Raw genomic sequence first — 63840 nt, 5'->3', positions numbered from 1 at the left:
CACCACTTTGCTGTACGTAGCTCCTTGACTTTTATGAATAGTAATGGCTTCTGCAGGTATCACTGGAAACTGCTTTCGGTCAATGGTAGTGGACTGGCTAGAATTAATCTGAAAGCTCTTGATAATCTTAACAACTGGGGTCCATGAAGGCTCTTGACGGTGACTGCACTTTGATCGTGCACTAACTCCTATGCTTTCATCTAAGAATTGTATCCAAAAAAATATTCGGAATGTTGGACGTACTGAAGCCTATCTCCCTAAGAACACCTGTGGCTCCATTAACGAGACCATCTGATGTATCTACATTGACCGTCATCATATATTTAGCAGTGGTTTTTAAAATCAGTGAGGTACACAAACCTTGTGTTTCAGATGTTTTTAATACCCTAGCTTGTTCCAGACATCTGTTCCTCTGCTCTGAGCTAAGTTGTGCAGACTTAACTGAGTCTATAGCTTCCGAGTTAAACTGATCAGTGGGAATCGAGCTGAGCTTCTCCCTATTGTACCGATCTGTGTCCTGATTGCTTGAGAAAAGGTGAATTGCGTCATTTGGTACTTGACTTTCATCGGAAATTCGGGTTCTAAGTAAACTTATGTCATCAGACGACATTTGGCCGGACGCCATGTTATTGAGTGCAATTGCAAACGGCTGGTCATCTCGCTGTCGCATTATCTCTGTGAGTTCGAAAAACATAAAAGGGCTCCACAGGTAAGATCCAAATATAGCACTGTATGCGACGGCGGCTGAAAAATCCAACGATCACATACTGGCCGCAATTGTCTAAGATCGCCGAACACGATGACCGAAATACCTCCGAAGGGAGCATCGACGTTGGAAAAAATTTGCTTTAGGCAAGAGTCCAAGTGGGAAAACATTGTTAGTTATATAAGTACTTTGAGATCAATAAATCTAGAACGCAGGGTATTTAACAAATTCAGACCCAGCCTGATTTACAGGGAGAGAGAACATGGAATGAAGAGTGGAGCCTCCGATTCCAAAAGCAGCTTTGCCTGTGGGAGCGCACAATAATATTTTAACCGAAGTTGGGTCGCATCCTGCTCTACCATTATACTCCTTGGAAAGGGACTGAAATAGCGTAGAAATAAGTCTACTCTTGCCGACACCTGCTCCGCCTCCTACGAACTCATAAAAACTAGCATATCTTCTTGCATTATGCAAAACAAACAAATTGAGGGATCTAACTAAAGTTCCTAAGTTTTCAGCGGAAATAATTGGCGGGAGCTTTATTATCCGGATATTGCTATCCGGATCAATTTCTTGAACATTGTTGTTTAAGTTTAAAACATTTATTTGAGAAGATATTTCCGGAAAAGCTAGGGCCCTAAACTCCTCATTAACTGCGGCCTCCTCATCTATATTTTCCTCATTATTCTCCTCTACTTCCATGGCCCTTCTAAGCGCGTCTTCCAAACTTTCTATGGAATTAAATCTATCAAAATTGGCTTTAATAGCCTCTTCGTTCCCTAGGTAAAACTCCTCACAATTTCTCTGTACTAAATCTACCTGTTCGTCTCTCCACGGAGAAAAAAGCATCACTAATGCTCTAAAATAATTCTGTCTATCTATATTAATATTGAAGGGGCTATACCTAATAATACTTGGCCTATTCCTTTCTCTAATAAATCCACTACCGTCGCGAAGCGCGAAATAAACTTCTCCTAAAATATCAGTTTCTTCTTCAGCTTCATTGTCACTATTTGTCACTTGACGAGTTCTTCCACGGCTATTTGAAAACTCATAGTGTGCAGCAAAATCGGCTAAACACAGGCTTTCATGAAAATCTGGTCTTTGCTCGTATCTGTCCAGGAATCCTTTCTGAATGATGTCAGTGGAATTCTGAGGTATATTTTCCAGGACGCATGTAGGTCTTAGCATACTAACACTTTGTTCTGGAGGGAAGGTGTTTATTGCTAGTTTCTGACAACGCCAATCCCAGACAACAACATACGGCCTCCTGAGAAGAGATCTCAGTGCCCGATATGAATTTGTGACCAAGATACTGTAGCTTTTGACTAATGCTTTAATTGCCTCTTCGAATGTCATTAGCTGCTTCTCGCATTATCTTCGAAATACCCCTTTGGGATTTGTTAATATAATTAATTATGTAGCTATCCATATCCATATTTGACCTTTGCATAGAAAGAATGTGTTTATTTTAAGCATTAACTTGAATTTCTGCAAATGTTCTCTTCAGAAAAATCTGTGGTTTTTTCAAACTAGACCTAATAGCATATATGTAGTCCTCGTAACTGAGGCTCACCTGATCATGAGAAAGAAAATTTTCAAATATGCTAAGATGGCTAATCAAATCATCTGATTGATCGCGAAGCAAAAAGCTACGAATTTTTTTAAAGTTTTCGTGGTGAAGAGAAAAGTTTTGAAAGGAACGGCCCAGTGCAATGCACAAATTGTCAGGAGTATGGACACACCAGGGCATACTGCTCGCTTCGAACAGTCTGTGTAGCTTGTGGAGACTTCCACAATTCGGCTAACTGCCCTGCCAACAAAGAAGACCCCAAAAAGAAAAAATGCGTTAACTGCCAAGGTAACCACACGGCAAACTACAGGGGCTGTCCGGTCTACAAGGAGATGAAGGACCGCATGCGAAAAGTGATAGCAACGCGTCATCAGAAAACCCAAAATGCGTACACTTACTCGCGTACGACGCCGGAAGTATTTTTCGGCACGGCTGCAAGATCCTCCTTTGGTCAACTAAATACCCAGACAGGATTCTCATACGCCGATGCCCTTCGATCGGGGACGGAAAACCCACTCCAGTCTAATCTAGGAAACGCTCAGCAGATCCAAGAACAGTCGCAAAGCACTCTGGAAACTATGATGGTCACCATGCAACAAAGTATGATGGAACTCATGTCATTCATGAAAACGACCATGCAAACACTGGTTCAAAACCAGAACATGGTGTTACAGCTACTTGCAGCTAAGCAGTCCAAATAATCAGATGGCAAACCTACGAATAACAATGTGGAACGCCAATGGCGTTTCACGGCACAACCTTGAAGTAACACAGTTCCTGAATGAAAATCATATTGACATTATGCTACTGGTAGAGACGCACCTCACAAACAAATACAACTTCCAAATAAGAGGCTACACTTTCTACCGCACAGACCATCCAGATGGTAAAGCCCACGGCGGAACCGGCATCCTAATCAGGGAACGCATCAAGCACCACTTTCACCAAAGGTTTTCAACTAATTACCTGCAAGCCACGTCTATCAAAGTGCAGTCAGGCAACGGAAACCTCACCATAGCCGCTGTCTACTGCCCGCCTCGCTTTACAATTTCTGAAGGACAATTCATGGACTTCTACAACTTGCTTGGAGACCGCTTTATAGCTGCAGGGGACTATAATGCCAAACACACGCACTGGGGATCACGCCTTGTGACTCCCAAAGGAAGGCAATTATACAATGCAATCATAAATCCGAACAACAAATTAGACTATGTTTCCCCTGGCAGCCCCACATACTGGCCAACAGACCCCAGGAAAGTTCCAGACCTAATAGACTTTGCGGTGACAAAAAACATTCCCCGCAATATAATAAGCGCCAAAGCGCTTTCGGACCTGTCGTCAGACCATTCGCCAGTGCTAATAACTCTTCTTCAAAGCACAAGAACCACAGATCACCCCCTCAGGCTGACGTCGCACAGAACCAACTGGTTAAAATATAAAAAGTATGTAAGCTCACACATCAAATTAACACCTCACTTCAACATCGAAGCGGACATCGACTGCTCTACCGATGCTCTTGAAGAAGTATTCGTGGAGGCAGCCACTATCTCAACACCACAAGGCAGGGACGCGCAAACCAACCACTTCAAAACTAATCTGCAAATTGAACGGTTAGTCCTAGAAAAGAGGCGCCTGCGACGTGCCTGGCAAGCCAACAGATCGCCGTCATCAAAACAACGTCTTAAGGAAGCCACTCGCTCACTAAATCGAGCTCTAAAGCAAGAAACAGAAAATGCACAGCTGCAGTACATTACAAAACTATCGCCAACCAGTACAAAACATCCTCTGTGGAGGGCTCACCCAAATCTGAGCTCTCCAATCGAAACAGTGACTCCGATAAGAAACTCATCTGGCATCTGGGCCCGCAGCGACGAAGATAGAGCCGAAACTTTTGCGTTACATCTAAGAAACGTCTTCCAGCCGAACCCTGCCACTGGTTCATTTTTCCTACCACAAATCGAATCTGAATCTATTTCCCTACCACCATTGTTTCAGCCAAAGGAGATCGCGAAAGTCATTGGGGAACTGAAACCAAAAAAGGCCCCTGGCGGTGACCAAATAACCCCAAAAATGTTAATTGAACTTCCAAACTTTGCCATTGAGGTTATCTGTAAGCTCTTCAATGGGATTATAACTCTCGGCTACTATCCGAAAAAATGGAAAAAATCTATTATCATTATGATACCGAAGCCCGGAAAAGACCACACAATTCCGTCATCCTACAGACCAATTAGTTTATTATCGTGTCTGTCTAAGCTGTTCGAAAAATGCCTTCTAACTCGCATAACACCATATCTAGGAGCACACAATGTTATCCCTGCTCATCAATTTGGATTTCGTCAAAACCATGGAACAATCGAACAAGTTAACAGAATAACATCAGAAATACGCACAGCCTTTGAGCATCGGGAATACTGCAGCGCAATATTCCTCGATGTATCTCAAGCCTTCGATCGAGTATGGCTAGATGGCCTCATGCACAAAATCAAAACACACTTACCTGATTACACTCACAAGCTTCTTGAGTCGTATCTATACAACAGGACCTTCGCAGTAAGGTGCAATACAACAACATCCGACGACTACATTATCAAAGCTGGAGTCCCGCAAGGAAGCGCGCTAGGGCCTACTCTGTTCCTCCTATACACAGCGGATATTCCCACGAACGAGCAGCTAACAACATCTACGTTCGCTGACGACACCGCAATTTTAAGTCGCTCGAGGTGCCCAGGCAGAGCCACAACACAGCTAGCAAACCACCTCCTCGTAGTAGAGAGGTGGCTATCTGATTGGCGGATTAAAATAAATGAACAAAAATGTAAACACATAACGTTTACTCTCAACAGGCAAACATGCCCTCCACTATTATTGAATAATACGCAGATTCCCCAAGTCAACGATGTAACGTATCTCGGCGTCCACCTTGACAGACGACTAACCTGGAGAAGACACATCGAACGCAAGAAAGTACATCTAAAACTAAAGGCCAGCAGCTTCCACTGGATTCTTAACGCTCGTTCGCCCCTGCGTCTGGACTACAAGGTTTTGCTCTACAACTCCACTCTCAAGCCCATCTGGACATATGGCTCCCAGCTATGGGGGAACGCCAGCAGAAGCAACATAGACATTATACAGCGCGCTCAATCGAAAATCCTGCGAACTATCACTGGGGCACCATGGTATATTCGCAACCAAAACATCCACAGGGACCTAAGCATTCTTACCGTTAAAGATGAAATAGACAAACAAAAAGCGTCCTACAACGAAAAACTCTCTGTGCACCCCAATCGCCTCGCAAGAGGCTTGACTTGGGTTTCCAGCCGATCCCGTCTACAACGCAACGACCTGCCAAGCCAGCTATAACTTTCGGGCCCCTTTAGCACAACATCAGTCATATGACTGTGAGTTAGATTAATTAGTCTAAGATTTGATACACTTATTGTTAGTATCCAAAGGGAGAAGATTCAATAAATAAATAGCAAAGCATTTAAAAAAAAAAAAAAAATAACAATATAAAAAAAAGCCTTTAAAAAGGCTATTTTCTTATATTTCTATAAATAAGAAAAAAGTGCGAAGCGATTAGAAAATTTAAAGTTGAAAATCGAAAATTTAATCGGAAAAATTTTTTAAAACTACTTTAAAATGAAAAAAAAAAAAAATTAAAAATCAAAAATTTACCAGAAAAAAAATTTTTTTTAACATTGAAAATCGAAAAATTACCAGGAAAATATTTAAAATATGAAAATTCAAGTGTTTTTTTTAATGTTAATAAAATTACTTTAAAAAGGGTACTTAGCAAAGTGCGCAGCAACCAGTCATCAGGCAGAAGCAGCAACAACTCGCGTGCGCGCAAAAACACAAATTTACGTTAACTTTTTAGCAAAGGAAAAACACAAATTTACGTTAACTTCTTAGCAAAGGAAAATTAATTTATTGAGTTTACGTTAAATGGCTTGAAAAGGTTAATTTACGTTAGGAATATCACTTTTAAATTGGAAGACACTTGAAAAATTCGCAAAAATCGCATTCGGCACACGGGCAGTAGATTCGCTTACGATGGTTAGTCGTAGACTAAAGAGATAACAGAAGATTTACAGCGCTGTAAAGTTTTTGCCCGCCAATTTTACCTGCACGGATTTTCGGTATAATCCGGGATAATCAAAATATCTAGCACACGTCACTGGGTCTGTCCTAATCAGGCGCGCCTTTTCCCTAAATTGTAAATTTAAAGCTTCTTCTTCATTTATTTCAACCCTATCTACATTGCGCTTGAGCAGTACTATCAGCTCTGGCCACCTAGTTTCAGCGGCCGACAGAGTTATAAAGAAAGTTGGCAAACCAAACTGGCGAATCATAGCCATGACTTTCTTCTTTTCTTCTTCCCAGTGAGCAGGAGACGTTCGAATATCTTTAAGAATTCGATATCCATCATCATGGCTAATAAAGTTGCCCATAAAATCTTCATCAAGTACGTTAGCAGCTGTTATAGCGCTGGAAGCGCTGCGCTTACGTAAGCAAGTGTAAATATTGTTTCGAATTTGAATTAATTACAACTTCTTATAATTGAAGAATAATTTGTCAGTTCTACAACCTCTTCTATCTACGTTTCTAAGCTCAGACCTAACTACGGTTGTATAACTCTCTGAAGATGGTCTCTTGACGCCAGCATATATGCTTGGGAACGCATATTCTTCAGAGTCAGCATCGAGAATCACGTCGAGAGGTCTTTGGCCCTCACCTGGAGCCATTGTAATTCTCGGAATTCCTACATTGTGTGTCTGGTTATTCTCAAGCATCGTTTCTTGTCCTCCAGGATTTAACTCTTCGGCTTCCGCATTCTCATCGGAATTAGTCCTCCGAATTTACATCCTCCTGCTGGATGGCTAATTGCTCCTCTACTAATGCTAAGTCAGCTTGAGATGCTATGAGGGGAACAGTTTCGGATGTAAAATCAGAGATCCACTGCTCGTTTACTGACACATTATGCTTTCTGTAAAGCTCGGTATTCACTAAGTATCTAATAGCGTCAGCAATGGTCTCTGCCATGAAATCATGTCCATATTCCATTCTTCGCTTGAGGTGGAGCTGTATAACCTCAGCTTCATTAAAAGCTCGTGGGAGGGACGTCACAATATTGCTTACTGGAATTGGAACATTTACAACAGCTCCTTTTATAGCACTCTGACGCTCATTACCTATCGACTCAATAATCATAAATGGAAGGCGAGGTGAAATCAGTCGTTCCTCCAAGGGAGTAAGCCCCCTTAAGCAATGAGGAATTTCTGGGAAAATGGCACCTTTGGGCTTTCTGCCGGCTTTTATATTGCTGTGACAGGTTGCACAGAACTTAAAAGATTCACCAGTGAAAGCAAGCTGGCTTGCATTTTGGTAAATCTCTTCCCTGAACTCGCAATGTTCTTCTAAATAGGCTCTAGAAAGCTTATTTATTTGCTTTGGGAACCACAATCCTTTACAACAAAGGCAAATCTGATCGGGAACAAGCTTCACTTTTCTATTAAAAGTGGCTATAAGAACTTCCAATTCAGTAGGTCTTCTACTGGGCCTATGCTCCTGAGACATAATAAGCCGTATCTCCTGACTTCGCATTGAGTTCCGAAGGTTTTCTGCTTCCCTGTTTCCACTAAGGCTTCTATACTGACTAACTCTTTGACTTATATTTTGAATTGCATCGATGGCTGCTTGTCGAGCACTTCGTCGAGCCAGTGTATTCCTCGCCTGCTCGACGACCCTGCGATCCCTAAAACTTCTAGCTGTAGCTCTCCTAGCCCTATCCTGCGCTCTTTCCAACAGGCGATCCTGTGTTGATCTAACCTGTGCTCGTTGCAGGGTATTTGCTTCTTGCTCACCCGCACGATACGTAGGATCCAAGCGCATAATTGACCGACGCCAAGTATCGGCTGCTTGCTCATCCGCACGGAAAGCAGGATCTAAGCGCCTTACCGAGTGGTCAGCAGTATTTTGAGCCTGCTCTGTAGCTCGGACTTGGCTCTTTCGTCGCCTAATTGAACGACGCCGAGTATCGGCTGCTTGCTCATCCGCACGGAAATCAGGATCTAAGCGCCTTTCCGAGTGCTCAGCTGTATTTTGAACCTGCTCTGTAGCTCGGACTTGGCTATTTCGTCGCCTAATTGAACGACGCCGAGTATCGGCTGCTTGCTCAGCCGCACGGAAATCGGGATCTAGGCGCCTTTCCGAGTGGTCAGCAGTATTTTGAAACTGCTCTGTAGCTCGGACTTGGCTATTTCGTCGCCTAATTGAACGACGCCGAGTATCGGCTGCTTGCTCAGCCGCACGGAAATCGGGATCTAGGCGCCTTTCCGAGTGGTCAGCAGTATTTTGAACCTGCTCTGTAGCTCGGACTTGGCTATTTCGTCGCCTAATTGAACGACGCCGAGTATCGGCTGCTTGCTCAGCCGCACGGAAATCGGGATCTAGGCGCCTTTCCGAGTGGTCAGCAGAATTTTGAACCTGCTCTGTAGCTCGGACTTGGCTATTTCGTCGCCTAATTGAACGACGCCGAGTATCGGCTGCTTGCTCAGCCGCACGGAAATCGGGATCTAGGCGCCTTTCCGAGTGGTCAGCAGTATTTTGAAACTGCTCTGTAGCTCGGACTTGGCTATTTCGTCGCCTAATTGAACGACGCCGAGTATCGGCTGCTTGCTCAGCCGCACGGAAATCGGGATCTAGGCGCCTTTCCGAGTGGTCAGCAGTACTTTGAACCTGCTCTGTAGCTCGGACTTGGCTATTTCGTCGCCTAATTGAACGACGCCGAGTATCGGCTGCTTGCTCATCCGCACGGAAATCAGGATCTAAGCGCCTTTCCGAGTGTTCTGCAGTATTTAGAGCCTGCTCTATTGCTCGGACTTGGCTATTTTGTCGCCTTGTAGAACGACGCCGAGTATCAGCTGCTTGCTCAACTGCACGAGTTGTCGGATTCAAGCGCCTTGACCTATGAGACGCAGTATTTAGGCCCTGCTCTGCATCCCTGAACAATTCATTTTCCCTTCGCCTACGCTGAGCTTCGGAATTTTCTACCCTCTCCATCTCTGCATACTCAATGTTTTCCCTATTTGCTCTATTTCTTAGTAATTGATTCCTAGCCCGTTGAGATGCAGTAGGTCTATTTAGTCGAGGCATTTTTATTAAAATATTAAGATATCCCTAATGGAAAATATAGCTTTAATATATAATTAATAAATTCAATTTTATAAAAAAGGTATTAGTAAATTAAATAGCTAAATTAATAGAACTATAAGTGTAAGTCTTTGAAAGACGAAACTTATAACCCTATTACGATTTTATAAGTTAAATACGTATGCTGAAAATATGAAATAATAATAATCAAAGAGAAAGTCTTTAAAAAGACCTAGTCTTAAAATATTATTAAAGTATTAAAAACCTTAATTAAGTGAATAAATAAATAACTTAATTAATAAATAGAATTATAAGTGTTAGTCTTCAAAAAGACTAAAACTTATAGGACTATTAGGTAATAAAAACGTAAATTTATAACAATATAAAAAAAAGCCTTTAAAAAGGCTATTTTCTTATATTTCTATAAATAAGAAAAAAGTGCGAAGCGATTAGAAAATTTAAAGTTGGAAATCGAAAATTTAATCGGAAAAATTTTTTAAAACTACTTTAAAATGAAAAAAGAAAAAAATTAAAAATCAAAAATTTACCAGAAAAAAAATTTTTTTTTACCTGCACGGATTTTCGGTATAATCCGGGATAATCAAAATATCTAGCACACGTCACTGGGTCTGTCCTAATCAGGCGCGCCTTTTCCCTAAATTGTAAATTTAAAGCTTCTTCTTCATTTATTTCAATCCTATCTACATTGCGCTTGAGCAGTACTATCAGCTCTGGCCACCTAGTTTCAGCGGCCGACAGAGTTATAAAGAAAGTTGGCAAACCAATCTGGCGAATCATAGCCATGACTTTCTTCTTTTCTTCTTCCCAGTGAGCAGGAGACGTTCGAATATCTTTAAGAATTCGATATCCATCATCATGGCTAATAAAGTTGCCCATAAAATCTTCATCAAGAACGTTAGCAGCTGTTATAGCGCTGTAAGCGCTGCGCTTACGTAAGCAAGTGTAAATATTGTTTCGAATTTGAATTAATTCCAACTTCTTATAATTGAAGAATAATTTGGCAGTTCTACAACCTCTTCTATCTACGTTTCTAAGCTCAGACCTAACTACGGTTGTATAACTCTCTGAAGATGGTCTCTTGACGCCAGCATATATGCTTGGGAACGCATATTCTTCAGAGTCAGCATCGAGAATCACGTCGAGAGGTCTTTGGCCCTCACCTGGAGCCATTGTAATTCTCGGAATTCCTACATTGTGTGTCTGGTTATTCTCAAGCATCGTTTCTTGTCCTCCAGGATTTAACTCTTCGGCTTCCGCATTCTCATCGGAATTAGTCCTCCGAATTTACATCCTCCTGCTGGATGGCTAATTGCTCCTCTACTAATGCTAAGTCAGCTTGAGATGCTATGAGGGGAACAGTTTCGGATGTAAAATCAGAGATCCACTGCTCGTTTACTGACACATTATGCTTTCTGTAAAGCTCGGTATTCACTAAGTATCTAATAGCGTCAGCAATGGTCTCTGCCATGAAATCATGTCCATATTCCATTCTTCGCTTGAGGTGGAGCTGTATAACCTCAGCTTCATTAAAAGCTCGTGGGAGGGACGTCACAATATTGCTTACTGGAATTGGAACATTTACAACAGCTCCTTTTATAGCACTCTGACGCTCATTACCTATCGACTCAATAATCATAAATGGAAGGCGAGGTGAAATCAGTCGTTCCTCCAAGGGAGTAAGCCCCCTTAAGCAATGAGGAATTTCTGGGAAAATGGCACCTTTGGGCTTTCTGCCGGCTTTTATATTGCTGTGACAGGTTGCACAGAACTTAAAAGATTCACCAGTGAAAGCAAGCTGGCTTGCATTTTGGTAAATCTCTTCCCTGAACTCGCAATGTTCTTCTAAATAGGCTCTAGAAAGCTTATTTATTTGCTTTGGGAACCACAATCCTTTACAACAAAGGCAAATCTGATCGGGACCAAGCTTCACTTTTCTATTAAAAGTGGCTATAAGAACTTCCAATTCAGTAGGTCTTCTACTGGGCCTATGCTCCTGAGACATAATAAGCCGTATCTCCTGACTTCGGATTGAGTTCCGAAGGTTTTCTGCTTCCCTGTTTCCACTAAGGCTTCTATACTGACTAACTCTTTGACTTATATTTTGAATTGCATCGATGGCTGCTTGTCGAGCAGCTATACGTGCACTTCGTCGAGCCAGTGTATTCCTCGCCTGCTCGACGACCCTGCGATCCCTAAAACTTCTAGCTGTAGCTCTCCTAGCCCTATCCTGCGCTCTTTCCAACAGGCGATCCTGTGTTGATCTAACCTGTGCTCGTTGCAGGGTATTTGCTTCTTGCTCACCCGCACGATACGTAGGATCCAAGCGCCTAATTGACCGACGCCAAGTATCGGCTGCTTGCTCATCCGCACGGAAAGCAGGATCTAAGCGCCTTACCGAGTGGTCAGCAGTATTTTGAGCCTGCTCTGTAGCTCGGACTTGGCTCTTTCGTCGCCTAATTGAACGACGCCGAGTATCGGCTGCTTGCTCAGCCGCACGGAAATCGGGATCTAGGCGCCTTTCCGAGTGGTCAGCAGTATTTTGAACCTGCTCTGTAGCTCGGACTTGGCTATTTCGTCGCCTAATTGAACGACGCCGAGTATCGGCTGCTTGCTCAGCCGCACGGAAATCGGGATCTAGGCGCCTTTCCGAGTGGTCAGCAGTATTTTGAAACTGCTCTGTAGCTCGGACTTGGCTATTTCGTCGCCTAATTGAACGACGCCGAGTATCGGCTGCTTGCTCAGCCGCACGGAAATCGGGATCTAGGCGCCTTTCCGAGTGGTCAGCAGTATTTTGAACCTGCTCTGTAGCTCGGACTTGGCTATTTCGTCGCCTAATTGAACGACGCCGAGTATCGGCTGCTTGCTCAGCCGCACGGAAATCGGGATCTAGGCGCCTTTCCGAGTGGTCAGCAGTATTTTGAAACTGCTCTGTAGCTCGGACTTGGCTATTTCGTCGCCTAATTGAACGACGCCGAGTATCGGCTGCTTGCTCAGCCGCACGGAAATCGGGATCTAGGCGCCTTTCCGAGTGGTCAGCAGTACTTTGAACCTGCTCTGTAGCTCGGACTTGGCTATTTCGTCGCCTAATTGAACGACGCCGAGTATCGGCTGCTTGCTCATCCGCACGGAAATCAGGATCTAAGCGCCTTTCCGAGTGGTCAGCAGTATTTTGAACCTGCTCTGTAGCTCGGACTTGGCTATTTCGTCGCCTAATTGAACGACGCCGAGTATCGGCTGCTTGCTCAGCCGCACGGAAATCGGGATCTAGGCGCCTTTCCGAGTGGTCAGCAGTATTTTGAACCTGCTCTTTAGCTCGGACTTGGCTAGCGCCTTGACCTATGAGACGCAGTATTTAGGCCCTGCTCTGCATCCCTGAACAATTCATTTTCCCTTCGCCTACGCTGAGCTTCGGAATTTTCTACCCTCTCCATCTCTGCATACTCAATGTTTTCCCTATTTGCTCTATTTCTTAGTAATTGATTCCTAGCCCGTTGAGATGCAGTAGGTCTATTTAGTCGAGGCATTTTTATTAAAATATTAAGATATCCCTAATGGAAAATATAGCTTTAATATATAATTAATAAATTCAATTTTATAAAAAAGGTATTAGTAAATTAAATAGCTAAATTAATAGAACTATAAGTGTAAGTCTTTGAAAGACGAAACTTATAACCCTATTACGATTTTATAAGTTAAATACGTATGCTGAAAATATGAAATAACAATAATCAAAGAGAAAGTCTTTAAAAAGACCTAGTCTTAAAATATTATTAAAGTATTAAAAACCTTAATTAAGTGAATAAATAAATAACTTAATTAATAAATAGAATTATAAGTGTTAGTCTTCAAAAAGACTAAAACTTATAGGACTATTAGGTAATAAAAACGTAAATTTATAACAATATAAAAAAAAGCCTTTAAAAAGGCTATTTTCTTATATTTCTATAAATAAGAAAAAAGTGCGAAGCGATTAGAAAATTTAAAGTTGGAAATCGAAAATTTAATCGGAAAAATTTTTTAAAACTACTTTAAAATGAAAAAAGAAAAAAATTAAAAATCAAAAATTTACCAGAAAAAAAATTTTTTTTTACCTGCACGGATTTTCGGTATAATCCGGGATAATCAAAATATCTAGCACACGTCACTGGGTCTGTCCTAATCAGGCGCGCCTTTTCCCTAAATTGTAAATTTAAAGCTTCTTCTTCATTTATTTCAACCCTATCTACATTGCGCTTGAGCAGTACTATCAGCTCTGGCCACCTAGTTTCAGCGGCCGACAGAGTTATAAAGAAAGTTGGCAAACCAAACTGGCGAATCATAGCCATGACTTTCTTCTTTTCTTCTTCCCAGTGAGCAGGAGACGTTCGAATATCTTTAAGAATTCGATATCCATCATCATGGCTAATAAAGTTGCCCATAAAATCTTCATCAAGTACGTTAGCAGCTGTTATAGCGCTGGAAGCGCTGCGCTTACGTAAGCAAGTGTAAATATTGTTTCGAATTTGAATTAATTCCAACTTCTTATAATTGAAGAATAATTTGTCAGTTCTACAACCTCTTCTATCTACGTTTCTAAGCTCAGACCTAACTACGGTTGTATAACTCTCTGAAGATGGTCTCTTGACGCCAGCATATATGCTTGGGAACGCATATTCTTCAGAGTCAGCATCGAGAATCACGTCGAGAGGTCTTTGGCCCTCACCTGGAGCCATTGTAATTCTCGGAATTCCTACATTGTGTGTCTGGTTATTCTCAAGCATCGTTTCTTGTCCTCCAGGATTTAACTCTTCGGCTTCCGCATTCTCATCGGAATTAGTCCTCCGAATTTACATCCTCCTGCTGGATGGCTAATTGCTCCTCTACTAATGCTAAGTCAGCTTGAGATGCTATGAGGGGAACAGTTTCGGATGTAAAATCAGAGATCCACTGCTCGTTTACTGACACATTATGCTTTCTGTAAAGCTCGGTATTCACTAAGTATCTAATAGCGTCAGCAATGGTCTCTGCCATGAAATCATGTCCATATTCCATTCTTCGCTTGAGGTGGAGCTGTATAACCTCAGCTTCATTAAAAGCTCGTGGGAGGGACGTCACAATATTGCTTACTGGAATTGGAACATTTACAACAGCTCCTTTTATAGCACTCTGACGCTCATTACCTATCGACTCAATAATCATAAATGGAAGGCGAGGTGAAATCAGTCGTTCCTCCAAGGGAGTAAGCCCCCTTAAGCAATGAGGAATTTCTGGGAAAATGGCACCTTTGGGCTTTCTGCCGGCTTTTATATTGCTGTGACAGGTTGCACAGAACTTAAAAGATTCACCAGTGAAAGCAAGCTGGCTTGCATTTTGGTAAATCTCTTCCCTGAACTCGCAATGTTCTTCTAAATAGGCTCTAGAAAGCTTATTTATTTGCTTTGGGAACCACAATCCTTTACAACAAAGGCAAATCTGATCGGGAACAAGCTTCACTTTTCTATTAAAAGTGGCTATAAGAACTTCCAATTCAGTAGGTCTTCTACTGGGCCTATGCTCCTGAGACATAATAAGCCGTATCTCCTGACTTCGCATTGAGTTCCGAAGGTTTTCTGCTTCCCTGTTTCCACTAAGGCTTCTATACTGACTAACTCTTTGACTTATATTTTGAATTGCATCGATGGCTGCTTGTCGAGCAGCTATACGTGCACTTCGTCGAGCCAGTGTATTCCTCGCCTGCTCGACGACCCTGCGATCCCTAAAACTTCTAGCTGTAGCTCTCCTAGCCCTATCCTGCGCTCTTTCCAACAGGCGATCCTGTGTTGATCTAACCTGTGCTCGTTGCAGGGTATTTGCTTCTTGCTCACCCGCACGATACGTAGGATCCAAGCGCCTAATTGACCGACGCCAAGTATCGGCTGCTTGCTCATCCGCACGGAAAGCAGGATCTAAGCGCCTTACCGAGTGGTCAGCAGTATTTTGAGCCTGCTGTGTAGCTCGGACTTGGCTATTTCGTCGCCTAATTGAACGAGTATCGGCTGCTTGCTCATCCGCACGGAAATCAGGATCTAAGCGCCTTTCCGAGTGGTCAGCTGTATTTTGAACCTGCTCTGTAGCTCGGACTTGGCTATTTCGTCGCCTAATTGAACGACGCCGAGTATCGGCTGCTTGCTCAGCCGCACGGAAATCGGGATCTAGGCGCCTTTCCGAGTGGTCAGCAGTATTTTGAAACTGCTCTGTAGCTCGGACTTGGCTATTTCGTCGCCTAATTGAACGACGCCGAGTATCGGCTGCTTGCTCAGCCGCACGGAAATCGGGATCTAGGCGCCTTTCCGAGTGGTCAGCAGTATTTTGAACCTGCTCTGTAGCTCGGACTTGGTTATTTCGTCGCCTAATTGAACGACGCCGAGTATCGGCTGCTTGCTCAGCCGCACGGAAATCGGGATCTAGGCGCCTTTCCGAGTGGTCAGCAGTATTTTGAACCTGCTTGTAGCTCGGACTTGGCTATTTCGTCGCCTAATTGAACGACGCCGAGTATCGGCTGCTTGCTCAGCCGCACGGAAATCGGGATCTAGGCGCCTTTCCGAGTGGTCAGCAGTATTTTGAAACTGCTCTGTAGCTCGGACTTGGCTATTTCGTCGCCTAATTGAACGACGCCGAGTATCGGCTGCTTGCTCAGCCGCACGGAAATCGGGATCTAGGCGCCTTTCCGAGTGGTCAGCAGTACTTTGAACCTGCTCTGTAGCTCGGACTTGGCTATTTCGTCGCCTAATTGAACGACGCCGAGTATCGGCTGCTTGCTCATCCGCACGGAAATCAGGATCTAAGCGCCTTTCCGAGTGGTCAGCAGTATTTTGAACCTGCTCTTTAGCTCGGACTTGGCTATTTCGTCGCCTAATTGAACGACGCTGAGTATCGGCTACTTGTTCACCCGCACGAAAGACAGGATCCAAGCGCCTTTCCGAGTGTTCTGCAGTATTTAGAGCCTGCTCTATTGCTCGGACTTGGCTATTTTGTCGCCTTGTAGAACGACGCCGAGTATCAGCTGCTTGCTCAACTGCACGAGTTGTCGGATTCAAGCGCAGACGCAGTATTTAGGCCCTGCTCTGCATCCCTGAACAATTCATTTTCCCTTCGCCTACGCTGAGCTTCGGAATTTTCTACCCTCTCCATCTCTGCATACTCAATGTTTTCCCTATTTGCTCTATTTCTTAGTAATTGATTCCTAGCCCGTTGAGATGCAGTAGGTCTATTTAGTCGAGGCATTTTTATTAAAATATTAAGATATCCCTAATGGAAAATATAGCTTTAATATATAATTAATAAATTCAATTTTATAAAAAAGGTATTAGTAAATTAAATAGCTAAATTAATAGAACTATAAGTGTAAGTCTTTGAAAGACGAAACTTATAACCCTATTACGATTTTATAAGTTAAATACGTATGCTGAAAATATGAAATAATAATAATCAAAGAGAAAGTCTTTAAAAAGACCTAGTCTTAAAATATTATTAAAGTATTAAAAACCTTAATTAAGTGAATAAATAAATAACTTAATTAATAAATAGAATTATAAGTGTTAGTCTTCAAAAAGACTAAAACTTATAGGACTATTAGATAATAAAAACGTAAATTTTTAACAATATAAAAAAAAAGCCTTTAAAAAGGCTATTTTCTTATATTTCTATAAATAAGAAAAAAAGTGCGAAGCGATTAGAAAATTTAAAGTTGAAAATCGAAAATTTAATCAGAAAAAATTTTTAAAACTACTTTAAAATGAAAAAAAAAAAAAATTAAATATCAAAAATTTACCAGAAAAACAATTTTTTTAAAAATTAAAAATCGAAAAATTACTAGGAAAATATTTAAAATATGAAAATTCAAGTGTTTTTTTTTTATTGTTAATAAAATTACTTTAAAAAGGGTACTTAGCAAAGTGCGCAGAACCCGTCATCAGCAAATCGCGGCAGCGACGTCGGCAGAAGCAGCGACAACTCGCGTGCGCGCAAAAACACAAATTTACGATAACTTTTTAGCAAAGGAAAAACACAAATTTAGCTCGGACTTGGCTAACTTCTTAGCAAAGGAAAATTAATTTATTGAGTTTACGTTAAATGGCTTGAAAAGGTTAATTTACGTTAGGAATATCACTTTTAAATTGGAAGACACTTGAAAAATTCGCAAAAATCGCATTCGGCACACGGGCAGTAGATTCGCTTACGATGGTTAGTCGTAGACTAAAGAGATAACAGAAGATTTACAGCGCTGTAAAGTTTTTGCCCGCCAATTTTACGTGCACGGATTTTCGGTCCTTTTCCTCGATATTCTTCTCTTTTGCCGCATAAAAATGCACAAAGAGAGAAAATGCTAGGAGAAAAAAGCCCTCCCTGCCGCGTCCTTTCTATTGTTTTTCCAATTTAAATCTTTCATTATCCTGATCGGAATTTGGTAAATACAACTGGTAGACCAATGAACTGGTGTTCGGGTAGAGCCAAATGGGGAACAAATTAAGTTGTTTATTATTCATTAGAGTAAGTTAGCCGCGCACTGTGCTCTCTCTTAGCGTTGGCAGCGCTTTTCATTCTCATTTTCTTGTCTCGCTTTTGTTTCAGCCTGCGCCAAGGAGAGAGAGCAATACATAAAACAGACTGAAAACATTTTATTAATTATATTTGTTAAGCATCAACAAACAACAAAATAATAGCAATAAGTAAATTGGCCAGAGGACAGAGGGGAAACGGACAGATAGTTTGAATTGCTAAATATTCAATAGAATAAGTTAGCCGCGCACTGTGCTCTCTCTCTTAGCGTTGGCAGCGCTTTTCATTCTCATTTTGTTGTCCCGCTTTTGTTTCAGCTTGCGCCGAGAAAGAGAGAGCAAGACATAACATACTAATAACATTTATATTAATGTACAATGTATGTACATGCCCTGCAGTCCACAATTGAGTTAAGCGCCCAATCATCACGAAGCCGACTGCGACGTCGGTAGAGAAGCCAGCGACGCCGGCAGAGCTGAGCGCAACGGCGGCAAAGCGACGTGCTCTCAGTCGGGTCCGCAAAGAGAACGCACAAAAAGTAATTTTGGGCTCTCCCTCTCTCGCCATGTCTCAGACGGAAAAGTGCGTGTGATGGGAAGGAGGCCCAGCAACTAAAATATATAGACTTTTGTGCACCCTTGCCTTTTGAATAATGCGACATTTGTTCGTAAATGATAAAACAACCATTTAAAATAAAAGGTTTATGTTTTAAAATATTTGTATTTCTTAAACAAATTTATAGGTTTATTAATATTATTTAATAATATGTGAAGTTTTACGAATATATTTTTATAAACCGATTTGCATAGTCGGATATGTCTATAAATACCCTGCTTTTATGTGCAAGATGCATAGACCAAACGGGACATGCCAAAAAAACAGAGCACCAACGGATTAGCGGAACCGTTGTTGTTGTTGCTTGTTGTTTTTCTGGAAGGCACGCGACTTTTTTCGTCTTTTTCACTTGGGTTTACTTATGTGAAGGAGTTAGAATTGCACGCAATTAAGGTAGTTAAATAAAATAAACCAGTGGTTTAAAAGTGATACCTATACGATTCCCAGGTAAGTCTGTCGCAGACCAATATTTATTTAATCAGTGGGAGTAAAAACAAGTTAAAGTATATTGAAAAAATGGAAAATTGAAGACTCCCAAAAAAACACGTGGCGGAAAAAAATAGCTGTGAAAAATATTAATTTTTGACGTGAAAAACAACAAACGATGCATATAAATAAATTTGAAAATCTTATTGAGTGCTAAGTTCCTAGGGACCAAAAATAAGAGATGTTTGTTTTTATAACTTATGATTTTTTGTATTAATAACATTAAAACACAATTTTTATTTTTGTGTAAGTAAACGAACATGGCTATTTAAATAAAAATCTCAAACATCTCTAATTTTCCGTCCCTGGAAAAGTGGTATTTTTTCCGCATCTGCAAAATAAATAAATAATTTAATAAATAATAAAAAAAATACATAAATAATTTTATACAACAAAATAAAATAAATCAAGTGACCGAAAACAAAAGTTTGCAAATTTCTTCTCGATATTTTTTTAATTTTCTTATATTCTATAAAAAAATGGAAGGCTAAGTCGTTCCATCTTAAGCATATTATCCGAGGAACTTGTTCTGTCCCACAACTTGGATGGGGGCAAAACAAGAAGAGGCTCAGACTACCCAAATTTCGCCCGTGCCTTATTAAGTAAGTTTTTGTTGAGGCTGAAAACTATTGTTTGTAAGTTTAATTTTTAAAAACCTTCTGGGATTTTTACATTGAATGCCATAGATAACATTTCTTTTATTATAAATAAATCTTACAAATAACGATTACTTTCGGTCACTCGATTTTATTCTCGTCTTGTTTTATTTTTAAAACTAATTTTTTTCTAATACTAGATGCAATCGCCCTGGTGGATCCCTCGGAGCCTCCCGAAAAGGCGCTGCAGAAGGCAATGCGGTGCGTTAAAAACTTGAGTTGTACCAAAAAAAAGGCAACGCCGGCACCAGATGCTGAGAAGGAGGTGCCAGCGACCCCGATAACACCGGAAATTTTAAAACAAACAAAAAAAAATAAAAATTACAACTGAAATTTTATTTGCTGCTAAGCGCTCAACGTGTGCTGAATGTGCGCTTTTTCGCTGCTTGAATGAGCGCTCAACGTGTGCTGAATGTGCACTTTTTCGCTGCTTGAATGAGCGCTCAACATGTGCTGAATGTGTGCTTTTTCCGCTGCTTAATCGAGCGCTCAACATGTGCTGAACGTGTGCTTTTTCTGCTGCTCAAAAAAGCGCACAAAAGGGTGCTCAAAAAAGCGCTCAATGCGTGCTATTTTATGAGAACTGATGAACCCTAGGACATGCCTATGTTAATTTAAGCACTTAGTTCCATACAAATTGTGCGCTCATTGAGCGCTCAGTGATGAGCTTTTTGCAGTGATTGAGTGCTCAATAAGCGCTGAATGGTACTGCAGGGTGTAAACAACCTCTAGGCGTATTGTGTATATAATGCACATAGCTTAAAAGAGTTTATTCGCCGCGCATTTTAGTTTGCAACTATTTACATACATGCAAACAAACATATGTAAATATATGTCATTATCTGGCTCTAACATCATTGCATTCCCTAACTTCTTGGGATGTTTGTAGGCGTTGGAGTGGGCGTGGCAAAGATTTTATGGGACAGTCTATAGGTATTGGCTAAAACAGTGCATATGCATATCTGATAAAAGAGATAACAAAACGATTTACAAATCTGTAAAGTTTTTCGCGACAATTTTACGTGCTCGGAATTTCGGTCCTTTTACTCCAATCTTCCTTCTCATTTGGCTCATGTGAATGCACTGCGGTAAGAGAAAATGCAAAGAGCGAAAAGCACTCCCTCGCGCGCCCATACCATTGTTTTTCAGGCACTTAAATCTTATATTAACCTAATCGGAATTAGGTAGACCAATAAATTGGTGTGGGGTAGAGAACATGGAAGTCTAAAGCGACGAGCATAACATAAAATAGATTGAAAACATTTATATTTATGTATGTTTTCTTACCATGAACAATTTTAAAGCCTATAATGTATTCTTCAATTTAAATGTTTGCGTTAGTTGTTCAATAAAATGTTTGGTCAAATAGATTGGTTTGAAAAAGTTCTGGTCGCTGCTTAATTCAGTTTGCAACTATTTACTTACAAATATGTACATTGTCTGACTGACGTCTGACGTCATTGCTTTTCTCAACTCCTTGGGCGGTTTGTGGGCGTTGGAGTGAACTGGCTATATTGTTTGACAATCAAAGGCATTGATTAAACATACAAACAACATAAATAAACATACATATCTTTTAAAAGACAACAGAAATATTTACAGCGCTGTAAAGTTTTAGACCTCCAATTTAACGTGCACGGATTTCGGTCTTTTTCCGCCAAATATACTTCTCTTTTGGCGCATAAAAATGCACTAAGAAGGAAAAAAATGCAAAGAGCAAAAGCCCTCCCTCCCGCGCCCATGCTGTTGCTTTTCACCAATTTAAATCTAACAATAATCAGAATTAGGTAATTGAAATTAATAGACCAATGAATTGGTGTTAGGGTAGAGAACAGGAGTAAATTGTTAATTATTCAATAGAATAAGTTAGCCGCGCACTGTACGCTCTTATCGTTGGCAGCGCTTTACGTTCTCTTTTTTTTTTGTCCTGCTCTCTCTTAGCGTTGGCAGCGCTGTAACTGTCACTGTTTTTTTTGACCAGCATTTGTTACAGCCTGCGCCAAGAAAGAGAGAGCAAAACATAAAATAGAATAAAAACATTTGTATTAATATATGTTTGTTCAACATAAGCAATCAACAAAATTACAGCAATAAGTAAAGTGGTTAGAGGACAGAGGGAAAAAAGGACAATTTGTTTATTTTTTTGATCATTATTTAATTGAATAAGTTAGCCGCGCACTTTGATCTCTCTCCCTTGCTCTCATTTTTCGGCTCTGCTTTTGTTTCAGCCATCGCCAAGAATGAGAAAGCAACACATAAAATATACACAAAATAACATTTATATTTACATATGTATGCTTGCTAAGCACAGACAATTTTAAGGCACATTCTGTATATTTAAATATAAGTGCTTGCACTAGTTATTAAATAAAGTATTTGGTTGAATAGCTTTGTTTGAAAAAGTTATATTCACCGCGGATATTAGTTTGCAATTTTTTACGTCCACACACATGCATAAATACATATGTATACATATGTATTTATGCATGTGTGTGGACGTAAAAAATTGCAATCTAATATCCGCGGCAAATTGAATTCTTTCAAACAAAGCTATTCAACCAAATATTTTGAAATACAGAATGTGCCTTATAATTGTGTATGTTTAGCAAGCATACATAAATATAAATGTTTTTTGTCTATTTTATGTGTTGCTTTCTCATTCTTGGCGCTGGATGAAACATAAGCAGAGCCGAGAAATGAGAGCAAGGGAGAGAGAACAAAGTGCGCGGCTAACTTATTTTAAAGTTTGTTATCTGAGTAACGGGTATCTGATAGTCGAGGTACTCGACTATAGCGTTCTTCCTTGTTTTGTTTATTTTCAATACCTTTAACAATAATGGGGAACTGTACTTTAATTCTTTTCACCTCATCCGTAAGAAGGTGTGTAGAGAGTAATTTAAAGAGAACGTCCTGAAGCCGTTGAATATTTTCTTCTAATCGCTCTATATACCTAGTATAAATAACTTTAGAATAGTCCTCGAAGGCTGATTTTAAAAAATTCGCACTTTCAGAGACATCTGCTTGAAGGTTTGCTTCTAATGTAAATATTTTGCTTTTTATAATATCTCAAGCTGTTTAAATCAATATCCGTTTTCTCTGGTCGATTTAAGATATATTTTTTTAGACTTGAACCGCTTCCTCCTCCTCCTCCTCCGGACGACGAGGAATTCGAGCACGAAGGGCTTTCACCAAATATATTAATCTGATTCATTTTATTATATTTGTCTCTCTAGGCTCTTCCACAATGGATATAATTTCGTTTTTGTGATTGGTGTTTCCAGCACTCTCGGATGCTAATAGTAATCGCAATCCTCCTTGGAATAAGATTTTGTTGCTGTTGCTGCTGCTGCTGTTTGTGTTGTAAGCAAACCTTTACCAATAAGTTGTGTTTTCGGTTTGAAAAGATGTTTTATAATATGCTGATATTTAAAGGACTTAGACCCCTTAACTTGAGAACTATTCTGATATTTTCGTTTGTGTGCGTTAGTAGTAGGATCATACGGGAGCTGGCTCACTAGGTAATAACTCATGTCAAAAAAGGGGGTGGGGGTGACCCTAATTAGTCACGCATGGTTGCGCACAGGTTTTTTAATGACCTAATTAGCATGATTAGGAAAAGGGGGTGGTGGTGGTGGCGACCCTAATTAGTCACTTAATGAGGTTAGAAAGGGGTGTGTAGGAGTGTGAGAGAGGTGTGTTTTGTCATGTCTTGTTTTGTCTTGTCTTTTTCTCACCCTAAAGGTGTGTCTGTGTGTGTGGGGTGCAATTGAGATGTGTAGGATTTTGTGGTTGTTTAGAGTGATCTTTACTCGAATTGGGTGTGTAGGAGTGTAAGAGGGGTGTTTTGTCATGCGTATGAATTTGTGATTGCTTGTGTGTGAGGGGCTGCAAATGTCATGTGTAGGATTTTGTGGTTGTTTAGAGTGTTTTAACCCGAATAGGGTGTGTAGGAGTGTAATGGTTGCACACAGGTCACTTAAAGTATGTTGCTTCTAACTTGTATTAAGTTAAGGGAAGGGTAATCTGAAATGTTTCAATTCTATAGTGGAGGTGGTGGTTCCTAACAGAATATACACAAAAACAAATGAGATCGTTTATTTAGTTAAATACGTTTTTATTTAGATAGGTGTGTTTTGTCATGTCTTGTTTTGTCTTGGCGGCGTGTTTTGTCATGCGTAATTTGTAAAACTATATTTAGGCGGAGGAGGAGGAGGAGGGGAAGTTGTTTTATTATGCGTGGGCGTTTCGTTGATTCAATTAGGGTTGTAGATGACTTCTGTTAGTGTAACCTGTCTACGGTCTTGTGGTCAAAAGGTGTTGGTTTGAGGCATATTAGACCGCATGCTAAGTGTAGGAGGAGAATAGGAGGGGAAGTTTTTTTATTATGCGTGGGCGTTTTGTTGATTCAATTAGGGTTGTAGATGACTTCTGTTAGTGTAACCTGTCTACGGTCTTGTGGTCAAATGGTGTTGGTTTGAGGGATATTAGACCGCATACTTTTGTGGTGTGAAACAAGCGTGAGTTCGATATCCTCCCCCTGGTTAGCGAGCATTAGATGGGAAAGTCAGCGTAGGAGTGTAAGAGGGTGGTGGTGGTGGTGGTTTTCCTAACAGAATATACACGAAAACAAATGAGATCGTTTATTTAGTGAAATACGTTTTTATTTAATCATATTCACGTTAAATTAGTTTCCATTGAGTTTTTAAAATAAATTAATGTATCATTCCATCTTCTTCCTTCTTTTCAACATGCATACACCTGCAAGTGTCAGGTCCAACTGTTACGTACGCCCTTCCCCATACCAAGATTAACCCCGGCAAAACAACTGCCGTAATGACTAACCACACTGCGATTGATAAAAGCAAAACAGCAAAAACAATTCGACAACTCATGGGTGTCGCGTGGCCAGAACAACGACCACGATCGACCTGCTCGTAACCGTAATCCAGTAAGGTGGCAAAGTGCACCCGCCGGCCATTGACTCCTAAAATAGGGGAAATGGAGAAACAGTACCCCTAGGTGGGAACACCTAGTTAATTCATCCAATATGGGGGCTAGCGAAAGCTCTAGTCCGGTATAAAAGACCCCAGCCAAATGGAGAAAGACAGAAATTGTTCTGATCTCTCCATGACGGTGGTCTAGAAGTGCAACTCCCGTCAGCACAGACCACGACTGGAAGAAGGCTGGTGTCCAGAAGGATGTCTTGACGTTTCCCTAGGATCAACTTCACCCAGGAGAAAGTCCCGATAACCGGTCCTGCGATCGACCACAATCTGGAGGAAGTCAACCAGCAAAATCCCGAAGGACGAAAATAACTAGTGAACCAAGTGAATGGCCTAAAGACCCCAAGATGGGCGGCGAAACTTCCAAAGTGGCCGACAGCACCGCCAATGTGATTAATCACGTAGAGATCGTTGACCACAGGGACGATATTCAAGATGTCAACAGGACCCTGAAGCTCATAGCTGGACTACTACTGGTTATAGTGATCCTTAAAGTGGTCAAGATGTACAAGCGCTCTGTTCAGAGACGCCGCGACCAACATCACACCCTGGAGAAAGTGGTGACCCATATTGGAGCATGAGCCGAACCGATACAGTGAAGTGAAACCACAAAAAGACAATAAAAGCAGCAAAAAGACAATAGAAAACAATAAAATAATAATAAATAAATTGCACTTCAATATTATGAACAAAAAGTGAATCGCCCAGAAACAATCACAAACAATTTGCGAGTACATGCATTTCTGAATGCAAGTGTAAACAGAACCCCCAATTACATACGCTGAACAAGAAATTGGAGCTGCACCGACCAGCCCAGCCCGAGCATTGGAACTGACGTGTGCCTCAGTGGAACTCGCATACGATGCATACATACATACATATCTATACAGCGATAGTGTTATTTTTTTTGTGTAACATAATTTTTGTGTTTTGTTTTTGTAAACCGCCTTCAAGTCTTGCACGTATATATGTATATAAACCAATTATAAAATCTCCCAAAGCCCAGGATCCGGAGCGTCGAGATCTCATCGCCCAGGATTAAAAAGAGGGTAAGTTTGTCGGAACACGGTTCCTTTTCTCATACATACATATATATATATATATATATCCGTGCACCATGATTACATCAGAAGCTTTAGCAAAAACAATAGACACTGATCCACAATTTAACGTAAGAATTTTATACTTGTTATCAAAAGCGACCCTACCAATAACAGTGAATGAATTGGAATACTTATATATTGAGACCTTCCGTCTAGATTTTTCTCCACTTGCCCACTGTAATAAGACCGAAAAAGCTATCATTATCTCTACCGTTCCAACGGTCATTGTTCTTTCCCGTCTGGATAAGAATTTGTTTTTGGGCAATGTTAATACTTTCCTAGTTAAGACAAAGAATTAATCTGTTAGGAATACATGTAATAATATATAATATCCACATATAATAATTGTTTTATATATATAATCATTTAGATATACTTTTTCTTTTTATACCTTTTTTATACATAATAATTAAATGTTAATTTTTCAGCGGCGAGTATCAGCCTTGTAATTGTATGACAATTGCAAGAGCCCTCTGAGCGACGTTTGCAGTCGTGAATAGTCAGCATTTTGCTGATGTGTGCACCTTCACAGGTGGTCAAATCGATACTCTCCGCTAATACAATAATTGTCAATTAATTTAATCCCTATATGAATTAACCAATATTATGTTATTCAACACCGGCACACGCCGACATAAATATTATTTAATAAATTTATAATGTGAAAAAGAATTCAAAACCATGGCGTGTTAGAACTATAACAAAGGGGGTGTGCTGACGCGAGGAGTGAAGTAGGTCAAGAACAATGACATAACTTTCGACGGACAACCTTGACAATAGGGGATCGTATTGCGCGGCCCGCGACGATCCATTGGCACACGAATGTGTGAAGGGGAGGGAATATGGCCAACACACAGCCCGATCGTATTGCGATCAAGCGACAGCTAAGCTTGTTGGGCAGTGTGGACTGATGACTGACGAACTTGATGACTATTATTATTTTTCCAGGCACTTTTAATATTTATTCTCGTTATGTTGGAGAGGAGAGAGGCTTACCAAGATCCCACGACCCAAATACGACGTAGCTTATGCCGGCAAATGGTGCCTGAACATCGGACGCCTCTCCCTCGGCCCAAGTCCTTGTCAGGACTCGGGCACTAATATGCCCACGTAACAGAAGAGCAGGAGCGCAAGCATTACGGTAACGCATTTAGCAGTTGCGATGCGGGTCTACTGTTCGTTTGTCGATCCAGGACAGAATGGGGGTGGGGGAACTGACAGGAAACGCAAAGCCGACGCCCTACAACGTACTAGGCATTGGTCCGGTCGTTTGCTTGGTTCGAGTCTTTGCTGTTTCCCTTGACATATTTGGGCGGTGGACGATTTTTAGTTTCTCTGGCCGACGCCCCACAACGTATTAGGCTAGTTGGTCAGGTCGTTTGCTTGGTTCGAGTCCAGAGAAATAGGAGATGGTTGTGGAGCCCGAGAATGATCGGTCAAACAACTTGTTTTCCGACGACTGGCGGGAGGGGGTTTTTGGACAGATTCCTTATCTAGACACAGCCATTCCGTTTGGAACATTTGGGATGTCTAGAAAAAGGGAAAGTAAGGGCATGTTAGCTTAGCGGAACCGCGTTGTGTAGAAGCGGCTAACACCCCTAGTTAGGGAAATTTATTTTATTTTTGTTTGGGGCTTACATATCGGACGGTTCTTGACCGAAGAGAAACTTGAGAAGCAGAGGGAAGCACCCCCAGTTTATAAACATTTTTATTGTCGACTTATTCAGCGGATACGTCGCTGACCGGGTGTTTTGAAAAGAATCACGTGAACCTTTTATACCAAAACGCAAAAAAAAAAAAACAAGTGAAGACAAATTTTAGTGCGCGTATTAATCCGCACAAAGTGACAATCTATAAAAAGAAAGCGGAGGCCTTTAAAGAAGGTCCAATCGTATAAATGAAGGGGGCCAAGAAGAAGGTCTTATTCCAACCCAGCACCGGAAGAGTGACCCGAGCAACAACGCGCGGAGACAATCACCAACCCCGCAGTGCAAGCGCGCCAAGGCTAGGAGATTCACCTGAAAGAGAGCCGTGGGAGCGCGCACAGGATCAGCCAGGACAGGTAGATACCCTGTCTGAAGAAAACAACCTGGACCAATATTCTGAAATGGAAGGAGCCGCCGGAGGGGAGAATCTACCCCTAGGACCACCGAAAGGAAGATCAAGTATGCTTCCCCAATTTCAGAGGCACGAGGAGGACAACTTAGAGGCTGCCGAGCGACGTGAACAAAGATTGATGGAGCTCTTGAGGCAAAGCAATGAAATGCAGCGTGGAATGAGTGCCCAGATAGAAGCGCTAAAAGCCCAGATAACAGAAATGCAGTCTCCGACAGCCAGGAGACCCGAACAGAAGGGACTGCCTTCGCCGCCCCGTACTGTCCCGAATCCAACGGACAGTTTTTTGAGATACCAAGAGACCCCGCCTCTGGAACCGGTAACACAGGACATGCTCAATAGCCAGATGCACCGGCTAAGAACACCCAGGCGGATGGACACCCCATCACACAGGCAGTTCAGAACAAACGAGAGGGAGTCGAGTCACCAACTGCATCCAGAGATCGATCGGAACTCATCATTCCAAGGACCGCGACCAAAAGATGTCAGATTGGACAGATGGAACGTAAAGTTCGATGGAAGCGGACGCGGCATGACAGTTAAGAGTTTCCTATTCCGCGTGGACCGACTACAAGAATTGTATGACCTCAGCCGTCAACAAGTCTTTCGTGAATTCCATCTTCTGCTGGCAGGTGCAGCCACGAAATGGTATTGGCAGCTTATGGAAGACAAGGCAGAGGATTACGACTTTGACTACTACTCATTGACCCAAGAAATGAGACGGGCATTTTCCACAACCGGAAGTGACCTTATGAAAGTCAAAGAATTGATGGAACGCAAGCAAGGGCCACACGAAACCTTTAGCGATTATGTCTCGGATATGCATAACCTGCATTTCAAGCTCAAGCACAAAATCGCTGAAGATGAATTCGTGGAGCTCTTAAAGGATAACATGAACTCCCAGATGGGGGGATTACTACTAACATCCCCAATTACCTCATTAGCGGAGCTCAAAAGAGAGGGTCTCAGAGTTGATCGCTGGCTGAGAAACACAGGAAGGAACATGCGCAGCCGAGCTGCAATTAACGAAATAGAGGAATTCCAGACACTGGAGGACTTGCCGGACGCGGTCACGGTGGAAGAATACAACCGGCAGCGGAAAGATGCGCGAGGGCGTTACGAGGATGGACAAGGATGCCGAGGCCCATTACACGCGCTGGTGTGTTATAAGTGTGGCAAAGGAGCAGACTTCTACAGGAAGCATCCTTCGAAGGAAGAATCCTGCCCGATCAAATTCCATGATGCCACCTGCAGGTTCTGCGAGAAAGTCGGGACGGATGCAGATGCTAACCCAGCGGCTTTTGCGCGGAGTCCGTCAGGCAAGACCGGGACAGCCGGGCGGACCAGGACCAACCCTTTCCGGTAAACGCACGGAAGCACAACCAAATCTCCCCTCATAAGAGCCTAGAACAACGAGAGAGGGAGTACGAACATGCTCGTGAACGTATCTTCAATGGCTCGGAAGATGCAGACAGCAAGACACGGACAACGCGAAAAATACTAAGATTATATGATGCCCGAGCAGACTACCGCCGGCTCAAGCAAAAGGTGGTGGACACAGTAGTGAGCGTGCAAAATGACAACCGTTTCTTTGCTAAAACGAAGGTCGATGGAGAAGAGATACTCGCATTACTGGACACAGGCGCCAGTGCGAACTGTATTGGCAGAGGAGCACACGCTTTCTTGGAAAACCGGACGCGGCCGATAAGGAAGCTAAGCGAAGAATGCGTACGCACAGCAAGCGGTGGTGAGACCCAAGTAACCGGAGCCATAACGTTACCCGTGGAATGGGAAGGAGAAACCAAGGACCTAGAGTTTTTGATAGTGCCAGGTCTGACACAACGATTTTATTTCGGAATTAATTTCTGGGATACGTTCGGCCTCACATTCACAGCCGTTGAAACAACTCCGGATTTCGACCTTATGACCGGCGACCTAGACATGAACAATACGCTCAAGCCAGAGACCGCCTATACCCCACATCAGCTTACCCCAGAACAACATTGTAAGCTGCAGCAAGTGATAGACACATACCCGTCTTGTCTAGAAAAAGGATTAGGAAAGACCAGTTTAGAGCAACATATAATTGAAGTGACCAACGAGGACTTACCAATCAAGCAGTGACATTACCCGATATCCCCAGCCAAACAGAAGCTGGTGTACGCCGAGCTAGATCGCATGTTAGGTCTAGGCGTTATCGAAGAAAGCAATAGTAGCTGGAGTTCACCGGTAACACTGGTGCAAAAAGGGCCGAAAAATCGCCTCTGCCTCGATGCGCGTAAAGTAAATTCCCGGACGATCAAAGATGCGTATCCACTACCACATATCGAGGGTCTGTTGAGTCGACTACAGGAAACGTATTACATTTCCGCAATTGATTTAAAAGACGCCTTTTGGCAAATACCTCTCGAAACCAAAAGCAGAGAGAAAACCGCGTTTACAGTGCCCGGCACTCCACTGTATCAGTTTACAGTCATGCCGTTCGGCTTGTGCAATGCCGCGCAGCGAATGTGCCGACTAATGAATAAAGTTATACCAGCGGCGCTACGCGATAATGTATTTGTGTATCTGGATGACTTACTGGTCTGTTCACCTACATTTGAAGCCCACATGGATATGTTGAGCCAGGTCAGTGCCTGCTTACAGCGGGCAGAGCTAACGATAAATGTAGACAAAAGCAAGTTTTGCTACAGCCAGGCAAGATATTTAGGATATGTAGTTGGGGGAGGATGCATCCGAACGGATGACACGAAAATACAATCGATACAGGAATTTCCCCAGCCTAGCTCCGCCAAACAAATGCGGAGGTTCCTGGGAATGACAGGCTGGTACAGGAGGTTCATCCAAAATTACGCCCAGACAGCGGCACCGCTTCACGACTGCTTGAAGAAAGCCCGCATAAAGAAATTTGAATTGTCAGAAGAGGCAATTAAGGCGTTTGAACTTTTGAAAACCAGCATGGCAACAGCACCGGTACTCGTCACACCGGATTTTAAGAAACCATTTACCATCCAATGTGATGCCTCGACCACTGGAGTGGGGGGAGTTTTGTTCCAAACAGATGACGAGGGCGGAGAACATCCAATCGCCTATATGTCAGCCAAATTGAACAAAGCACAGCGGAATTACAGCATAACCGAGTTGGAGTGCTATGCCGCTATCCTCAGCATTACCAAATTCCGTGCCTACGTAGATGGGATGCCCTTCAAAGTGATCACTGACCACGCTAGCCTAAAATGGCTGATGAGTCAGAAAGACTTATCAGGCAGGCTTGCGCGATGAAGTCTGAAGCTACAAGCGTTCGACTTCACCATAGAACACAGGAAAGGATCACTAAATGTAGTCCCAGATGCTCTCTCACGAGTTCATATGGACGAGCTACAGAAGGCCGGTGCGGAAGAACTGGACATACACATCAACCTCGATTCGACAGCGTTCCAGTCAGCGGATTATGTCAACCTAATGCAGGCGGTGGACGAAAATTTAGGTAAAAGTCCAGACCTTCAAACATCAGAAGGCTAAGTATATAAACGGATGGGATTCTGCCTAAACGACGCTGTGGATGAAGCCCGAGCATGGAAGCTCTGTGTTCCCGCCGAGCTGCGTCCTGATTTAGTCTGGAAAGCACATCATGCCATAACCGCAGGGCATGGGGGGTTGCACAAATCACTAGCCAAATTGAGACAGTTTTACTATTGGCCAGGCATGGCTGTAGACGTCCAAAAAGTAGTGAAGGAATGCGAGGTCTGTAAGATCACCAAGACCGCCAACAAAAATGACCGGCCACCCATGGGAGAACAGCGGGTTACGGAGCGGGCTGGCCAAAGGTTGTTCATCGACTTTATGGGACCATACCCGAGGACCAAAGCTCGGAACTCGGTGATTTTCGTATGCCTAGACCATTTCTCCAAATTTGTCTGGCTACAGCCGATGAGACATGCAGTAGCTGCAGAAGTCATCAAATTCCTTGAGACCAAAATTTTCCATCAATTTGGAGTCCCCGAGTTTGTACACTCAGACAACGGCAAACAGTTTGTGTCTCAAATTTTTGGCGAGCTAATGACCCGCTACGGTATTCGACACGTAAAGACTGGACTTTACTCCCCGCAAGCGAACGCGGCGGAGAGGGTAAACCGATCTGTACTCAAAATTTTGCGAGCGACAATTGCCACCGATCAGCGAAATTGGGATACCCAACTAAATCGAATAGAGTGTGCCCTTAGGAATGGCCTACACGAATCAATAGGCATGGAACCATATTACGCAATGTTCGGCACGCGGATGGTTACCCATGGAACAGCCTACCCGATCCTACGGAAACTAGGGGGAATACAGGCAGGAGATCCACAGATAAGTCTCCCAGACAAAATGGAACTTATCCGACAAAAAGTGACCCAAGGATTAAACCGAACTCATGAACGCGCAGAAAAGGCATATAACATCCGTAGCAAGCTCGTAGAGTTTTCCGTAGGACAAGTTGTCTATAGGAAAAACTACAAGCAGAGTAACAAAGCTGACGGATATAATGCCAAGCTGGGCCCGAATCGAATTCGCTGTGTTGTACTCCAGCGTAAGGGCAAAGCGCTATATGAGCTGGGCAATGCAGTAGGAAAAAGTGTCGGGGTATTCCATGCTAAAGACCTGTATGTCGCCTAAACCTCTGAACGTAATCCGACGACTCCAAAAGGCGACAAACTCAGAACTGCGAGATTGCACTACTTGATAGAAGCTCCCGATCACATGATGGGTAGAACAGTCATCAGAACTGCCCCAGTTCTGCTATAAAAGCCACAACCAGGGACCGACCAGTCACCAGACATGATGCAGTCCTCCAACAGCTATAACCAAGCCATCCGAGCTGCCCGCCGGCTTCGTCGGCTACAGGCTAGGTATGGGGACCAGGCATCATATCTGGCGCTCCTCGTCGAGTGGATGAACGGGCTTTGCCATGCCATCCACTTCAACGAGGATCATATCCAGCAATGCTGGATACACCGATACCAGTCAGAAGATGAAGAACTGGCATCCAAAATCGAGCAAGAGATCCGGCACCGGAGCCGAGATCAGGAAGAGGACCAGAACCAGTTGCTCCGAGTCCAGGAGCAACTACAAAGGAACCAAGCACACATCGCCCGGATACAACGGGAAACATGGAGAATGAGCCGGCGCATGAACCGCGCGGTCAGGAGAATTTACATTCGAAGCCCTCAACTTGGTATCCAGGCGAGGCGAGAAGTAGCAGCCATCCTGAAAGAGCCGCTAAACTTAGATTAAAACATTGTAATTAATATAAAATGTTAAGCATATAAAAATAAAAATAATACAAAAAAAAAAACAATTCTTATACTTTTTAATATATTTTTCTTCGGGAAATGGGAAACCTTTTTATTCAACTTTTCACTTTTCAGCTGAGCAGCCCCTGGTCAAAAACCATGGTTATGGCACACTCAGCAATTTTATTCTCAACTTTTTAGCTGTTACTCACTTCTGATTTATATATATATATTTATATATTATTTTTCATTAAAACTATATTATATATTTTATTATGAGCCATATTTTTATTTACAGGTATAAATATGTATGTATGTATGTTTCCGTGCGAGGCCGGAAAGCTTTTCTTTTTCAGCATATATAATAATAAAATAACCAAGTACAATATTAAAACAATAAAGTAATATGCCCGACTAGCTCATCTGAGACTGGGTTGATGTAGTGGGTCGAAGCCACACGTAAATGGGCGCCTAAGAAAAGAATAAAGGAGAAGAAGGAGATCTAAAGAGATGGTCGTACGAGGATTTCTTTTGCGAAGTCATTCCATGCGAAGCCGCATCGATCACTTCGAGCCTGTTACGTACGCCCTTCCCCATACCAAGATTAACCCCGGCAAAACAACTGCCATTAGTTGAGGGTAGGGGCCGTAATGACTAACCACACTGCGATTGATAAAAGCAAAACAGCAAAAACAATTCGACAACTCATGGGTGTCGCGTGGCCAGAACAACGACCACGATCGACCTGCTCGTAACCGTAATCCAGTAAGGTGGCAAGTGCACCCGCCGGCCATTGACTCCTAAAATAGGGGAAATGGAGAAACAGTACCCCTAGGTGGGAACACCTAGTTAATTCATCCAATATGGGGGCTAGCGAAAGCTCTAGTCCGGTATAAAAGACCCCAGCCAAATGGAGAAAGACAGAAATTGTTCTGATCTCTCCATGACGGTGGTCTAGAAGTGCAACTCCCGTCAGCACAGACCACGACTGGAAGAAGGCTGGTGTCCAGAAGGATGTCTTGACGTTTCCCTAGGATCAACTTCACCCAGGAGAAAGTCCCGATAACCGGTCCTGCGATCGACCACAATCTGGAGGAAGTCAACCAGCAAAATCCCGAAGGACGAAAATAACTAGTGAACCAAGTGAATGGCCTAAAGACCCCAAGATGGGCGGCGAAACTTCCAAAGTGGCCGACAGCACCGCCAATGTGATTAATCACGTAGAGATCGTTGACCACAGGGACGATATTCAAGATGTCAACAGGACCCTGAAGCTCATAGCTGGACTACTACTGGTTATAGTGATCCTTAAAGTGGTCAAGATGTACAAGCGCTCTGTTCAGAGACGCCGCGACCAACATCACACCCTGGAGAAAGTGGTGACCCATATTGGAGCATGAGCCGAACCGATACAGTGAAGTGAAACCACAAAAAGACAATAAAAGCAGCAAAAAGACAATAGAAAACAATAAAATAATAATAAATAAATTGCACTTCAATATTATGAACAAAAAGTGAATCGCCCAGAAACAATCACAAACAATTTGCGAGTACATGCATTTCTGAATGCAAGTGTAAACAGAACCCCCAATTACATACGCTGAACAAGAAATTGGAGCTGCACCGACCAGCCCAGCCCGAGCATTGGAACTGACGTGTGCCTCAGTGGAACTCGCATACGATGCATACATACATACATATCTATACAGCGATAGTGTTATTTTTTTTGTGTAACATAATTTTTGTGTTTTGTTTTTGTAAACCGCCTTCAAGTCTTGCACGTATATATGTATATAAACCAATTATAAAATCTCCCAAAGCCCAGGATCCGGAGCGTCGAGATCTCATCGCCCAGGATTAAAAAGAGGGTAAGTTTGTCGGAACACGGTTCCTTTTCTCATACATACATATATATATATATATATATCCGTGCACCATGATTACATCAGAAGCTTTAGCAAAAACAATAGACACTGATCCACAATTTAACGTAAGAATTTTATACTTGTTATCAAAAGCGACCCTACCAATAACAGTGAATGAATTGGAATACTTATATATTGAGACCTTCCGTCTAGATTTTTCTCCACTTGCCCACTGTAATAAGACCGAAAAAGCTATCATTATCTCTACCGTTCCAACGGTCATTGTTCTTTCCCGTCTGGATAAGAATTTGTTTTTGGGCAATGTTAATACTTTCCTAGTTAAGACAAAGAATTAATCTGTTAGGAATACATGTAATAATATATAATATCCACATATAATAATTGTTTTATATATATAATCATTTAGATATACTTTTTCTTTTTATACCTTTTTTATACATAATAATTAAATGTTAATTTTTCAGCGGCGAGTATCAGCCTTGTAATTGTATGACAATTGCAAGAGCCCTCTGAGCGACGTTTGCAGTCGTGAATAGTCAGCATTTTGCTGATGTGTGCACCTTCACAGGTGGTCAAATCGATACTCTCCGCTAATACAATAATTGTCAATTAATTTAATCCCTATATGAATTAACCAATATTATGTTATTCAACACCGGCACACGCCGACATAAATATTATTTAATAAATTTATAATGTGAAAAAGAATTCAAAACCATGGCGTGTTAGAACTATAACAAAGGGGGTGTGCTGACGCGAGGAGTGAAGTAGGTCAAGAACAATGACATAACTTTCGACGGACAACCTTGACAATAGGGGATCGTATTGCGCGGCCCGCGACGATCCATTGGCACACGAATGTGTGAAGGGGAGGGAATATGGCCAACACACAGCCCGATCGTATTGCGATCAAGCGACAGCTAAGCTTGTTGGGCAGTGTGGACTGATGACTGACGAACTTGATGACTATTATTATTTTTCCAGGCACTTTTAATATTTATTCTCGTTATGTTGGAGAGGAGAGAGGCTTACCAAGATCCCACGACCCAAATACGACGTAGCTTATGCCGGCAAATGGTGCCTGAACATCGGACGCCTCTCCCTCGGCCCAAGTCCTTGTCAGGACTCGGGCACTAATATGCCCACGTAACAGAAGAGCAGGAGCGCAAGCATTACGGTAACGCATTTAGCAGTTGCGATGCGGGTCTACTGTTCGTTTGTCGATCCAGGACAGAATGGGGGTGGGGGAACTGACAGGAAACGCAAAGCCGACGCCCTACAACGTACTAGGCATTGGTCCGGTCGATTGCTTGGTTCGAGTCTTTGCTGTTTCCCTTGACATATTTGGGCGGTGGACGATTTTTAGTTTCTCTGGCCGACGCCCCACAACGTATTAGGCTAGTTGGTCAGGTCGTTTGCTTGGTTCGAGTCCAGAGAAATAGGAGATGGTTGTGGAGCCCGAGAATGATCGGTCAAACAACTTGTTTTCCGACGACTGGCGGGAGGGGGTTTTTGGACAGATTCCTTATCTAGACACAGCCATTCCGTTTGGAACATTTGGGATGTCTAGAAAAAGGGAAAGTAAGGGCATGTTAGCTTAGCGGAACCGCGTTGTGTAGAAGCGGCTAACACCCCTAGTTAGGGAAATTTATTTTATTTTTGTTTGGGGCTTACATATCGGACGGTTCTTGACCGAAGAGAAACTTGAGAAGCAGAGGGAAGCACCCCCAGTTTATAAACATTTTTATTGTCGACTTATTCAGCGGATACGTCGCTGACCGGGTGTTTTGAAAAGAATCACGTGAACCTTTTATACCAAAACGCAAAAAAAAAAAAAACAAGTGAAGACAAATTTTAGTGCGTGTATTAATCCGCACAAAGTGACAATCTATAAAAAGAAAGCGGAGGCCTTTAAAGAAGGTCCAATCGTATAAATGAAGGGGGCCAAGAAGAAGGTCTTATTCCAACCCAGCACCGGAAGAGTGACCCGAGCAACAACGCGCGGAGACAATCACCAACCCCGCAGTGCAAGCGCGCCAAGGCTAGGAGATTCACCTGAAAGAGAGCCGTGGGAGCGCGCACAGGATCAGCCAGGACAGGTAGATACCCTGTCTGAAGAAAACAACCTGGACCAATATTCTGAAATGGAAGGAGCCGCCGGAGGGGAGAATCTACCCCTAGGACCACCGAAAGGAAGATCAAGTATGCTTCCCCAATTTCAGAGGCACGAGGAGGACAACTTAGAGGCTGCCGAGCGACGTGAACAAAGATTGATGGAGCTCTTGAGGCAAAGCAATGAAATGCAGCGTGGAATGAGTGCCCAGATAGAAGCGCTGAAAGCCCAGATAACAGAAATGCAGTCTCCGACAGCCAGGAGACCCGAACAGAAGGGACTGCCTTTGCCGCCCCGTACTGTCCCGAATCCAACGGACAGTTTTTTGAGATACCAAGAGACCCCGCCTCTGGAACCGGTAACACAGGACATGCTCAATAGCCAGATGCACCGGCTAAGAACACCCAGGCGGATGGACACCCCATCACACAGGCAGTTCAGAACAAACGAGAGGGAGTCGAGTCACCAACTGCATCCAGAGATCGATCGGAACTCATCATTCCAAGGACCGCGACCAAAAGATGTCAGATTGGACAGATGGAACCTAAAGTTCGATGGAAGCGGACGCGGCATGACAGTTGAGAGTTTCCTATTCCGCGTGGACCGACTACAAGAATTGTATGACCTCAGCCGTCAACAAGTCTTTCGTGAATTCCATCTTCTGCTGGCAGGTGCAGCCACGAAATGGTATTGGCAGCTTATGGAAGACAAGGCAGAGGATTACGACTTTGACTACTACTCATTGACCCAAGAAATGAGACGGGCATTTTCCACAACCGGAAGTGACCTTATGAAAGTCAAAGAATTGATGGAACGCAAGCAAGGGCCACACGAAACCTTTAGCGATTATGTCTCGGATATGCATAACCTGCATTTCAAGCTCAAGCACAAAATCGCTGAAGATGAATTCGTGGAGCTCTTAAAGGATAACATGAACTCCCAGATGGGGGGATTACTACTAACATCCCCAATTACCTCATTAGCGGAGCTCAAAAGAGAGGGTCTCAGAGTTGATCGCTGGCTGAGAAACACAGGAAGGAACATGCGCAGCCGAGCTGCAATTAACGAAATAGAGGAATTCCAGACACTGGAGGACTTGCCGGACGCGGTCACGGTGGAAGAATTCAACCGGCAGCGGAAAGATGCGCGAGGGCGTTACGAGGATGGACAAGGATGCCGAGGCCCATTACACGCGCTGGTGTGTTATAAGTGTGGCAAAGGAGCAGACTTCTACAGGAAGCATCCTTCGAAGGAAGAATCCTGCCCGATCAAATTCCATGATGCCACCTGCAGGTTCTGCGAGAAAGTCGGGACGGATGCAGATGCTAACCCAGCGGCTTTTGCGCGGAGTCCGTCAGGCAAGACCGGGACAGCCGGGCGGACCAGGACCAACCCTTTCCGGTAAACGCACGGAAGCACAACCAAATCTCCCCTCATAAGAGCCTAGAACAACGAGAGAGGGAGTACGAACATGCTCGTGAACGTATCTTCAATGGCTCGGAAGATGCAGACAGCAAGACACGGACAACGCGAAAAATACTAAGATTATATGATGCCCGAGCAGACTACCGCCGGCTCAAGCAAAAGGTGGTGGACACAGTAGTGAGCGTGCAAAATGACAACCGTTTCTTTGCTAAAACGAAGGTCGATGGAGAAGAGATACTCGCATTACTGGACACAGGCGCCAGTGCGAACTGTATTGGCAGAGGAGCACACGCTTTCTTGGAAAACCGGACGCGGCCGATAAGGAAGCTAAGCGAAGAATGCGTACGCACAGCAAGCGGTGGTGAGACCCAAGTAACCGGAGCCATAACGTTACCCGTGGAATGGGAAGGAGAAACCAAGGACCTAGAGTTTTTGATAGTGCCAGGTCTGACACAACGATTTTATTTCGGAATTAATTTCTGGGATACGTTCGGCCTCACATTCCTCGGTAAACGTAGACGCGAGGTTGCAGCCGTTGAAACAACTCCGGATTTCGACCTTATGACCGGCGACCTAGACATGAACAATACGCTCAAGCCCGAGACCGCCTATACCCCACATCAGCTTACCCCAGAACAACATTGTAAGCTGCAGCAAGTGATAGACACATACCCGTCTTGTCTAGAAAAAGGATTAGGAAGGACCAGTTTAGAGCAACATATAATTGAAGTGACCAACGAGGACTTACCAATCAAGCAGTGACATTACCCGATATCCCCAGCCAAACAGAAGCTGGTGTACGCCGAGCTAGATCGCATGTTAGGTCTAGGCGTGATCGAAGAAAGCAATAGTAGCTGGAGTTCACCGGTAACACTGGTGCAAAAAGGGCCGAAAAATCGCCTCTGCCTCGATGCGCGTAAAGTAAATTCCCGGACGATCAAAGATGCGTATCCACTACCACATATCGAGGGTCTGTTGAGTCGACTACAGGAAACGTATTACATTTCCGCAATTGATTTAAAAGACGCCTTTTGGCAAATACCTCTCGAAACCAAAAGCAGAGAGAAAACCGCGTTTACAGTGCCCGGCACTCCACTGTATCAGTTTACAGTCATGCCGTTCGGCTTGTGCAATGCCGCGCAGCGAATGTGCCGACTAATGAATAAAGTTATACCAGCGGCGCTACGCGATAATGTATTTGTGTATCTGGATGACTTACTGGTCTGTTCACCTACATTTGAAGCCCACATGGATATGTTGAGCCAGGTCAGTGCCTGCTTACAGCGGGCAGAGCTAACGATAAATGTAGACAAAAGCAAGTTTTGCTACAGCCAGGCAAGATATTTAGGATATGTAGTTGGGGGAGGATGCATCCGAACGGATGACACGAAAATACAATCGATACAGGAATTTCCCCAGCCTAGCTCCGCCAAACAAATGCGGAGGTTCCTGGGAATGACAGGCTGGTACAGGAGGTTCATCCAAAATTACGCCCAGACAGCGGCACCGCTTCACGACTGCTTGAAGAAAGACCGCATAAAGAAATTTGAATTGTCAGAAGAGGCAATTAAGGCGTTTGAACTTTTGAAAACCAGCATGGCAACAGCACCGGTACTCGTCACACCGGATTTTAAGAAACCATTTACCATCCAATGTGATGCCTCGACCACTGGAGTGGGGGGAGTTTTGTTCCAAACAGATGACGAGGGCGGAGAACATCCAATCGCCTATATGTCAGCCAAATTGAACAAAGCACAGCGGAATTACAGCATAACCGAGTTGGAGTGCTATGCCGCTATCCTCAGCATTACCAAATTCCGTGCCTACGTAGATGGGATGCCCTTCAAAGTGATCACTGACCACGCTAGCCTAAAATGGCTGATGAGTCAGAAAGACTTATCAGGCAGGCTTGCGCGATGAAGTCTGAAGCTACAAGCGTTCGACTTCACCATAGAACACAGGAAAGGATCACTAAATGTAGTCCCAGATGCTCTCTCACGAGTTCATATGGACGAGCTACAGAAGGCCGGTGCGGAAGAACTGGACATACACATCAACCTCGATTCGACAGCGTTCCAGTCAGCGGATTATGTCAACCTAATGCAGGCGGTGGACGAAAATTTAGGTAAAAGTCCAGACCTTCAAACATCAGAAGGCTAAGTATATAAACGGATGGGATTCTGCCTAAACGACGCTGTGGATGAAGCCCGAGCATGGAAGCTCTGGGTTCCCGCCGAGCTGCGTCCTGATTTAGTCTGGAAAGCACATCATGCCATAACCGCAGGGCATGGGGGGTTGCACAAATCACTAGCCAAATTGAGACAGTTTTACTATTGGCCAGGCATGGCTGTAGACGTCCAAAAAGTAGTGAAGGAATGCGAGGTCTGTAAGATCACCAAGACCGCCAACAAAAATGACCGGCCACCCATGGGAGAACAGCGGGTTACGGAGCGGGCTGGCCAAAGGTTGTTCATCGACTTTATGGGACCATACCCGAGGACCAAAGCTCGGAACTCGGTGATTTTCGTATGCCTAGACCATTTCTCCAAATTTGTCTGGCTACAGCCGATGAGACATGCAGTAGCTGCAGAAGTCATCAAATTCCTTGAGACCAAAATTTTCCATCAATTTGGAGTCCCCGAGTTTGTACACTCAGACAACGGCAAACAGTTTGTGTCTCAAATTTTTGGCGAGCTAATGACCCGCTACGGTATTCGACACGTAAAGACTGGACTTTACTCCCCGCAAGCGAACGCGGCGGAGAGGGTAAACCGATCTGTACTCAAAATTTTGCGAGCGACAATTGCCACCGATCAGCGAAATTGGGATACCCAACTAAATCGAATAGAGTGTGCCCTTAGGAATGGCCTACACGAATCAATAGGCATGGAACCATATTACGCAATGTTCGGCACGCGGATGGTTACCCATGGAACAGCCTACCCGATCCTACGGAAACTAGGGGGAATACAGGCAGGAGATCCACAGATAAGTCTCCCAGACAAAATGGAACTTATCCGACAAAAAGTGACCCAAGGATTAAACCGAACTCATGAACGCGCAGAAAAGGCATATAACATCCGTAGCAAGCTCGTAGAGTTGTCCGTAGGACAAGTTGTCTATAGGAAAAACTACAAGCAGAGTAACAAAGCTGACGGATATAATGCCAAGCTGGGCCCGAATCGAATTCGCTGTGTTGTACTCCAGCGTAAGGGCAAAGCGCTATATGAGCTGGGCAATGCAGTAGGAAAAAGTGTCGGGGTATTCCATGCTAAAGACCTGTATGTCGCCTAAACCTCTGAACGTAATGCGACGACTCCAAAAGGCGACAAACTCAGAACTGCGAGATTGCACTACTTGATAGAAGCTCCCGATCACATGATGGGTAGAACAGTCATCAGAACTGCCCCAGTTCTGCTATAAAAGCCACAACCAGGGACCGACCAGTCACCAGACATGATGCAGTCCTCCAACAGCTATAACCAAGCCATCCGAGCTGCCCGCCGGCTTCGTCGGCTACAGGCTAGGTATGGGGACCAGGCATCATATCTGGCGCTCCTCGTCGAGTGGATGAACGGGCTTTGCCATGCCATCCACTTGAACGAGGATCATATCCAGCAATGCTGGATACACCGATACCAGTCAGAAGATGAAGAACTGGCATCCAAAATCGAGCAAGAGATCCGGCACCGGAGCCGAGATCAGGAAGAGGACCAGAACCAGTTGCTCCGAGTCCAGGAGCAACTACAAAGGAACCAAGCACACATCGCCCGGATACAACGGGAAACATGGAGAATGAGCCGGCGCATGAACCGCGCGGTCAGGAGAATTTACATTCGAAGCCCTCAACTTGGTATCCAGGCGAGGCGAGAAGTAGCAGCCATCCTGAAAGAGCCGCTAAACTTAGATTAAAACATTGTAATTAATATAAAATGTTAAGCATATAAAAATAAAAATAATACAAAAAAAAAAAAACAATTCTTATACTTTTTAATATATTTTTCTTCGGGAAATGGGAAACCTTTTTATTCAACTTTTCACTTTTCAGCTGAGCAGCCCCTGGTCAAAAACCATGGTTATGGCACACTCAGCAATTTTATTCTCAACTTTTTAGCTGTTACTCACTTCTGATTTATATATATATATTTATATATTATTTTTCATTAAAACTATATTATATATTTTATTATGAGCCATATTTTTATTTACAGGTAGAAATATGTATATATGTATGTTTCCGTGCGAGGCCGGAAAGCTTTTCTTTTTCAGCATATATAATAATAAAATAACCAAGTACAATATTAAAACAATAAAGTAATATGCCCGACTAGCTCATCTGAGACTGGGTTGATGTAGTGGGTCGAAGCCACACGTAAATGGGCGCCTAAGAAAAGAATAAAGGAGAAGAAGGAGATCTAAAGAGATGGTCGTACGAGGATTTCTTTTGCGAAGTCGTTCCATGCGAAGCCGCATCGATCACTTCGAGCCTGTTACGTACGCCCTTCCCCATACCAAGATTAACCCCGGCAAAACAACTGCCATTAGTTGAGGGGAGGGGCCGTAATGACTAACCACACTGCGATTGATAAAAGCAAAACAGCAAAAACAATTCGACAACTCATGGGTGTCGCGTGGCCAGAACAACGACCACGATCGACCTGCTCGTAACCGTAATCCAGTAAGGTGGCAAGTGCACCCGCCGGCCATTGACTCCTAAAATAGGGGAAATGGAGAAACAGTACCCCTAGGTGGGAACACCTAGTTAATTCATCCAATATGGGGGCTAGCGAAAGCTCTAGTCCGGTATAAAAGACCCCAGCCAAATGGAGAAAGACAGAAATTGTTCTGATCTCTCCATGACGGTGGTCTAGAAGTGCAACTCCCGTCAGCACAGACCACGACTGGAAGAAGGCTGGTGTCCAGAAGGATGTCTTGACGTTTCCCTAGGATCAACTTCACCCAGGAGAAAGTCCCGATAACCGGTCCTGCGATCGACCACAATCTGGAGGAAGTCAACCAGCAAAATCCCGAAGGACGAAAATAACTAGTGAACCAAGTGAATGGCCTAAAGACCCCAAGATGGGCGGCGAAACTTCCAAAGTGGCCGACAGCACCGCCAATGTGATTAATCACGTAGAGATCGTTGACCACAGGGACGATATTCAAGATGTCAACAGGACCCTGAAGCTCATAGCTGGACTACTACTGGTTATAGTGATCCTTAAAGTGGTCAAGATGTACAAGCGCTCTGTTCAGAGACGCCGCGACCAACATCACACCCTGGAGAAAGTGGTGACCCATATTGGAGCATGAGCCGAACCGATACAGTGAAGTGAAACCACAAAAAGACAATAAAAGCAGCAAAAAGACAATAGAAAACAATAAAATAATAATAAATAAATTGCACTTCAATATTATGAACAAAAAGTGAATCGCCCAGAAACAATCACAAACAATTTGCGAGTACATGCATTTCTGAATGCAAGTGTAAACAGAAATTGGAGCTGCACCGACCAGCCCAGCCCGAGCATTGGAACTGACGTGTGCCTCAGTGGAACTCGCATACGATGCATACATACATACATATCTATACAGCGTTATTTTTTTTGTGTAACATAATTTTTGTGTTTTGTTTTTGTAAACCGCCTTCAAGTCTTGCACGTATATATGTATATAAACCAATTATAAAATCTCCCAAAGCCCAGGATCCGGAGCGTCGAGATCTCATCGCCCAGGATTAAAAAGAGGGTAAGTTTGTCGGAACACGGTTCCTTTTCTCATACATACATATATATATATATATATCCATGCACCATGATTACATCAGAAGCTTTAGCAAAAACAATAGACACTGATCCACAATTTAACGTAAGAATTTTATACTTGTTATTAAAAGCGACCCCACCAATAACAGTGAATGAATTGGAATACTTATATATTGAGACCTTCCGTCTAGATTTTTCTCCACTTGCCCACTGTAATAAGACCGAAAAAGCTATCATTATCTCTACCGTTCCAACGGTCATTGTTCTTTCCCGTCTGGATAAGAATTTGTTTTTGGGCAATGTTAATACTTTCCTAGTTAAGACAAAGAATTAATCTGTTAGGAATACATGTAATAATATATAATATCCACATATAATAATTGTTTCATATATATAATCATTTAGATATACTTTTTCTTTTTATACCTTTTTTATACATAATAATTAAATGTTAATTCTTCAGCGGCGAGTATCAGCCTTGTAATTGTATGACAATTGCAAGAGCCCTCTGAGCGACGTTTGCAGTCGTGAATAGTCAGCATTTTGCTGATGTGTGCACCTTCACAGGTGGTCAAATCGATACTCTCTGCTAATACAATAATTGTCAATAAATTTAATCCCTATATGAATTAACCAATATTATGTTATTCAACACCGGCACACGCCGACATAAATATTATTTAATAAATTTATAATGTGAAAAAGAATTCAAAACCATGGCGTGTTAGAACTATAACAAAGGGGGTGTGCTGACGCGAGGAGTGAAGTAGGTCAAGAACAATGACATAACTTTCGACGGACAACCTTGACAATAGGGGATCGTATTGCGCGGCCCGCGACGATCCATTGGCACACGAATGTGTGAAGGGGAGGGAATATGGCCAACACACAGCCCGATCGTATTGCGATCAAGCGACAGCTAAGCTTGTTGGGCAGTGTGGACTGATGACTGACGAACTTGATGACTATTATTATTTTTCCAGGCACTTTTAATATTTATTCTCGTTATGTTGGAGAGGAGAGAGGCTTACCAAGATCCCACGACCCAAATACGACGTAGCTTATGCCGGCAAATGGTGCCTGAACATCGGACGCCTCCCCCTCGGCCCAAGTCCTTGTCAGGACTCGGGCACTAATATGCCCACGTAACAAAACTTTACAATTATCATATGCCCATGCACAGGACGATAGGTGTTCTCCATACTTTGAATGAATTACTGGGGTGGCTTCTACATCTTTAAAAAATGTATGAAATGATTTCAATTTCGAAACATGTTCCTTGAAGATCTCACTCCCATGCTCCTTTAAGAACTCTTCAATTTTTGAGGAACTCATTTTTTCTTTCAACGTAATAGTCTGAATGTTTATCTTAAGCTAAAGTTTGGTAGAGATAAATCATTGTATTATACTTAGAAAACAGATGTTAAAAAATGCAAAAGCTGATGATAGACCCACCCTCAAAAACAATTTCAAAACAATAGAAACATTTTTTTTTTGGTTTTCTCTTCATTTTAGAATTTCAATATATGATGAAATTAATTTTCTAACTCTATATTGTTGAATTACAAAATGAAAGCAAGCACAAGTTTCTATATTATCATAAGAAAATTTACATACATTTAAATGTTCTCCAAATGTTGTTTTTATAAACTCCTTTACGTCAATACCCATGAACATGTTCCTTGACTCCAGTAGTAATTTCAAGTCCTATTTTTAAGTCATATTTCCAAATGTATAAATAAATAAATTAATTTTATTTAAAAAAGAAGAATAAGTCGGTATATTAAGATTGTTATTAGAATCAGGCATTTTCAAAAATTTTTTTCCCGACTCTCAAAATGTGAATGAATGGTGAAAAGGTGTTTAGGAGTATTCGTTTGTGTAAAGGTTTTTAGATTTTATGAGCATTGTTCAGAGAGCAGACACCATTCCGAGCATGTAATGAACAATACGGAAAGTGATTTCCATTCATTATTTTTAGAGAGGGACAACCAATTTAATCAATCAATGTCAATTGTATCATCAATTTTTAAAAATTTTTGTAGGAATAACCTTTTGTTGATATCCCTTACAAACTATTTCCGTTTTTCTAATTATTTCTCTTGAATACATTTGCGTTTCTTTGAAAAAGTATACTCCATCATTCCAATAAATTGTATAATGTTTTTTTGTTAGCCAAGTAGCTGTTTTTCTACATTTTTATTCAATTCGATAAAATCATGTGGAGAGTGTATGATAAAATTAGAATTCAAGATTGTCTCGTTTTTGAATTCGACTCCAACTTCTTTTAGAATAAATTTATTATTATTCCCAAGAAATTCTTGAACATCAATTGCAACAATGTGTTCACTCATGATTGATTGATTGATTTTTAGACAATCCGCTGAACTAGACCATTCAACGGGTTATATTCAACTAAACGATCATGTATGAGCACGCAATATACTTGAACATTTTCGATAGTTGGCTGGCAAGTTTAATTGAAGTCCTAACATCAATGGGCCCCGATTAAACCATTTCATTTTGATATGATAAGACTATTACGATTATAGGAGCTTCAGTTTTAAACTCTGTAGGTGATAGTAAAGGTGATTCACTTCGGTTATAGTAGCTAGTTTGAAACTTGCAATACATATTATGTAGGTGAGCAAATCGATCTTTTTCAAAGTCCAAGTTTATGTCATCGTAGGGATATTTTTCAGAGTTTAAGTAGACCTTTAGATTTCTTAAATTGTTTGTAATCAGATGGTGGTTATCTTTAAATCAAATTAAAGCAAATCGTGGACGTTCTAGGTTAGCAGCTAATTTAACATTCCAAACATGATCTGTTCCATTACTTAGTTTAGGAATAATGTTTGTATCCCAACTACGGAATGCAATTAGAAGATTGGTTCCACTTTGTATAATATCATACATTTTAATTTTCGTTGAATCGCTGGGTGTTATATGAGGAATTTTCCATGTAATATTAGTCATATTGAGATGATATTTTCCGACTAATTGTGCACTCTCAAATTTATCTAGCTCAAGTACATCATTAAAATTTTCATGTTTACAATTTAATAATACTTTTTTGAAATCTTCAGTAAATCCAAGTAGATTTTTAAGGGGTGTTGAAAAGTTGAAGTGGTGGCTTAAATTGAAATCGGATCCTCCACTCCATACAGAATTGTAAAGTCTCTTGCTTTCAAATTGATTTAAAGAAACAACGTTTTTTATTGTAGAAGTAATACCACTAAATATTGTTCTATCTATCTCAACACCATTTATTTCATAGCGAATTTCATCTAAAAATTATGCCGTACACTTATTTCTCATTCTCCCAATAACATTTTGAGTTTCCTCCTTCCTTAATTAGGGTAATATTTCCTTGAAAATTTAGAAGACTGTCATGGGGGAGTACATAAAAATCTTGATTTTGGATTGTAATTCTTATCTTATCATTTGGTTTAAATGGTTGTTGGTAGGGTGAATAACTTCCTTCCTTCCTTCCTTCTTTGATATACTATCATCAGAGAAAGGTTTTTCTCGTACTGCCAATATTTCATTCAACCCCATAACTTTAGTTAAACTCTCACTTTGAATCCCAGTGACTTAAGAATTAACCTATTTTTTAATGTAAGGGCGTGTCTTTTTGGGGTCGATCCTCTTCTTATCACTTTATGTTTTGAAGTGTGCTGATGATGGTAAGTATCACCTCTTTTATTGTATATAACCATTGTATTAGTCTTAAATGTAAACGAATTGTATAGTTTTCACCGCGTAAATTTATTAGTTCACCGTTCTGACCAGTTATGTGTGTAGGGAGTGTACTTATTTCTCTAGTGTTGACTGGTAAGTATATAAGTTTGTGTGGTGTGATATTCATTTTATAGCCCGGTGGAACATTAATTCCAAATTCGAATAATGAATGATCTTGTCTACTATCAATATATGACCCGCTTACAATATTACATACTAAGCGTATTGTGTTTATTTTTAAAATGTTGACAGGTTGATCAGATATGTATGTTTTTTTCAAGTCGGGGTAAATTATTCTTTTATTGAAACCAAGTAATTGTCCAATTGAGTTCTTTCTATTAAAATAAACAGGTTCCATGGAAGTTGTAATATGAACTTGAAGTGTGTTATTATTACCCTCCATTTGAAATGTTTTCTCAAGATCATAATCTTTTAGTATATTTTTTAGAAAATCATAAATATCATTGAGTTCATATGATCCTATTGGAAGTTGAATTACTTTATCACCAATATGAAATAGATTATTATTTATATCAACATTGGGTATAGAGTTCTACATATGAAAGTCAATAAGTGCACACTCATATTCACCATTTGTCAGTTCAATGGGTGGGAAATAAGAAATGTTTGTAATGGGTTCATTACCATTTAATGTAAGAGTGAATGATCTACTTATTTTGGAATCTAAAAATGTACTGTTAAAATATAGCTTACAGAATTAAACTAATATTCTCAAATAATTATAAGTTAATTAAAACCCTTCCTTTATCTTCCTTTTTCCATATCGTTATCTTTACTTATTATGAGGAATCCAAATTTATCACTCCAACAGTTTTGACAAATTTTCATAAATGAATCATAGGACATATCAGTATTTACATGATCACGCATATTTAAATAATCTTGATTAAACATTATAATCATATTCGCGTTATCACGTATTAAATGTTTTGGAATATTAGTATATGTTTGACATAGGTAAAAAGAAATATGAACGAATGTTGTTTTGTTTTTAACAAGAAACATCGTCAAAAATCATAATAGAGTTTTCTTTAGCCTTAGCGGTTACCACCCGCTTACTTCATCATTTTGTGAGAACATATAATATTCCCTTTATCGGTTTAATTAGTTTCTCTAAATGCTCATACTTTGGTTGATATAAACTCTTTGAGAATACATATATATTATCAAATTTAAGCCCGTTTGGACTTTCAATAAGACATTTGTTTTTCCGCAGTTGGAGGGACCTACTACCAATGCTCTTATTGTATTAGGTAATAAAGAACTATGTCGTGGAACTGAATTTGTTAATGAGTGATCACCACCCTCGATATTTCTAACACAGATTTCTTGTTATTGACGTATTAAACGAGTATTCACGTGTGTGATGTAGTTCATTCGATGAGAAATGTTCCTTGATTAAACATTATATAAAATGGGTAAAAGTTTTTATAATTGTTGCAGTCAGAGTTCAAACTTGAAACGAGGTAGTGGTATTATCAACAAAATATTTAACACACTTCCATTTGAAGCACATATTCCTGGTTATAATTTTAGTGGACCTGGAACAAAGCTAAAACAAAGGTTGGAGCGCGGTGATCGTGGGATAAATCAATTGGATGAAGCTTGTAGAGTACATGATATTGCATATTCACAATATAAGGATCTAGCTGATCGACATAAGGCTGACGCAGTACTAACAAATAAAGCGTGGGAACGTGATGGTTCAAAAGATAGTAGTATTGCAGAGAAAACAGCAGCATACTTGATTACAAATATTATGAAAACGAAAAAGAAATTCTGAATGGGTGTGAAAAAGGGAACAAAGAGAAAAAATAAGAAAAGGAAATCAAAGGTAAAGAGTTTTTCAAATGTTATCCAAACAGGAATACGGGCATTGAAAACTCTGAAGCCACTAGATCTAATGAGTGCAATTAAGGTTGCACGTAAAGCAGTCAATAAATCAATTGGTAGAAATACAAAAAATATTAAGATTTCTCGTATTATTAATGTACCGAAAATTGGTGTTTTTTTATCTATTGCACCCATTTTGACTGCACTTAGTGCATTAGGTAGTCTCGCTTCTGGTAGTGCACCCATTGCTAAAACTATCAATAATGCAAGTATGGGGAAAAAACAATTTGAAGAGAGTAAACGACATAATAAAAAAATGGAAAGTATTAAGGTGGATGAAGGTATATTTCTTAAACCTTATAGAAAAGGCTATGGATTATATCTTAATCCATTTAGAGGAATTCCAAAAAACTAATTACTAAGCTACCTAAAAAACCTCTTTCAAATTTCGAAATTTTGAATTTTGCTCAAAGGTACATTCCACATTTCCGAGGTGTGTTTATGAGAGACTCATTACCAAAATCTCCTTGGAGAGAAGAGTCAGGAATTATAAACCTAGATGATAGTTCATCAAATGGTACACATTGGGTAGCTTAGAAGAAAAATAAAAAAGTATACATTACTTTGATAGTTTTGAAATTTTACAGCTAAAACTGCTAAAAACAGTTGAAAACAACAACAAAAACAGCTGAAAACAACAAAAACAGCTACAATTGCTAAAAACAGGTGAAAGCAACAACAAAAACAGGTACAACTGCTAAAAACAGGTGAAAGCAACAACATCAAAAACAGCAACAACTGCTAAAAACAGCTGAAAACAGCAAAGTCAACAAAAACAACTACAAGAAGAAACAACTACAAATGGTCAATCCGGAAATGTTGAAAGTACTCAAGGATTTTAATGGTAACGCCCCAAAACCTCTTTTAACCAAGGCGGTGATGGAATCGGAGGTGTGCTACCCTATTCGACGAGCTCAACGTAAGAAAACCAGCTTTGGAATGGCCCTCACTCTTGTACGTGAAGGGTATATGCTGTACTTGCCGGTACGATACTCAACTTTAGAGAATTCAACAATTAAATATATAAAGGATAATCTTCTTTGTATTATTAAATGGAATGATAACAATCTCTATTTAGAATTAAATAAAGTATAAAAACGAATTCATTTTTAATATTATTAATGTATCTATTTTGATAAATAAAAATAAAAATAAAATTTCATAAAACTCAAACTCAAACCCTTTGTTTTAAATATTTAAATTATACTACATTTTTCCCAGTAGCGCATGAGTATCAGTGAAAACGACAACATTGAAGCGTAAACTTTTAGAACAGTTGACGAAAAGTAGAAATTCATTAAAAAGAAAATTTGATGAATTGAATCAGTTAAAGCAAGAAAAGATTTTAGATAACCGTTAAGGACCAAGAGAAGAAAATAATATTTTAGTGTTGGGTAATACAACAATTAAAATTAAAAAAAATTTAATGGAATTAGGAAGTGGAAATTTATGGACTCTATCACTAGGTCTATACTCTTTAATTTTTCATAATAGTCCTAAGGATTATACTAAGAATGATTTAGAATCATATAAAATCATTTTAATTGAAACAAGTGCTCACAAAAGAAACTATCAACCAGATGGTCAAGTAAAGGGAAATCGTTAAAAAAAAATATTCTTTAATTATTAAACCATCTTCAGTAAATGAAGAATATACTGGTTCTGCGTATATGAGACTACAAAAAATACCACCAAACTATGTATCATGTTAATGAACTTGTTGAAAGATTGCAACTCTTATTGGCATCAAGAGCTGCTGGTAATAATAATCATACTAATGAAATTCTTTCAATAAAAGAAGAATTGCGGGAAGCAAAAATAATATATTAATAAAATAGAAAACATTTTCTCATTTTGGTTAATAGTAAAATGTCTATTGACAAGTTTGGTCACTTTTCAAATGATAGAGATTTTTCCAAACCAATAAATGGAAATGATTTGGCTAAATTGTATGTAGATGATAAAATGAATGAAGCGAAATAACATCAAATGGAAACTATAACTAAATCATTTCAACTACGAAATAAAAGAGTATCAGAGCTGGAAGGTAAAGTAATAACAAGGAGGAACGCTATAGTCGAGTACCTCGACTATCAGATACCCGTTACTCAGCTAAATGGAGATATGCAAGCAGCAAAGCGAGATTAAAATGCGCCACCTACCGGCGGTATACAGATTTAAGCGTTATGGGCGTTAGAGTGGGCGTGGCAAATTTTTTTTTGGATCAATCGATAGGTATCGACGAGACCAATACATTTCAGTTAAAATTTTTTATCTAGCATGAAAATTGTGGGCGTCACAGGTTTTTGCGGTTTGTGGGCGTTAAAGTGGGCGTGGCAAACTTTTTTTTAAGTCAATCGATAGGTAATGACGAGACGAATACATTTCAGTTAAAATTTTTTATCTAGCATAAAAATTGTGGGCGTCACAGGTTTTTGCGGTTTGTGGGCGTTAAAGTGGGCGTGGCAAACTTTTGTTTAGGTCAATCGATAGGTATTGATGAGAACATTACATTTCCGTTAAAATTTTTATTCTAGCATCAAAACTGTAGGAGCCACAGTTTTGGGCGATTTGTGGGCGTTACAGTGGGCGTGGCAGTCTACTGAAACAAACTTGCGCTGCGTAAGAAGCTCAGGAATCTGCACGCCAAATCTCAATAGCCTAGCTCTCATAGTTTCCGAGATTTCAGCGTTCATCCGGACAGACGGACAGACGGACAGACGGACATGGCTAGATCGACTCGGCTAGTGATCCTGATCAAGAATATATATACTTTATGGGGTCGGAAACGCTTCCTTCTGCCTGTTACATACTTTTCGACGAATCTAGTATACCCTTTTACTCTACGAGTAACGGGTATAAAAATGATAACTCAAATGGAGTATATACATAATTGTTGATAAATTGGAAAATCTTAACAAATTCATAAGCCAACATTTAAAAAATTGGTGAATCATTCGTTCTGATCAGATACAAATAGATAGAACAATACTTCGAAAAAGTCAACTTTCACGTCGTGAAAACGAAGTAGAAGAAGAACTTTTAACAATTAATGTGGGTCATACATAAATATACCATTCTTTTATTATTTATTTTATAATTAAAATGTCAGTTGATAAGTTTTTTTAAATGAGAAAGGGTACTCAAGAGATATAACGAAAGGTGTAGAAAAATTCCAAAGTATACTTAATGATTATGATGGACATTTAAATGTTCAGAGGAAACGATTTAAAAATTCCCTACCCCCCATTCATGAAAATGATATTGCAACAAAGTTTTATGTTGATGATGAAATAAGTAAACTAGTACAGAATACATCTAATGAAATTTCAAAGCAACCGCAGAAACAAGAAATCTTTAGATTAAGACCTCGAAAGTAGGTAGTTAATACGGGAGCTGGCTCACTAGGTAATAAATCATGTCAAAAAAGGAGGTGGGGGTGACCCTAATTAGTCACGCATGGTTGCACACTGACCCTAATTAGTCACGCATGGTTGCACACAGGTGTTCTAATGACCTACTTAGCATAATTAATTCAAAAAGGGGGGTGTTGCTGACCCTAGTTAGATGAGCATGGTTGCACACAGGTCACTTAATGAGGTTAGAAAGTGGTGTGTAGGAGTGTGAGAGAGTGGTGTTTTGATATGTCTTGTTTTGTCTTGTCTTTTTCTCAAGCTAAAGGTGCGTGTGTGATAGGGGTGTTTTGTCATGCGTGGAATTTTGTGGAGTGCAATGGTTGCACACAGGTCACTATGTTGCTTCTAACTTGTGTTAGAACGAGTTATGCGTGGGCGTTTTGTTGAGTCAATTAGGGTTGTAGGTGACACCTGGCTTGCGTGTGTGATAGGGGTGTTTTGTCATGCGTGGGATTTTGTGGAGTGCAATGGTTGCACACAGATCACTATGTTGCTTCTAACTTGGGTTAGAAGGCGTTATGCGTGGTCGTTTTGTTGAGTCAATTAGGGTTGTAGGTGACACCTGGCTACGGTCTTGTGGTCAAAAGGTGTTGGTTTGAGGGATATTAGACCGCATACTTTTGTGGTGTGAAACAAGCGTGAGTTCGGTAACCTCCCCCTCTTTAGCGAGCATTAGATGGGAAAGTGAGCGTGGGAGTGTAACAAAAACGTTGTTTTGTTATGCGTGGGCGTTTTGTTGATTCAATTAGGGTTGTAGGTGACACCTGTTAGTGTAACCTGCCTACGGTCTTGTGGTCAAAATGGTGACTGTGGTGGTGGTGGTTCCTAACAGAACAAAACCAAATGAGATCGTTTGTTTAGTCAAATACGTTTTTCTTTAATCATATTTGAAAATTTTTTCTCATGCGCTTACATGAGAGAGAAAACGGTTACCTTTTAAGTTTTCAAAAAATGTATGTGTTAAGGAGAAATGTGGAAAGTAGTTCAGTTTTAGAAAACTATTCGTTTTACAAGGGGTGTTTTGTCATGCGTATGAATTTGTAAAACTATATTTAGGCGGAGGAGGAGGAGGAAGGGAAGTTGTTTTTCTATGCGTGGGCGATTTGTTGATTCAATTAGGGTTGTAGGTGACACCTGTTAGTGTAACCTGGCTACGGTCTTGTGGTCAAAAGGTGTTGGTTTGAGGGATATTAGACCGCATACTTTTGTGGTGTGAAACAAGCGTGAGTTCGGTAACCTCTCCCCTCTTTAGCGAGCATTAGATGGGAAAGTGAGCGTAGGAGTGTAAGAGGGATGGTGGTGGTGGCGGTGCTTGTGGTGGTGGTTCCTAACAGAATATACACATTTATACACAAAAACAAATGAGATCGTTTGTTTAGTCAAATACGTTTTTATTTCTATATATTCGTCTTAAATTAGTTTACATTGAGTCTTTTAAATAAATGAATGTATCTTTCCATCAATTTTAAGGCGTCTTCTTCTCTCTTTTCAACATGCATACACCTGCAAGTGTCAGGTCCAACTTTACAATCATCATATGCCCATGCACAGGATGATAGGTGTTCTCCATACTTTGAATGAATTAGTGGGGTGGCTTCTACATCTTTAAAAAATGTATGAAATGATTTCAATTTCGTAGCATGTTCCTTGAAGATCTCACTTCCATGCTCCCTTAAGAACTCTTCAATTTTTGAGGAAATCATTTTTTCTTTCAACGTAATAGTCTGAATGTTTATCTTAAACTAAAGTTTGGTAGAGATAACTCGTTGTATTATACTTAGAAAACAGATGTTAAAAAATGCAACAGCTGATGATAGACCCACCCTCGAAAACAAATTCAAAACAATAGAAAATTTTTTTTTTTTGGTTTTCTCTTTATTTAAAAATTTTAATATATGATGAAATTAATTTTCTGTTGTTGAATTACAAAATGAAAACAAGCACAAGTTTCTATATTATCATTAGAAAATGTACATAAATTTAAATGTTCTCCAAATGTTGTTTTTATAAACTCCTTTACGTCAGTACCCATGAACATGTTCCTTGTCTCCAGTAATAATTTCAAGTCCTCTTTTGAAATCATATTTCCAAATGTATTAATAAAAAAATTAATTTTATTTATTAAAGATGAATAAGTCGGTATATTAAGATTGTTATTAGAATCAGTCATTTCGTAAACTTATTTTCCCGACTCTCAAAATGTGAATGAATTGTTTAAAAGGTGTTTAGGAGTTTTCGTTTGTGTAAAAGTTTAAGATTTTATGAGCATTGTTCAGAGAGCAGACACCATCCCGAGCATGTAAGGAACAATATGGAAAGTGCTTTCCATCCATTATTTTTAGAGAGGGACAACCAATTTCATCAATGTTAATTACATTATCAATTTTTAAAAATTTTTGTAGGAATAACCTTTTTTGATATCCCTTACAAATTATTTCCTGTTTTCTAATTATTTCTCTTAGATACATTTGTGTTTCTTTGAAAAAGTATACTCCATCATTCCAATAAATTTTGTGATGTTTTTTTGTTAGCCAAGTAGCTGTTTTTCTACATTTCTTATTCAATTCAATAAAATCATGTGGAGAGTGTATGATAAAATTAGAATTCAAGATTGTCTCGTTTTTGAATACGACTCCAATTTCCTTTAGAATAAATTTATTGTTGTTCCCAAGAAATCCTTGAACATCAATTGCAACAATATCTTCACTCATGATTGATTGATTAATTGTTAGACAATCCGCTGAACTAGACCATTCAACGGGTTATATTCAACTAAACGATCATGTATGAGCACGCAATATACTTGAACATTTTCGATAGCGGGCTTGGTAAGTTCAATTGAAATCCTAACATCAATGGGCCCCGATTTAACCATTTCATTTTGATATGATAAGTCAATTACGATAATAGGAGCTTTAGTTTTAAAGTCTGTAGGTGATAGTAAAGGAGATTCACTTCGGTTATAGTAGCTAGATTGAAACTTGCAGTACATATCATATAGGTGAGCAAATCGATCTTTATCAAAGTCCAAGTTTAAGTCATCGTAGGGATAAGTTTCAGAGTTTAAATAGACCTTTAGATTTCTTAAATTGTTTGTAATCAGATAGTGGTTATCTTTAAATCCAATTAAAGCAAATCGTGGACGTTCTCGGTTAGCAGCTAATTTAACATTCCAAACATGATTTGTTCCATTACTTAGTTTAGGATTAATGTATGTATCCCAACTACGGAATGCAATCGGTAGATTGGTTCCACTTTTTATAATATCATACATTTTAATTTTCGTTGAATCGCTGGGTGTTATATGAGGAATTTTCCATGTAATATTAGTCATATTGAGATGATATTTTCCGACTAATTGTGCATTCTCAAATTTATCTTGTTCAAGTACATCATTAAAATTTTTTGATATTAATAGTACTAGTTCATGTTTACAATTTAATAATACTTTTTTGAAATCTTCAGCAAATCCAAGTAGGTTTTTAAGGGGTATTGAAAAGTTGAAGTGGGGGCTTAAATTGAAAACGGGTCCTCCACTCCATCCAGAATTGTAAAGTCTCTTGCTTTCAAATTGATTTAAAGAAACAAAGTTTTTTATTGTAGAAGTAATACCACTAAATCTTGTTCTATCTATTTCAACACCATTGATTTCATAGCGTATTTCATCTAAAAAGTATGCCATACAATTATTTCTCATTTTCGCAATAACATTTTGAGTTTCTACCACTCCCCCTTCCTTAATTAGGGTAATATCTCCTTGAAAATTTAGAAGACTCTCATGGGGGAGTACATATAAATCTTGATTTTGGATTGTAATTCTTATCTCATCATTTGGTTTAAATGATTGTTGATAGGGTTGATAGCTGTGATATTCCTTCTTTGATATACTTTCATCAGAGAAAGGTTTTTCCCGTACTGCCAATATTTCATTCAACCCCATGACTTTAGTTAAACTCGCACTTTGAAGCCCAATGATTTAAGAATTAACTTATTTTTTAATGTAAGTGTGTGTCTTTTTGGTTTCGATCCTCTTCCTATAACTTTATGTTTTAAAGTGTGCTGATGATGGTAGGTATCACCTCTTTTATTGTATATAATCATTGTATTAATCTTAAGTGTAAACGAATTGTATAGTTTTCACCGCGTAAATTTATTAATTCACCGTTCTGATCAGTTATGTGAATAGAGAGTGTACTTATTTCTCTAGTGTTGACTGGTAAGTAAATAAGATTGTGTGGTGTGATATTCATTTTATAGCCTGGTGGAACATTAATTCCAAATTCGTATAATGAATGATCTTGTCTACTATCAATATATGACCCGCTTATAATATTACATACTAAGCGTATTGTGTTTATTTTTAAAATGTTGACAGGTTGATCAGATATATATGTTTTTTTCAAGTCGGGATAAATTATTTTTTTATTGAAACCAAGCAATTGTCCAATGGAGTTGTTTCTATTAAAATAAATAGGTTCCTTGGTAGTTGTAATATGAACTTGAAGTGTGTTATTATTACTCTCCATTTGAAATGTTTTCTCAAGATCATAATCTTTTAGTTTATTTTTTAGAAAATCATAAATATCATTGAGTTCATATGATCCTATTGGAAGTTGAATTACTTTATCACCAATATGAAATAGATTATTATTTATATCAACATTGGGTATAGAGTTATACATATGAAAGTCAATAAGTGCACACTCATATTCACCATTTGTCAGTTCAATGGGTGGGAAATAAGAAATGTTTGTAATGGGTTCATTACCATTTAATGTAAGAGTGAATGATCTACTTATTTTGGAATCTAAAAATGTACTGTTAAAATATAGCTTACAGAATTAAACTAATATTCTCAAATAATTATAAGTTAATTAAAACCCTTCCTTTATCTTCCTTTTTCCATATCGTTATCTTTACTTATTATGAGGAATCCAAATTTATCACTCCAACAGTTTTGACAAATTTTCATAAATGAATCATAGGACATATCAGTATTTACATGATCACGCATATTTAAATAATCTTGATTAAACATTATAATCATATTCGCGTTATCACGTATTAAATGTTTTGGAATATTAGTATATGTTTGACATAGGTAAAAAGAAATATGAACGAATGTTGTTTTGTTTTTAACAAGAAAAATCGTCAAAAATCATAATAGAGTTTTTTTTAGCCTTAGCGGGTGGTAAAACTTCATCATTTTGTGAGAACATATAATATCCCATTCCCTTTATCGGTTTAATTAGTTTCTCTAAATGCTCATACTTTGGTTGACATAAACTCTTTGAGAATACATATATATTATCAAATTTAGGCCCGTTTGGACTTTCAATAAGACATTTGTTTTTCCGCAGTTTGAGGGACCGACTACCAATGCTCTTATTGTATTAGGTAATAAAGAACTATGTCGTGGAACTGAATTTGTTAATGAGTGATCACCACCCTCGATATTTCTAACACAGATTTCTTGTTATTGACGTATTAAACGAGTATTCACGTGTGTGATGTAGTTCATTCGATGAGAAATGTTCCTTGATTAAACATTATATAAAATGGGTAAAAGTTTTTATAATTGTTGCAGTCAGAGTTCAAACTTGAAACGAGGTAGTGGTATTATCAACAAAATAATTAACACACTTCCATTTGAAGCACATATTCCTGGTTATAATTTTAGTGGACCTGGAACAAAGCTAAAACAAAGGTTGGAGCGCGGTGATCGTGGGATAAATCAATTGGATGAAGCTTGTAGAGTACATGACATTGCATATTCACAATATAAGGATCTAGCTGATCGACATAAGGCTGACGCAGTTCTAATAAATAAAGCGTGGGAACGTGATGGTTCAAAAGATAGTAGTATTGCAGAGAAAACAGCAGCATACTTGATTACAAATATTATGAAAACGAAAAAGAAATTCTGAATGGGTGTGAAAAAGGGAACAAAGAGAAAAAATAAGAAAAGGAAATCAAAGGTAAAGAGTTTTTCAAATGTTATCCAAACAGGAACACGGGCATTGAAAACTCTGAAGCCACTATATCTAATGAGTGCAATTAAGGTTGCACGTAAAGCAGTCAATAAATCAATTGGTAGAAATACAAAAAATATTAAGATTTCTCGTATTATTAATGTACCGAAAATTGGTGTTTTTTTATCTATTGCACCCATTTTGACTGCACTTAGTGCATTAGGTAGTCTCGCTTCTGGTAGTGCACCCATTCCTAAAACTATCAATAATGCAAGTATGGGGAAAAAACAATTTGAAGAGAGTGAACGACATAATAAGAAAATGGAAAGTATTAAGGTGGGTGAAGGTATGTTTCTTAAACCTTATAGAAAAGGTTATGGATTATATCTTAATCCATTTAGAGGAAATCCAAAAAACTAATTACTAAGCTACCTAAAAAACCTCTTTCAAATTTCGAAATTTTGAATTTTGCTCAAAAGTACATTCCACATTTCCGAGGTGTGTTTATGAGAGACTCACTCCCCAAATCTCCTTGGAGAGAAGAGTCAGGAATTATAAACCTAGATGATAGTTCATCAAATGGTACACATTGGGTAGCTTATAACAAAAATAAAAAAAGTATACATTACTTTGATAGTTTTGGAAATTTACAACCCCCAAAAGAAATTGTGAAATACTTGGGGAATAACATTAACTATAACTATGAGAGAAAACAAGACTTTAATAGTACCAACTGTGGACACCTGTCCTTCCAATTCTTACTCTCTCTATCCCACCCTAACTTTTACACTATGATCAAGTAATTTCTCTATGATTCTTGAAACCCACCCTATTTACATGCTATTCACTGCTATGATTGGTTGATGCTAAATCAAGAATGAGAGAGAACAGGGAGGGTTAGTTTACCTCAAGGTATAAAAACTCGATCAAAAGTTATTCTAACACACATTTAAAAACCACCTGCAAACAGTCTCAACCTAAAAGTTTCAAGCTAAAACGTTCTCAGCCTAAAGTTTCAACCTAAAAAATCTTGCAATCATCAAAATCAACAACAATAAGAACAACATAAAAAACAGTTAAAACAGTAAGACAACAACAACAATTAAAACAGATACAACTGCTAAAAACAGCTGAAAACAACAACAAAACAGCTACATCCGCTAAAAAACAACTAAAATTAACAACAAAAACAGCTACAACTGCTAAAAACAACTAAAATTAACAACAAAAACAGCTACAACTGCTAAAAACAGGTAAATTAAACAACAAAAAACAGCTACAACTGCTAAAATAACATCTAAAATCAACAACAAAAACAGGTAAAAGCAACAAAAACAACGAAAACAACTACAAGAAGAAACAACTACAAATGGTCAATCCGGGAATGATGAAAGTACTCAAGGAGTTTAATGGTAACGCACCAAAACCTCTCTTAACAAAGGCGAAGATGGAATCGGAGGTGTGCTACCCTATTCGACGTGCTCAACGTAAGAAAACCAGCTTTGGGATGACCCTCACTCTTGAACTTGAAGAGTATATGCTGTACTTGCCGGAACGATACTCAACTTTAGAGGATTCAACAATTGATTATATAAAAGATAATCTTTTTTGTATTATTAAAAGGAATGATAACAATCTCTATTTAGAATTAAATAAAGCTTAAAATGTTTTCATTTTTAATATTATTAATGTATCTATTTTGATAAATAAAAATAAAAAAAAAATAAAAATAAAAATAAAGTTTTATAAAACTCAAACTCAAACTCTTTGTTATAAATATTTAAATTATAGTACATTTTTCCCAGTAGCACATGAGTATCAGAGAAAACGACAACAATGATGCGTAAACTTTTAGAACAGTTGACGAAAAGTAGAAATTCATTAAAAAGAAAATTTAATGAATTGAAACAAATAAAAAATGAGAACGTATCAAATTTGGAGGAAACTTTTAAACCTATTACAGAACCTTTACATGAATTACTCACTGAAAATAAAAAATTGAATAAAAAGGAATATATTAATGATACACATGATATTAAGACTAAGTTCAAGAAAGAGAATATAAGAGTACCTAAAAGTAAAAAAGAAAAAAGGGAACACGAGAGAGTAATCGAAAGTGATAGTGAGAGTGATGCTTATGTTGATGCTTTTTCACGACAGTCTCTTATAGATGAATCTGATGTTTCACAACAGTCTCTTATAGATGAATCCGATGTTTCACAACAACCTCACACAGATGATTTAAATGAAAGTGTATATGAAGAAACCGGGGTGAAGTACAATCTCAACATTAATCAGTTAAAGCAAGAAAAGATTTTAGACAATAGTTATGGACCAAGAGAAGAAAATAATATTTTAATGTTGGGTAATACAACACTTAAAATTAAAAAAAATTTGATGGAATTAGGAAGTGGAAATTTATGGACTCTATCACCAGGTCTATACTCTTTAATTTTTCATAATAGTCCTAAGGATTATACTAAGAACGATTTAGAATCATATTAAAACATTTTAATTGAAACAAGTGCTCACAAAAGAAACTATCAACCAGATGGTCAAGTAAAGGGGAATCGTTCTAAAAAATATTCTTCAATTATTAAACCATTAATATCATCTTCAGTAAATGAAGAACATACTGGTTCTGGGTATATGAGACTACAAAAAATACCACCAAACTATGTATATTGGGATAATGTTAATGAACTTGTTGAAAGATTGCAACTCTTAATGGCACCGAGAGCGGCTGGTAATAATAACCATACTAATGAAATTCTTTCAATAATAGAAGAATTGCGGGAAGCAAAAATAATATATTAATAAAATAGAAAACATTTTCTCATTTTGTTTAATAGTAAAATGTCTATTGACAAGTTTGGTCACTTTTCAAATGATAGAGATTTTTCCTTGCTTTTCAAAAGGGAAGTTGAGAGTCTTACAGGTATATATATAGACACTGATGGTCACATAAATGTTCAGAAAAAAAGAATTAAAAACTCTTCAAAACCAATAAACGGAAATGATTTGGCTATTAAATTGTATGTTGATGATAAAATTAATGAAGCGAAATCACATCAAATGGAAACTATAACTAAACCATTTCAACTACGAAATAAAAGAGTATCAGAGCTGGAAAGTAAAGTAATAAAAATGATAACTCAAATGGAGTATATACATAATTCAATAAAAGAGTTTGTTGATAAATTGGAAAATTTTAACAAATTCATAAACCAACATTTAAAAAAACCTCCACCAATCATTCGTTCTGATCAGACACAAATAGATGGAATAATACTTCGGAAAAGTCCATTTGCACATCGTGTAAACGAAGAAGAAGTTTTAACAATTAATGTGGATCATACATAAATATACCACTCTTTCATTATTTATTTTATAATTAAAATGTCAGTTGATAAGTTTGGTTGTTTTTTAAATGAGAAAGAGTACTCAAGAGATATAACAAAAGGTCTAGAAAAATTTCAAAGTATACTTAATGATTATGATGGACATTTAAATGTTCAGAGGAAACGATTTAAAAATTCCCTACCCCCCATTCATGAAAATGATATTGCAACAAAGATTTATATTGATGATGAAATAAGTAAAGTAGTACAGAATACATCTAATGAAATTTCTAAGCAACCGCAGAAACAACAAATCTTTAGATTAAGACCTCGAATCAATAATATTGAGGGAAAAGTGAGTGAAATTTCTAAAAAATTGGAATTTCTCATGAAAACTTTTAATAAGGTAGTGGAGGATATAAATGAAATAGAAAGTAACATTTTCAATTATATAATTGCACCAACCTCAGTTTTAAAAGGTGAAACTGAATCTTTAGAGAAGAAACCATTTATACCAGATAAAATAAAGCTATGAGTAAACGAGATATTGTAAATGAGTTACATCGCCCATCATTCAAGAATTTCCCAAGACGTAGAGTTATAGTAAAGGGTATTAATGATTTATGGCAGGCTGATTTGGTTGAAATGGGGGCATATGCATCATCAAATAAGGGGTATAGGTATTTGTTAACAGTAATAGATACATTTTCTAAATATGGATGGGGTGAAGCAATAAAATCAAAAAATGCAGATGAAGTTACAAAAGCAATGGAAAAAATAATGAAATCTGGTCGTGGAGTACCAAAGAATTTACAAACAGATAATGGAAATGAATTCTATAATAAACAATTTAGAGAATTGATGAAAAGATATGAAATTAATCATTACTCAACATTTAGTACTCTTAAAGCATCTATTGTGGAACGTTTTAATAGAACAATAAAAGAACTTATGTGGCGTGAGTTTAGTTTTAATGGAAAATATACTTGGCTTCAAATATACAAAGAGTTGATTAATAATTATAATAACAGGAAGCATAGAACG

The 63840-nt window shown here is 39.8% G+C and overlaps 3 protein-coding genes and 1 long non-coding RNA gene across 4 annotated transcripts in view; 1 reads left to right on the top strand and 3 right to left on the bottom strand.

Moving 5' to 3' along the window:
• Window positions 1-7127: 7127 nt before the first annotated feature.
• On the bottom strand, window positions 7128-9344 carry LOC139354368 (trichohyalin-like). The gene is made up of 2 exons (XM_070998591.1): window positions 8147-9344; window positions 7128-7201 (listed from the first exon to the last, which is right to left on the bottom strand). The coding sequence occupies exons 1-2, from the start codon at window positions 9342-9344 to the stop codon at window positions 7128-7130; spliced, it is 1272 nt and encodes a 423-aa protein (XP_070854692.1).
• Window positions 9345-10725: 1381 nt separating this feature from the next.
• LOC139354367 (trichohyalin-like) lies at window positions 10726-12886 on the bottom strand. Its single transcript, XM_070998590.1, has 3 exons — window positions 12856-12886; window positions 11757-12791; window positions 10726-10799 (listed from the first exon to the last, which is right to left on the bottom strand). Exons 1-3 carry the CDS (start codon window positions 12884-12886, stop codon window positions 10726-10728), a joined length of 1140 nt encoding a protein of 379 aa, XP_070854691.1.
• Window positions 12887-15877: 2991 nt separating this feature from the next.
• On the bottom strand, window positions 15878-16604 carry LOC139354366 (golgin subfamily A member 1-like). Its single transcript, XM_070998589.1, has 2 exons — window positions 16574-16604; window positions 15878-16488 (listed from the first exon to the last, which is right to left on the bottom strand). Exons 1-2 carry the CDS (start codon window positions 16602-16604, stop codon window positions 15878-15880), a joined length of 642 nt encoding a protein of 213 aa, XP_070854690.1.
• Window positions 16605-62547: 45943 nt separating this feature from the next.
• LOC139354094 (uncharacterized) overlaps window positions 62548-63840 on the top strand; it is a 4536-nt gene continuing 3243 nt past the window's right edge. The window contains exon 1 of the long non-coding RNA XR_011605189.1: window positions 62548-63840. This exon is cut by the window's right edge and continues 2514 nt beyond it. This is a non-coding gene — a long non-coding RNA (uncharacterized lncRNA).

The sequence above is a fragment of the Drosophila suzukii genome (genome assembly GCF_043229965.1).
Source record: "Drosophila suzukii chromosome 2 unlocalized genomic scaffold, CBGP_Dsuzu_IsoJpt1.0 scf_2c, whole genome shotgun sequence".
Taxonomy (NCBI): domain Eukaryota; kingdom Metazoa; phylum Arthropoda; class Insecta; order Diptera; family Drosophilidae; genus Drosophila; species Drosophila suzukii.
The sequence above is the reverse complement of the archived record's forward strand: the minus strand, read 5'-3'. Positions and strand labels throughout refer to the sequence as shown.

Excerpts from the sequence above, each read along its gene's own strand:
- LOC139354366 (XM_070998589.1), bottom strand. The coding sequence starts at position 16,604 with ATGGAGAGGGTAGAAAATTCCGAAGCTCAGC. Across the intron at positions 16,489-16,573 it reads AGAAAATTCCGAAGCTCAGC|TTGAGCAAGCAGCTGATACT; the intron begins GTAGGCGAAGGG and ends CAACTCGTGCAG.
- LOC139354367 (XM_070998590.1), bottom strand. The coding sequence starts at position 12,886 with ATGGAGAGGGTAGAAAATTCCGAAGCTCAGC. Across the intron at positions 12,792-12,855 it reads AGAAAATTCCGAAGCTCAGC|GTCAAGGCGCTAGCCAAGTC; the intron begins GTAGGCGAAGGG and ends TGCGTCTCATAG. Across the intron at positions 10,800-11,756 it reads GGATCCTACGTATCGTGCGG|CATCTCAAGCTGACTTAGCA; the intron begins GTGAGCAAGAAG and ends TTCCCCTCATAG.
- LOC139354368 (XM_070998591.1), bottom strand. The coding sequence starts at position 9,344 with ATGGAGAGGGTAGAAAATTCCGAAGCTCAGCGTAGGCGAAGGGAAAAT. Across the intron at positions 7,202-8,146 it reads GGATCCTACGTATCGTGCGG|CATCTCAAGCTGACTTAGCA; the intron begins GTGAGCAAGAAG and ends TTCCCCTCATAG.